At 42.9% G+C, this 61,974-nt stretch overlaps 1 protein-coding gene across 10 annotated transcripts; it reads left to right on the top strand.

Annotated features, from left to right (window-relative positions):
• Positions 1–4,230: 4,230 nt before the first annotated feature.
• clip1a (CAP-GLY domain containing linker protein 1a) lies at positions 4,231–55,877 on the top strand. Of its 10 annotated transcripts, none has more exons than XM_041836304.2 (27): positions 4,231–5,461; positions 18,121–18,411; positions 22,400–22,926; positions 24,669–24,793; positions 24,970–25,186; positions 25,317–25,514; positions 25,801–25,892; positions 26,216–26,276; positions 28,742–28,846; positions 30,296–31,204; positions 31,466–31,582; positions 31,888–31,945; positions 32,267–32,350; positions 32,746–32,902; positions 33,200–33,365; positions 33,594–33,809; positions 35,764–38,427; positions 39,241–39,387; positions 40,142–40,248; positions 44,610–44,730; positions 44,858–44,910; positions 49,905–50,022; positions 52,395–52,545; positions 52,633–52,685; positions 53,414–53,419; positions 54,509–54,636; positions 54,880–55,877. In XM_041836304.2, exons 2-27 carry the CDS (start codon positions 18,321–18,323, stop codon positions 55,109–55,111), a joined length of 6,903 nt encoding a protein of 2,300 aa, XP_041692238.1. In that variant the 5' UTR covers positions 4,231–5,461; positions 18,121–18,320; the 3' UTR covers positions 55,112–55,877. The 10 variants fall into 10 exon arrangements, with proteins under 10 accessions (XP_041692238.1, XP_041692239.1, XP_041692243.1 ...); XM_041836303.2 differs by having other exon boundaries at positions 5,166–5,461; positions 22,397–22,926; XM_041836306.2 differs by having other exon boundaries at positions 5,169–5,461; positions 22,397–22,926; positions 39,241–39,378.
• Positions 55,878–61,974: the final 6,097 nt, after the last annotated feature.

Raw genomic sequence — 61,974 nt, 5'->3', positions numbered from 1 at the left:
CTTCTCTCCTGGCCTTAGGGCATACACTTTCTAGTAGGCTTAGATTAAAGATGGGGTAATATCGTCCGCTATTATCTTCAGTAGTTTTCCATTCAAGTTGTCAGATCCCGGTGGCTTGTCATTGTTGATAGACATCAACAATGCTTATCTTTCATAATTTGATCAGTTATACCTGGATGTGTAGTGTCAGTGTTTGTTGCTGGCATGTCATGTCTAAGTTTGCTAATCTTGCCAAAGAAAAAATTCATTATTTTAATAATTTCTTTGTTTCATAGTAAAGTTAATTTTTATTCAGTTTAGTCACATGATTTCTCAATTTGCAGTACATTTGCCAATCAGTTGTGCAGCCAGACTTACAGTGCATTCAGAAAGTATTCAGACCCCTTGACTTTTTCCACATTTTGTTATGCAACAGCCTTTTTATTTTTATTTTTATTTAACCAGGTAAGCCAGTTGAGAACAAGTTCTCATTTACAACTGCGACCTGGCCAAGATAAAGCAAAGCAGTGCGATTAAAAACAACAACACAGAGTTACATATGGGGTAAATAAAACAAAGTTAAAAATACAAACAGAAAATATATATATACAGTGTGTGCGAATGTAGTAAGTTATGGAGGTAAGGCAATAAATAGGCCATAGTGCAAAATAGTTACAATTTCGTATTAACACTGGAATGATAGATAGAGATACTTGGGTGCAAAATAAATAACAATATGCGGATGAGGTAGTTGGGTGGGCTAATTTCAGAATGGCTGTGTACAGGTGCAGTGATCGGTAAGCTGCTCTGACAACTGACGCTTAAAGTTAGTGAGGGAGATAAGTGTCTCCAGCTTCAGAGATTTTTGCAGTTCGTTCCAGTCATTGGCAGCAGAGAATTGGAAGGAATGGCGGCCAAAGGAGGTGTTGGCTTTGGGGATGACCAGTGAGATATACCTGCTGGAGCGCAGACTACGGGTGGGTGTTGCTATGGTGACCAGTGAGCTAAGATAAGACTGGGATTTGCCTAGCAGTGATTTATAGATGACCTGGAGCCAGTGGGTTTGGTGACGAATATGTAGTGAGGGCCAGCCAACAAGAGCGTACAGGTCACAATGGTGGGTAGTATATGGGGCTTTGGGGACAAAACGGATGGCACTGTGATAGACTACATCCAATTTGCTGAGTAGAGTGTTGGAGGCTATTTTGTAAATGACATTGCCGAAGTCAAGGATCGGTAGGATAGTCCGTTTTACGAGGGCATGTTTGGCAGCATGAGTGAAGGAGGCTTTGTTGTGAAATAGGAAGCCGATTCTAGATCTAACTATTGATTGGAGATGCTTAATGTGAGTCTGGAAGGAGAGTTTACAGTCTAACCAGACACCTAGGTATTTGTAGTTGTCCACATACTCTAGGTCAGATAGTAGTGATTCTAGTCGGGTGGGCGGGTGCAAGCAGCGTTCGGTTGAAGAGCATGCATTTAGTTTTACTAGTGTTTTAAGAGCAGTTGGAGGCTACGGAAGGAGTGTTGTATGGCGTTGAAGCTCGTTTGGAGGTTTGTTAGCACAGTGTCCAATGAAGGGCCAGATGTATACAAGATAGCATAGAGGTGGATCCGAGCTTCACCAGCAGCAAGAGCAACATCATTGATATACACAGAGAATAGAGTCGGCCCGAGAACTGAACCCTGTGGCACCCCCATAGAGACGGCCAGAGGTCCAGACAACAGGCCCTCCGATTTGACACATTGAACTCTATCTGAGAAGTAGTTGGTGAACCAGGTGAGGCAGTCATTAGAGAAACCAAGGCTATTTAGTCTGCCAATAAGAATGCGGTGGTTGACAGAGTCGAAAGCCTTGGCCAGGTCGATGAAGACGGCTGCGCAGTACTGTCTTTTATCGATCGCGGTTATAATATCGTTTAGGACCTTGAGCGTGGCTGAGGTGCACCCATGACCAGCTCGGAAACCGGATTGCATAGCGGAGAAGGTACGGTGGGATTCGAAATGGTCGGTGATCTGTTTTGTTAACTTGGCTTTCAAATACTTTCGAAAGGCAGGGCAGGATGGATATAGGTCTGTAACAGTTTGGATCTAGAGTGTCACCCCCTTTGAAGAGGGGGATGACCGTGGCAGCTTTCCAATCTCTGGGGATCTCAGACGTTACGAAAGAGAGGTTGAACAGGCTAGAAATAGGGGTTGCGACAATTTCGGCGGCTAATTATAGAAAGAAAGGGTCCAGATTTAAAGTAGATTTAAAGTGGATAAAATAAATAAAAATCCTGATCAGTCTACACACAATACCCCATAATGAGACACAGCAAAACAGGTTTTTAGACATTTTTGCAAATGTATTAAAAATAAAAAACAGATGCCTTATTTACATAAGTATTCAGACCCTTTGCTATGAGACTCGAAATTGAGCTCAGGTGCATCCTGTTTCCATTGATCATCCTTGATGTTTATACAACTTGATTGGAGTCCGCCTGTGGTAAATTTAATTGATTGGACATGATTTGGAAAGGCATACACCTGTCTATATAAGGTCCCACAGTTGACAGTGCATGTCATGTAAGAGCAGAAACCAAGCTATGAGGTCGAAGGAATTGTCTGTAGAGCGCCGAGACAGGATTGTGTCGAGGCACAGATCTAGGGAAGGGTACCAAAAAATTTCTACAGCATTGAAGGTCCCCAAGAACATAGTGGCCTCCATCATTCTTAAATGGAAGAAGATTGGAACCACCAATACTCTTCCTAAAGCTGGCCGCCTGGCCAAACTGAGCAATCAAGGAGAAGGGCCTTGGTCAGGGAGGTGACCAAGAACCTGATGGTCACTCTGACAGAGCTCCAGAGTTCCTCTCTGGAGATGGAAGAACCTTCCAGAAGGACAACCATCTCTGCAGCACACCAACAATCAGGCCTTTATGGTAGAGTGGCCAGACGGAAGCCACTCCTCAGTAAAAGACACATGACAGCCTGATTGGAGTTTGCCAAAAGGCACCTAAAGACTCTCAGACCATGAGAAACAAGATTCTCTGGTCTGATGAAACCAAGATTGATCTCTTTGGACAGAATGCCAAGCGTCATGTCTGGAGGAAACCTGGCACCATCCCTACGGTGAAGCATGGTGGTGGCAGCATCATGCTGTGGGGATGTTTTTCAGCGGCAGGGACTGGGAGACTAGTCAGGATCGAGGGGAAAAATTAACGGAGCAAAGTACAGAGATCCTTGATGAAAACCTGCTCCAGACCGTTCAGGACCTCAGACTCACCTTCCAACAGGACAACGACCCTAAGCACACAGCCAAGACAACGCAGGAGTGGCTTCGGGACAAGTCTCTGAATGTCCTTGAGTGGCCCAGCCAGAGCCCGGACTTGAACCCGATCGAACATCTCTGGAGAGACCTGAAAAAACCTGACAGAGCATGAGAGGATCTGCAGAGATGAACGGGAGAAACTCCCCAAATGCAGGTGTGCCAAGCTTGTAGCATCATACCCAAGAAGAAACAAGGCTGTAATCGCTGCCAACGGTGCTTCAACAAAGTACTGAGTAAAGAGTCTGAATACTTACGTAAATGTGATTTCAGTTTTGTATTTTGTATAAATTTGCCAATTTCTAAACCTGTTTTTGCTTTGTCATTATGGGGTATTGTGTGTAGATTGATTGATTGATGATGGGGGGACAATTTATTCAATTTTAGAATAAGGCTGTAACATAACAAAATGTGGAAAAAGTCAAGAGGTCTGAATACTTTCCGAATGCACTGTATTTGCCATTCCTTTTGTCTTATCCCTCTCAACCATAGCATTTTTCAATTCCTCATCAATCCACAGGAATGTTAAAGGTTTTACAGTCATTTTCTTAATGTTTGCATGCTTATTAGTAACTGGAATAAGCAATTTCAAAAATGTGTCAAGTGCAGCGTCTGGCTATTCCTCATTACACCCCACAGACCAACAAATATTGTTTACATTTAATAACAGGAATATCTACAAATCGTGTTTTATACACTATATTAGGCCCAGTCTTTAGAACTTTGGTTCTCTTAGATATGGCTACTATATTGTGAACACTACATCCAATGGATTTGGATACTGCTTTAAAGCAAATTTCTGCAGCATTAGTAAAGATGTGATCAATACATTATGATTTTATTCCTGTGCTGTTTGTAACTACCCTGGTTGGTTGACTGATAACCTGAACCACTCACTAACTGTAAGTCGCTCTGGATAAGAGCGTCTGCTAAATGACGCTGGTTACAGTTTGAAGCTTTTTCTTGAGTGGGCAGTCTGATGAAAGTCAGTCAATATTTAAATCACCCAGAAATATACCTTACTGTTGATCTCACATACTTTATCAAGCATTTCGCACGTTTTCCAGATACTGACTATTAACACTTGGTTGTCTATAGCATCTTCCTACAAGACTAAGAAGTGATAGACCATCATGTCTCTAGAGAAGTGTCACAGGAGATGGGCCAACGTTTTACAATGCAATGGTCTGTTTTCGTTATTCCAAATTGGACTGTTTGTCACCGTAGTTGTTTTGCCATTGAAAGTCTGATTTAAAAGTACATAGGCTGCGGTAAGTTAATTTCTCGTGTTTTTGTTATTAAATCAAAATATTTTTTAAAGATTAGAAACCATTTGAAGGGCTGATGTTTCGAGTGGTGACAAGCTGGTGCTGGATGGAAATTGATTGTTGGTCTGAAGCATTGTCTGTGGCCTATTTCGTGACTAACTAACTGCCCTGTTCTAATACTTATGCTTTTCGAATACAGCTTCCTTTAACCTCCCTATAATTAAATACATGATTCATCTGTATAGGGTGTTTGGATGGTTTCCAATTTGCCACCCAACTCCTACTCTCACCAGTGAAATCATGTCAGTACCGTATTCGAATTTACCAGAATTTGAATGGTGAAAATAAGGAAGTTCCACAAAGCCCACACAAGGTTTCAAAATCTGTTTGGTTAACAGGTACAGGGAAAGGGAAAGGAACAACCGTACATAAGCGGCAAACGTTTGTCTGTATTGACGCAAACTTTATTCTTAATCTTGTACCGAAATTGCATGCTGAAAGATAAAAAATCTGAGCAAATAGTTTTAATTGAAAGTAATACAATTATCTTTATCCTGAATAAAACTTTGACAGACAAATAATTAAAAAAAGTTTAGTAGCTTTTTTTTCTTTTAGCAAATGCATCTTATGACCATTGTGTTAATATTATAATTGTGGTAGCTTATCATTTTTTTAATTTGGGTTTTAGACTAGTTTAGTTATTTTCCCCCCCTCTCCTCTCCTCTCCTCTCTAGTCTATAGGGGCGAGACCATTTTTACGTCATTGCTTCGCTTAATCAGCACCTCGTGAATGAGAGTCCGTCCGAGCACAAGGCTTCGGTAGCACTCTCGACAGAGAGTTGTGCCTGTCTGGGATTGTTTCTAGCTTTTCGTCAAAGAAAAAAATCATACGAGAGTGCTACAGGTAAGGATTGGTGAAAAGGCTTACACCCGGCTATCTCACGTTTGCTTTATGGGTAGCTCGCGGGCCCTCAGCCAAGGCAGGGAGCGCACAAGCCACGGAGAAACTGGGGTACTAAGCGCCAGTTTAGCTCACGTAACGCTAGCTAGCTGCTAGTGCTACCGCGTTTAGCCTGCCACTACTACCTGTCTGGGCCTTCAGGCTAGATAACTACCGGTAACTAATCTCAAATGTTTAACATGGTTTGACTTGGATATTTTCACGAGATCATAATCGCTAGTTTTCAAGACGTTGTCATTCAGCGCGGCGACATTGCGGTACGAGTCGACGTTCGGACCTGTGGAATTCCCTCAACGTTAGCTAGCTTTCCTAATACGCGCAACAAGACCTTGTCAGTGACAGTGGGCTATGTTTGCGGGGCTTAGGTAACCTCAGATAGTATGAACCATATGACTACTGGCTAACTAAATCAGCCACATCGACTAGCCAGTGTTTTAATACATTTGGATTGTTTGATTCAATAACTAGATTTTAGCTAAATTTGTTAACCCAATCGAGTTTTCTTGAAGTTAGCTTTGTACAGTAGCTCCTTTCGCAGCTACTGTCACGGTATCCAGATGTGCCACCTCATCAACCACACCGTAAACATCAGTGGAATGCAATGCGTCAGTGGGAATCTCCCAGGGAACCTTTCGACTGGTCAATCATAAATATGTGCACCTTTGCCTGTCCCATTAAGAACACGGCAAACTCAACAAACCCTATGTCTGTCAGCTTGCTCGCTAACTTCAAGGAAATTATATTTAGTAATTGGCTCTGCTAGATACACCTTTCATAAGTGGATATCTCTTGCCAAATATCCTAACATGGTAGTGATTGAAATCACTTTATAGTTTGTACCTAAACTCAGGTCAATGTAATCTATTCTGTGACTTAGCTATGTGTAAACTATCTGTGACCCTGAATTGGTTTCAGTGGGTGTTTGACACTGCTCATGCTCAATATAAATTATTCAGTAATGATTAAACAAAACCCTGTTGGGTTAACATTTGATCATGAACAATCTGCATAGTTTTTGGCCCCATATAATTGTTTTTGGCCCCATATAATTGATAGATTTCAGCAAAACAGAACTTCAGGCTTAGGTTTCTGCACCCTTTTTATGCACAGATCAAAGTCCACCAACAAGGCTCAAGAAGTTTGCCCTCTCCCTGTAACGGAAGCAGGGGCACCAAGGATGATTTGACCTTCCATTCTCCTGTGTCCTGTGCCAGGGTGCTCTCAGGCCCCAGTGCTGTACTCTCTGCAGAGGTGGCCAGGCCCTTCATATGCTCAGAGAAAAGGAGCTCAGGCAGGGTTTAGGTTGCCTACAGTTAACCTGGTTTCCTCTCTTCTTGGGCATCTCGGAAACAGACATCTGTTTTCTTCTCTCTGACTCCTTGGTATTGGCCCTGCTCTGGTGGCACATTTGAATTGCTAGACTAGAGCAAGATAAGTAACAGAAAAAGTGGGCCAATGAGATTAATTATTATTGAATGATATCAAGGACATTGAGTCTGGAGTTTGACTACCATCTCCACTGATTTATAGCAAACCCATGTCATCAAACACAACATATCACTACACAAGCTTCCAGACACTACAAACAATTAGCCTACAGTTAATCTTTTGATGAGGAATCCGAATTCAGACTATTCTAAACTGAACTGTGTGGTTATTAACGTGTTGATGTGTATGAAGTTTCAGTTAGTAAATTGTCCATTCTCTGAAGGTCAGTTGTCTCTTCTATACCTGCTCTCCCTATCAAAAATACAATTATTTGTTAGGAAAGTAGGCTAGACAACAATGCTTGTATTTTAATGTCTTAAAGTTTAGGATATCAGTGTTGGTGGAAAAAGTTACCTGTAATGATTATTTCACTAATCTTTGTCAACCAAGCTATTAAAACTCAACTTTGAGATGTTTTGGGGGGCATTAGGCGTAACTCAACTCAAGCTCTAAGAGACGAGTGCTGAACAAGGCTGTTTGTGTTGGACAATCAGAGGCTGTGAGTGGGGAGGTACAGTGAGGGGAAAAAAGTATTTGATCCCATGCTGATTTTGGACGTTTGCCCACTGACAAAGAAATGATCAGTCTATAATTTTAATGGTAGGTTTATTTGAACAGTGAGAGACAGAATAACAACAAAAACATCCAGAAAAACACATTTAAAAAATGTTATAAATTGATTTGCATTTTAATGAGGGAAATAAATATTTGACCCCCTCTCAATCAGAAAGATTTCTGGCTCTGAGGTGTCTTTTATACAGGTAACGAGTTTAGATTATGAGAACACTCTTAAAGGGAGTGCTCCTAATCTCAGTTTGTTACCTGTATAAAAAACACCTGTCCACAGAAGCAATCAATCAATCAGATTCCAAACTCTCCACCATGGCCATGACCAAAGAGCTCTCCAAGGATGTCAGGGACAAGATTGTAGACCTACACAAGGCTGGAATGGGCTACAAGACCATCGCCAAGCAGCTTGGTGAGAAGGTGACAACAGTTGGTGCGATTATTCGCAAATGGAAGAAACACAAAATAACTGTCAATCTCCCTCGGCCTGGGGCTCCATGCAAGATCTCACCTCGTGGAGTTGCAGTGATCATGAGAACGGTGAGGAATCAGCCCAGAACTACACGGGAGGATCTTGTCAATGATCTCAAGGCAGCTGGGACCATAGTCACCAAGAAAACAATTGGTAACACACTACGCCGTGAAGGACTGAAATCCTGCAGAGCCCGCAAGGTCCCCCTGCTCAAGAAAGCACATATACAGGCCCGTCTGAAGTTTGCCAATGAAAATCTGATTGATTCAGAGGAGAACTTGGTGAAAGTGTTGTGGTCAGATGAGACCAAAATCGAGCTCTTTGGCTTCAACTCAACTCGCCGTGTTTGGAGGAGGAGGAGGAATGCTGCCTATGACCCCAAGAACACCACCCCCACCGTAAACATGGAGGTGGAAACATTATGCTTTGGGGGTGTTTTTTCTGCTAAGGGGACAGGACAACTTCACCGCATCAAAGGGACGATGGACGGGGCCATGTACTGTCAAATCTTGGGTGAGAATGTCCTTCCCTCAGCCAGGGCATTGAAAATGGGTCGTGGATGGGTATTCCAGCATGACAATGACCCAAAACACACGGCCAAGGCAACAAAGGAGTGGCTCAAGAAGAGGCACATTAAGGTCCTGGAGTGGCCTAACCATTCTCCAGACCTTAATCCCATAGAAAATCTGTGGAGGGAGCTGAAGGTTCGAGTTGCCAAACATCAGGCTCGAAACCTTAATGACTTGGAGAAGATCTGCAAAGAGGAGTGGGACAAAATCCCTCCTGAGAGATGTGTGCAAACCTGGTGGCCAACTACAAGAAACGTCTGACCTCTGTGATTGCCAACAAGGGTTTTGCCACCAAGTACTAAGTGATGTTTTGCAGAGGGGTCAAATACTTATTTCCCTCATTAAAATGCAAATCAATTTATAACATTTTTTTGTTGTTTTTCTGTCTCTCACTGTTCAAATAAACCTACCATTAAAATTATAGACTGATCATGTCTTTGTCAGTGGGCAAACGTACAAAATCAGCAGGGGATCAAATACTTTTTTCCCTCACTGTATTGGGGGCGAAAGACCCTGGCTTTTTGTTGCGCTGCCTGCTGCCAGTGCTAGGGGGGCTATATAATGACCCAGCAGATGTTTCCTCAAAAGATAAGAACTGGAGTATGCCTTTAGTGCACTTAATATGTGAGGAGGCAGCAGGAGAGTTTGTTTCGAATGTGTGATGCGATCACACTTTCTGCAGATTTAGTGTACAAATACTGGTAAGCGATGAGGGAAATTCGAATGCCGCCAAACAGGGGCATAGTAGACATTATGATTGGGCAAGTTGCCAAGACAACCTATATTATTATTATATTATATTATTACAACCTAATGAGAGTGCAGAGGGCACAAGGCTCAGCTCCTGTCATTGTTTGTGATTTAAAGCCACTCGCCAGGGCAGGCTCTAAAAGAGATGTGGTGCCAAGGCATTTCTATAGGCTAAACCTGCCCACTGGCTGGTGCACAAGTCGAGGCTAGTGAAGTGATATTCAGTAGATGTATTTTAGACCAAGAGCCTTGTGTCCCCTGCATGTCCCTGAATCTCTTTTGCAGTGTGGCATTGTTAACCACACAAAGCAATTTTTCTGCACTTTGGTTTCCCACAGCTTCATGTTTGTTAAGTATTAGGGTTGCACTTTACATTACAGCACTACACGGATTAAAGTAGTAATAACATGGTAATAGTATTGTAACAAGTTATAGTTACAATCAAATATTAGGATATTTGCCCTGATATCCCTTCATTCCAGTATAGGCCTAATTATATGCTTGGTCTTTTCTTGGGAGAGAAATTGGCCAGGAATATGCATCAGTACACTAGCAACACTGTCATTTCCATTGAGATGCTAATGGTAGTAATGGCTTGCTTAGTAAGGCTGAATGTGAGAGCCCATTGCATTGCTATTGTGGTGCATCCAATGCAGAGAAATGTGTGCTTACTGAAAGCAAGACCACTCTAGCACTCTTACATATTCATTATTCCCCTCACTCTAGCTATCAACACGAAAACAACTTTAAAACTTGCGGACTGCTTGAGAAAATATTTGTTATGCTTTTTGTACTACAACCATATTTGCATAAAACTCAATGCATTTCAATGGCCATAGACTTGAATGGTAAAATTTTAAATGTTTTAGATGCTTCTCCTTGAACCGTTTAAGCTATCAACTCCAAACCAATGTTGAAATCTGCAGACTGACTCAACTTCGATATCTTGCATACACAGCTTGTTGAAACTATTTATGCTTTTTGAACTATAACAATTTTAAATGTGCATAAGTAACAGGTTTGAATGAGAACCATAGGAATACTGTTGTAGCTATTGAAAATGGTCCTGCTTCTCAGCCAGTTAAGCCACTAGACCAACTTTAAAAAAACGTTCAAGCTATCCTAACTTCAAATGATCTGGAACCTTTAAAATAGAATCTATTTGAATTAGCATAAATGGGCATAAAAACGTTATGAATTCAATGCCAACCATAAGCACACAGTGGTAGACCATTTTAAATGCTACTGATCTTTTACCATCTCAGCTGCAAACATGAAAAATAACGTTTAACATTTGCATAAATTAGCATAATGAACTAACCCACCAACAGTAATAGTAACTCTTGAACCATTCAAGCTAGAAACCAAACCAACTTCAGGAAATGTTTAGAAAATTTACTTTTCTAGTTTTATGTTGTCCTTGGATTTAAAATGCTTGCTAGAACTTTATTATTTTCACCTAGCTACATTCTGTTGGACAATGTTGTAAGGCTTTAAAATCAGTGTTCAAGTAGCCTAATTCTTTAACATTCCACAACCAAAGTCTGTTGTACCAAGTGGTTAAACACTTTTTTCAAGATTTATGCCCTGAGACAAATCGACTATTTCCTATTTTCCAAGTGCTTCCATCTAGCTGAGAGAGTGAATTACTTTATTTGCCCTTAATGAAGGGAATGGGGAAAAGAAAGGGGAAGTCTGAGAGGGAAGTGTAGGATACAGTACATTGCAAATATGCACAATAAGCAAATTAGAGATGTCATTTAGTGATGCTTTTTGCACTACTGATGTCAGCAAAAGTATATTGTACAGTGAAAAATTAAAGGAATGAAAGGCCTTTTTCCTGCATTCATAGAGTTATGCAGTCTGTCTGTGCGATGCTTCCCTACTGTGCATGGTTTAGCTAAGCCAGATATGCTGTGGATAAGCTCCTGCCATAAGTAATCGTACATGGAAGTCGATTATCTCCATGTTTTGGGCCCTGAAATCGGTTTCAGAAGTAAATCTGTTTTACAGAACACATCCTCTACCAGTCAAATAAAATTGTATTTGTCACATGCGCTGACTACAACAGGTGTAGACTTTACTGTGAAATGCTTATTTACGAACCCTTTCCCAACAATGCAGAGTTAAAAAGTAAGAAAATTAGCAAAATAAAAAGGAAATAGTAACACAATAAATTAATAATAACTAGGCTATATAACTAGGCAGTCCCCACCCATTTCATGTATCCCAACAGAGCACCAAGGTTATATTTCCTTTTACATTGCTGTCTTCGTTGAAAAACTATTTAGAAATAATATTGAAGGGTGGCAGCAAGCTATCAGATTTTTGATGTCTCCTAAATTTACAGCATGCACTGGTGGAACTGTAATGTTGAGTTCATAATGCAAATGACTCATTAGTGCTTTACATTTTATAGGTGGCATGAACCCAGAGCCATTGGAGACATGTAATTAGACACCAAAATAATTCATGTCTGCACACTACAGGAAGTGGGTCAAACAAGTGCTAAAGGAAATGATCCTGGCTCCCGAGTGGCGCAGCAGTCTAAGGCACTCCATCTCAGTGCTAGAGGCATCACTACTTTCCTTCAATTCATGAGGCATGTCTTACCTTGCTTCAAAGTAGCCTTGCGAAAATCCAACCGTAGAAACGTGAAGGCAATTCTTTTTATAAAGACTTCCTCATGCCATTAACCAGCATTTCTCTCCTGTTCTATTGTTTTTCATATCAACTCCCTTTCGCTGTCCAGAAGCCAAAGGCACAATCCTAGTCATATTAGCAACCCATCATAGTTGTTGCTATTAGATTCCCCCTCTTTCTAAATTTCTAACAGATATTTTAATCTCTGTCACAACTGCTCGCATTAGGTTTAGAACTGTGTTTTCCGCAAATTCCATTTTGGCAAATGTTTGAAAATGATGTTTTATTAGCTGCTTCATTACAGGAGTGTTCAATAATAGGCTATAGCCTTTTGAACTGTAAGACGATAGGCTTGCTGTTGTTGCATGTTTCCATTAAGCTCTTAATGAGAAATGTCCGGTCCTTGTATGCATGCATAGTATCAGAGAGGAAGAGACAAAAGCGAGATGTTTAGCTCTCGCCAAAATCTGTCCTAAATAAGCCCGATATGTTTCTATGGGCTTATTTTGGGCCTAAGCTTGTCGCCTGCCTTCCCGCCTTGGGCCGACTCCCATTGTTAGGGCGGAAACATAAGTATATCATCATTATATACAGATCTCTAATAGTATTTTCTATTGGTCACATCATTCTACTGTTTGGAAACAATTTAACCGTTTGTTGACCGGTTAATGAGGGTCAGTTAGTCGTCAGCAAAATTGACCGAAATTTCCATCCCTAACGTGGATGGGAATTATTTTCATGAAAATACCCTGACTAGTAACCTAGTTTAAGATGTTGGTATGGTAACTTTCCCATAATACCATGTCATTTTGCACATTCATCACTGTAGTGTTAACAAAAGTAGGCTAGCCTACAGCTGTAATGCAGTGCATGACAGTGATGGGCATTTGGTTTTGTAAGGATAAGTGAATTGCCCAAAACCTGCATTGACAGAACATTGGTGTTTGGCTGCTTTCCTAACTAGAGATTAGAGTGAGAGTCTGGAGCAAAGGATTACCTTTACTAGTGGGAAACGTCTCCTACTGCATAATTTTATCATTTTCAGCTGACTACACCATTGCTAAGCTGAAAACATTTTCTCACTTTCATAGGCACAAGCCGTTTATAGATGTAAGGCTCTGGTTTCATGTCTAGAAATTGCTGGTCTATTTGGGAAAGCACACTCTCTTCCCCAAGTCTTTCTCCAAACAATGCCATGGAAACAACAGATTAGAAGTTTGTGAAGCAATGGAGGAGGCATAGTCCTATTTTTTTGTGGGGTTGTTTTTGTTTAAGTCAGCTTTGGAAATATAGGCCTAGGCATTTGTTGTAAGCGGCTATCTTCTATTTTTTATAGAGTAGAACATTAGTGAGAAGATAGTGAACTTATCTCAAATAGAACAGGCATGTCAATGGACAGACCCCTCTACTCTACTCGATGTATCCTCTCATTATTCGCTGCCATGAAGATATCAATCATTTCTGTGCTTTTTCCTTGAGGGCCTGTGCTCGTCATCCTGACCTCAGGGTACTAATGCGTGTCATTCAGCCACAGAGGGGGAAAACTGTCGCATGTAAATTGGGTCAATGCTGCTGACCCACCCTTTATTCTGTGCTGCTGAGAAATCTCTTTTTGAGTTCAGGTAGATGTGTGTGTGAGAGAGATCTAGTTTGTTTTATTTAACCCAGCTCTTAGGGCTTCAGAGGAATGGAAGGTATGTGTCTGTGACTTAGCAGCAAGATCCATTTAACATTTCTTTAGTTATCAGTTTTCCGTAATCCAGGGCATTTTGATACATTTACATCTTATCCAGAGCGACTTACATGAGCAATTAGGGTTAAGGGCCTTGCTCAATGGCACATCGGCAGATTTTTCACCTAGTCTGCTCGGGGATTAGAACCAGCGACCTTTCGGTTACTGGCACAACGCTCTTAACCACTAAGCTACCTGCCGCCCCACTCACTCAGAACCAGGGGAGACCTATCTGTCAATAGCTGTATTTGTAATGTAATAATAAACGTTTTTGAAGTTGAACTAGCCTATTCCATTACAGATGTTACCTAACCCCAGCCTAAACAGTAGGCCAGATGTAAAACTGAAGCTGTTCAATGTTCTGTAGGACAACATTCCTCTGTACAATAGTGCATAGTTTGTGTTGCCATAGCAGCAGTAGAGTGTGGTTGACCTCCAGGGGTAAGGTAGTAACTTGATGTGAAGGCCTTGCTGTGCACCTGCTGCTCTGTGCTCTCTCAACCACACACATTATTTCAACACTTTTGAGTTCCTAATATGCTGCAAGTCTGAGCAAAGACTGTCAATAAAATTCAGTCTACCTACATTGCTAGCTAACAGTAGAACACATCTGTTGCCACTCCCTGGCCTAAGGCTTAATCAGTTACTACATTATTAATGCTATTTCTCAAACATTAATAGGTACCCTTATTGAGAAATCTTTGAAGGACAACACCAACTTTGCCGGAATATGCCAAGGTCACCCTTTGATTGTCAGTCTGGTAATTACAGGTAGGCTAGACCCTTGTATCGTCTTTAGCTATTAGCTAATCTAGTAGTCTGTCCTGTAGGAGGGCTGCTAAACACCCTAATCATTTTCTGTTTGTGCACTAATCCCTCCCTCTTTACCTAGAGTTTGTAGCTTCACACGAACTGGCTCTACGGTTTATGTTGAAGAGGGAGGGCCAAGACTATTGACTTGTGCTTGATGAGGACAGAGCTATATGCTAGGCCTGATTGGTTGGTAAACCCTGGCAAACACACACTAATACAGCAGAGCACTGGTGGTGGGCATGTGAGGAATTTAGAAACATGTAATTGGAGTGTTTTTAAATCTATGTAATGGGCCCTTTTTAGAGTTGCTTATTAAAGTGTAACTGAAACGATTCATGAAGTAAGGGTCATTTTAATAACCTAATAGGATCACCAAGCATGTCCCAACCCCTAAAATTGCAAAAACATGCATACGTAAATAAAAACTTTCTTGCATACGTAAATAAAAACTTTCTAAACGTTCTCACTGACCGATAGGGTGCGGCCATCAAGAAACCGTCACGTCGGTTGCATGGTCACTTCTCACTGACAGCTAGCAGTGACAGTGTGTGGTCACGTCTCGCTGACAGTTTCTCTAGATAGCAGCTAGCTGAAAATGGCTTAGACAGAACCAGCTCAAAAGAGGTGTAAAGGGGGGTCTTACTGTATAGCTCCAGGCTGTAGTAATGAATTTTACAGAACAGAAGGAGTCCACTACCATGTCCTACCACTCAAGCGACAATCCGTGTTGCGACAATGGCTTGTGGCTATGAAGCTAGCCATGCTACAGATACATATTGCTAGCTTACTTGACTAATTACCTAATTAACACACTTAGCTGCTGACATAAACGGTATTACTGACATCTAAACTCTGAGGGAAATATGGTGTGCTGGCTAACACATGTACAGGAGAAATACAATATAAACAGTGACATGGAAAGCAACTTACTGTTCAATAATGCACACGAAAGGAACCACTGTAATGTACAAACAGCCAGGAGCGCCAATAACTTATGCCGCGTTCAAAACAACTGCGAACTCTGAAATCTCCAACTTAAGTGCGTTTTTCGAGTTCCCATTTGTCTTGAAAGCACCATTAGTTATTTACAATAACTGTGAACTTGTCCTGGCATGCACCAGGAGCGTGAATAGAAGGTGCTCACATGCTCACTGTGCAGGGAGAGACGTCATACCTAGAATGAGAACAGCTCGAGAGAGGCATCCTTTCTTATATACTCTATATGGAACAATTTGGTGGTGGTGGAATAAATTAAATTACATAAAGACATTTAGCATGGAGAAATTCAAATGTAGCCATTTTGTTATTCATTACACAATTTACTACAATAGGCTGCATAAAATAGATGAAGGATAAACAACAAACTGTAAAGTAGGCTGCATGAGCGAGTCAAATGTTTCCATCATAAAAAGCATATTCAAATCCGTAGTCCTCTTCAGAGGGGAACTGCGATAATTTGCATGGACCACACAGGCAGGTATAGGCACTCTGTTCCTCTTCCCAAGTGTCCTCTTGCCCACAGGGTGAATTGCCTATAGGCAGTCAATCTGTAAAGACTGAAACATGCCTATTGATTATTAAATGTGCCTTTTTTCTAAGAAATTATTGAGGTCCTGCAATAGAATGCTTATGATTGTAATCAGAAGTATGGTAATCAGAAAATAGCTAATTATAGATTATTAGATATTGGAATGGATGCAATGTAGCCTACTAATATTATAATAGGCATTGAAAGTGGATTGTGTCACGATTTGTAAAATGTAAACAAACGCACCTGTCATTACAGTAGCCAGCAAAAGAATGTAGAGTGGTTGTAAACAACTAGCTAGCTAACTATCTTGGCAACTTGTTGTGGGGCGACATAATTCACCAAACTTCACTTAGTTATTTAGCTAGCTAACTGGGTAGCTTTCCTAGCAAGCAAACACACTGCCTCTGATTAAGGTTTTGTTTACATTCATTGACGTTTATGACATTTCCACTTTCACCCAATACACATCAATATGATCAAACAGCGCAGTGCCAATGCAGGATAATCTATTAGCTAGCTAGTTCCTTACTAGCTAACTAGCTCTTCTAAAATGTAAACAATGTCTAGTAACTTTACGGTACCTTCTGTTTATAGGGTGCACCAAACTTTCTGCCTGTATGTCCTTCAGGGATAGCATGGCCACCTCCAAAAGGTCTCGCCCTTCACAGAGCATGGTGAAGAGCCTGTGATTAACGATACAAGGTAGTTGTCCTGGTCCACCACCGACACGCAGGTTATGTAGGGCTGCTTCTTTGCAACAGATCGACTCTGTGACCATGGGCATCGCAGTGCAGTTGCCACAAGTGCACCACTTGCAATTGTTCAGCCTGTGGTGTAATCTGTCTACAACTACATTCTCTTGCTCAAAAGGTACTGAAGGTGCTACTAGGGGACCATGAAGAACAGGTTTAAAGGTATATGCCAGGGGATGAACAGGGACAGCTTCGATGGATCGGCCTTCCATTTTTAAATTGACCTCTGTGTGCTGATGTGCGGGGCTGAGACGCAATCTCACGCTACCATTCCGATGACGTCAGTCGTATACGTCATTCCAATATGGCGGCGACCTACATTTTACAAGTACTTACGAGGTGTTTGACAAAAGTCAAATATTTTGCTTTTCTGCCGTTTTTTAAAGTTTCCTTTCACTGTATATTATTACATACATATGATAACATGATATCACTGTTTGTTTTAGCGTTTCAATTAATCTTTAAAGCAATGAGGGTAGAACATCATGTTATTGAGCAAAACAAAATGAGTGTACTCTGACAAATGCGGGCCTTGGGGTCTTTATGTCTGGTGTTGAAAGAGGATTTAAGCTCCGGTCAGGTGCATCTCACTGTTTCTCTTTCACTCTTTCTTTTTTTTCCTGCCTGTGTTTCTGAATGGTACTAGGGTTGTTGATTTAGAAGACTGATTGACTTTGTGTGCATGAGAGGGAGAGAAAGGGAAAGAGAGAGTTTGTTGTAGTATGGTGGTGACAAATACATGCGCACAGACACACAGAGACACTTGAATGTGGCCTGGCTTGTGACAGAGTATTTTTAGTATAGGACTCACTGTGACGGGTCAGTCAGGGGGGAGCACTGCTTGTTGTCATAAGACTGCAATGACATAAGAACATAAGATCATTTGAATGTCAAGGGCAGACCGTTCAGCCCGTCTATGCTCCCCATTAATCCATTGTAAACAATGAGCCTTGTCAGTGCCACCCATGAAGTTGAAGTGGAACTAATTATACCAAGTGAACAAATCAATATAAGAGGGCAGTATTTGAAAAGTCACGTCCACAAAGTAAATATTGGAGCAGTGAAACAACCCTCCCCCTGGCTTTCCATTTAACTGAAGACTGAAGTATATGATTATTCTGTGAAAATCCCGTTCCCTTTAATGTGGTTTATTATGCTGCTCATGATATTATCATTAGTAGTCTTCTATGCAAAGTAAATAATATGAAAAAACTAGGCTAACTCAAATACATACTAGACAAAGCTGTTTGTTGCACTAATTTGTCTTTCTCCTCTCTCTTAACAGGGTCCTTTTTTGAGGGGCACCTTTTTTTTCTCCCTCACCCCTTTTCCTACCTTTTATTTTTGTTAGATTTATTTTGGTGCATGACTCAGAGCGTTGTCATCTCAGAGTCTGAGCACAACTACGTCAATGATTTGGGGTCAGCCGGCGCCCACTGACGGACAGAAAGGCCCTGTGGATTTCACAGCACACAGAGAGGAAACATGAGCACAACCAAGCCCAGCGGGCTCAAAGCGCCCAGCAAGATAGGCAGGTCGACGGGGGCGCCAGCCACCAAGACCACACCCTCCACTGGTAAGAGGTCCTCGTCCCTCTTAGCACCAGCAGTTCTCATGGCCTTGCTGCTTCTCATTATGGGCTGTGGTAGCTACAGCACCTAACCTCTGGCTTTGATGTCATCAATCAGCTTACGGTTGCAATAAAATGGGCTTTACTGCTTCATCAGTCTGGATCTGCTGATGCGGCTTGACTAGATTTGATGTAGACATTATGCTGATCAGTCACTGGCCATTTTGGATCTGTAAGCTATAGTATTTATCCCCCAAATCTCTCCAATATGGTGGATTAACTATATTTTTAAGTAGGATACATTTGGTGAATTGAGTCCACTAGAGGCTTTAGACACAGCAGGCTTTATCTTGGTGTGTAAAATGTGAACCCTGTGCTGGTATTTTGTTTCAAAGCGTTGACAGTAGGGGTGTAACGATCCATCTACTACATCGATGTATCGATTTATATTCCTATGATCCAACTACATCGATCTGTGCTCGGCGAGTTGGCCTTTTGGACAACATATATCGATCTAACATCGTTTTAAAATGTAATAAATCGATTGTATCGATACTAGGAAATAACCCATTGGATTTAAGCACGTCAGACTTTATATGGATGTTTTTTCTTAGCACTTTTAATGATAAAGGCTTTAAACATTACTCGATTCAGTCTGCCTATCCGTGACGTCATCGCGCCAGCAGCAGCGCAAAGGCGCCAAGACAACAAAACATAGCATGGCGGACGACAGAGGAGAAGCCGACTGAGCGAGAAATTATCAAGCCACCATTGCGGTCCTTACAAGAAACAGGAATCTAGGAAACTTCACCTGCACTGTCCAGTATCCAGGTATTTATTTCAGTCACACTGGTTGAATTTTTGGCTAAAAGGTTACTGAATCGATTTCAAGTCACTGAATCGTTTCGGATCATATCGTTCTAAATGAACCAATATCGTCCTTGAATCGTATCGACAACCACGAATCGTGATACAAATCGAATCGTTGTTAAAACGAATCGTTACACCCCTAGTTGACAGTCAGAGGTCATGTGAAAATGCGACTGTGAAGTTTGACCTCATGTAAATGACATTATTAGTGCATTGCTCAGCTATTAACATATGAGCCAATTTATTTGTATATAGAAAATCAGGCAACCTTAATTATTGGGCCTGATCAAATGTTGACAGTAGAATGTGCCTTCAGAAATTATTCATACCCCTTGACTTATTCCACATTTTATTGTGTTACAGCCTGAATTCAAAATTGATAAAATAAAATAAAATTCTCACCCATGTTTAGAAAACAACATAATTTACATAAGTATTCACACCCCTGAGTCAATACATGTTAGAATCACCTTGGGAGCAATTACAGCTTATTATAGACAGAATACCAGCTGACTGCTTCTTCCCTAAATAGTTTGGAGCTGTGCTTTGGGTCATTGTCCTGTTGTAGGAGGAAATTGGTTCCAATCAAGCGCTGTCCACAGGGTATGGCATGACGTTGCAAAATGGAGTGATAGCCTTCCTTCTTCAAGATCCCTTTTACCCTGTACAAATCTCCCACTTTACCACCACCAAAGCACCCCCAGACCATCACATTGCCTCCACCATGCTTGAAAGATGGCATCAAGCACTCCTCCAGCATCTTTTCATTTGGTCTGCGTCTCACAAATGTTCTTCTTTGTGATCCGAACACCTCAAACTTCGATTCGTCTGTCCATAACACTTTTTTCCAATCTTCCTCTGTCCAGTGTCTGTGTTCTTTTGCCCATCTTAATCTTTTCTTTTTATTGGCCAGTCTGAGATATGGCTTTTTCTTTGCAACTCTGCCTAGAAGGTCAGCATCCCGGAGTCGCCTCTTCACTGTTGACGTTGAGACTGGTGTTTTGCGGGTACTATTTAATGACGCTGCCAGTTGAGGACCTGTGAGGCGTCTGTTTCACAAACTAGACACTTAATGTATTTGTCCTCTTGCTCAGTTGTGCACTGGGGCCTCCCATTCCTCTTTCTATTCTGGTTAGAGCCAGTTTGCGCTGTTCTGTGAAGGGAGTAGTACACAGCGTTGTACGAGATCTTCCGTTTCTTGGCAATTTCTCGCATGCAATAGCCTTCATTTCTCAGAACAAGAATAGACTGACGAGTTTCAGAAGAAAGTTATTTGTTTCTGGCCATTTTGAGCCTGTAATCGAACCCACAATTGTTGATGCTCCAGATACTCAACTAGTCTCATAAAGGTCAGTTTTATTGCTTCTTTAATCAGCACAACAGTTTTCAGCTGTGCTAGCATAATTGCAAAAGGGTTTTCTAATGATCAATTAGCCTTTTAACATGATAAACTTGGATTAGCAAACACAACGTGCCATTGGAACACAGGACTGATGGTTGCTGATAATGGGCCTCTGTACGCCTATGTAGATATTCCATTAAAAATCAGCCGTTTCCAGCTACAATAGCCATTTACAACATTAACAATGTCTACACTGATCAATTTTATGTTATTTTAATGGACAATTTTTTTAATTTTCTTTCGAAAACAAGGACATTTCACTGCCTGGTAAGTAATATTGTGAAACACTGTCATTCCACTATTAGCGCCAGATATATTATGGAAATTTTCTGAAATTACAATGCAAAAATTCTAAGAAATCCTATGTGTAGCACCTTTAAGTCAAAACTGTAATTAGGCCACTCAGGAACATTCAATGTCGTCTTGGTAAGCAACTCCAGTGTATATTTGGCCTTGTGTTTTAGGTTATTGTCCTGCTGAAAGGTGAATTTGTCTCCCAGTGTCTATTGGAAAGCAGACTGAACCAGGTTTTCCACTAGGATGTTGCCTGTGCTTAGTTTCTTTTTATCCAATAACACTCCCTAGTCCTTGTAGATAAACAGCATAACCCATTACGTGATGCAGCCACCACCACGCTTGAAAATATGAAGAGTGGTACTCAGTGATGTCTTGTTGGATTTGCGCCAAACATAACGCTTTGTATTCAGGTCATAAAGTTAATTTCTTTGCCACATTTTTTGCAATTTTATTTTAATGCCTTATTGCAAACAAGATGCATGCTTTGGAATATTTGTAATCTGTACAGGCTTCCTTCTTTTCACTCTGTCATTTAGTTTAGTGTTGTGGAGTAAATACAATGTAGTTGATCCATCTTCAGTTGTCTGCTATCACAGCCATTAAACTCGGTAACTGTTTTAAAGTCACAATTGGCCTCATGGTGAAATCCCTGAGCGGATTCCTTCCTCTCCGGCAACTGAGTTAGGAAGGACGTCTGTATCTTTGTAGTGACTGGGAGTATTGATACACCATCCAAAGTGTAATTAATAACTTTACCATGCTCAAAGGGATATTCAATGTCTGCTTTATTTATTTTTACCCATCTACAAATAGGTGCCCTTCTTTGCGAGACATTGGGAAACCTCCCTAGTCTTTGTGGTTGAATCTGTGTTTGAAATTCACTGCTCGACTGAGGGACCTTACAGATAATTGTATGTGTGGGATACAGAGATGAGGTAGTCATAAAAAAATCATGTTAAACACTATTATTGCACACAGAGTGAGTCCATGCAACTTATGTGACTTGTTAAGCAATGTTTTACTCCTGAACTTATTTAGTCTTGTCGTGACAAAGGGGTTGAATACTTATTGACTCAAGACATTTCAGCTTTTCATTTTTTATTAATTTGTAAAAATGTCTAACATAATTACACTTTGACATTATGGGGTAATGTGTGTAGGCCAGTGACACATCTCAATTTAATACATTTTAAATTCAGGCTGTAATAACAAAATGTGGGAAAAGTAAAGGGGTGTGACTACTTTCTGAAGGCACTGTATGTAACATATTTCACTCTGGGGTAAGAATAGCAGGGTAAAGGTGTCATTTTCTGTGGGCTAATTCCTTCATGTTAACCCTGTTAGCTCAGCTAACCACGGACCAACTTTAGTGGCGTTGGCACACTGGCAGTAATTGGATGATTTCCACCTGTTTCCATGCAGCAGGATCCAAAGTAGCTGCAGCCGACAAGTCCACTCCAGATGGCAGTGCAGCTGGGACACAAGATGGTGGGGAGAACTTCCAGGTCGGGGAGCGAGTGTGGGTGAATGGGAACAAACCTGGCGTGGTGCAGTTCCTGGGGGAGGCTCAGTTTGCACCAGGGCAGTGGGCCGGCATAGTGTTGGATGAGCCCATTGGGAAGAACGATGGCTCGGTGGCAGGGGTGCGCTATTTCCAGTGCGAGGCCCTGAAGGGCATATTCACGCGCCCCTCTAAGCTGTCCTACACAGAGGGCGATGCCAACGGTACTCAGACAGCACCTCCGTCTCGGGCTGGGTCGCCCACCCCCTCCACCGCCAGCCTGGCCTCTCACACCCCCTCTGTCAAAAAAGCCTCAACTGCAACGCCCGCTACGCCAGCCACTCTAGCCTCCAACCTGGCACGCACAAACAGTGAGTCCATCTCCAACCTCTCAGACACCAGCTCGGTCAAGAAGGGGGAGAGGGAGCTGAAGAATGGAGACCGCGTTTTGGTAAGGCTTAGTTCATTTACACTTTGAATGCAGCTGTTATTTTGGATCAGGCAGCTTTTATCCTGAAGCACCTGCCTGCTAGTCCATCTATGCAAGTTTGTCTGAAATGTTCCCCCTCTCCCTATTGAGACTGTCTCCTGGCCTCCTACCCCTGTTCCAGGTTAGAGGGCTAAGCCCCCGCCCCCTCCCCTTGTGTGGCCACATTGCTGTAAATACAGGCTTGTCTCAGAGTCACACGACTGACCCCTCCTCCCGCTTACCATGGTAATCTCTCAGGAATGTGTCTGCGGAACACAACCTCCACCCACCTCCTTCCCAACTTCTCACTGACCAATGAGAACATCCGTTCTAACACTCCTCAGTGTGCTCAATTCAGTGAGTTCAGTTTCTGTGTATAGTCCCTCAGTTCACAGCCGAGCTCTGTCCTCTTATGAGCACCTTCCGTCCTGAATGTTGTCCAAGGCCCCTCTTTCTTTCTCTCCGTCAGCCTCAGTCTGTAGGCTGTGTAACACATTGTGTTAAGAGGAAATGTCACCCACGCTCAGAGGAAGGGAGGGTGCTTTTCTCACCACAGTATTCCTCACTTCTCCCTTTTAAGCAGTGGTCACCAACCGGTCGATCGCGATAGACTGGTCGATCTCCAAGGCATTACTAGTTGATCACCAAAGGTTTCTGTAAAAAAACAAACGATAAAGCTTTGCATTCCTATATATTTTTTATTTGTTTTGCGCTGTTGGTGCTAGGTGCACTTGATTCAGCAGCCCTAGTGCCAGGATGCCAAAGTGTTCCCATATTTAACAATTTCATGTGTCTGAAGGTAGAGAACTCCGCCTACCCGGCAGCCCCAGAGAACAAATCAAGTGCACCTATAGGCCTACCGCTGGCCAATCAGGTATCTCAGATCACCGTGTCTGCACAGTTTCCTCAAGCCATAGACTGTAAAAAGAAGCCTCGAAAACACAGCAAAGTTGATACTGTGAGATTTCAAAACTTTTAAAACCATGACTAGAGAGTGACTCAACGAATACAGCAAAGTGCTGCTGTTTTCATGATTAAGTTCATGTTTAAGTTGTTATTCAACACTCAACACTTTGTTCAAAGCTTTTATAAGCCATAAAATGCACGTTCTCCCTACTTGCACTCACGGGAGAGTGGAGGGACGGTGAGTCGGTTGATAGGCAGCTCACCGCTGCTCCTTCCCTCCCCTCAGACAGGCCATCAGTCCCAAGAAAGAAAGAAAAAAGCTGTCCCTCACAAGTAATACAACTAATTATCTATTACCATATCATTTTTAAATGGTCTGAGAAGAACAACATTGGCAGGGCAATTCAAGCATAGCCAATATGCAGAGATAATGTAATGGGCCTATAGCCTACTGCACAAACCTCATTGCTACAGAACTGTTTCTAATTGGTTAATGTTGCATAGGCTTACGTTTTTTAAGTCATGTTTAAAACAAATCGGAGCGGTAGATCTTGGCTTGCATTTTGACTTAGAAAGTGATCACTGCTTTAGAGAATTAGAAAAGGAAACACTGATGATGTATTTATCAGCCCTGTGATGTTGACAGGTTGCATGTATTGATTATTATGATTATTATTTCTACTGTTGCCTTGGTTTTATCTCATGCCAAGCTAGTTTTTTTTATTATTATTATTCTTTTTTTGCCAAGCTAGTTACCCTCTAGGTGCTTTTGAGATTATTTCGGTAATCTGAACTCTTTCTTTGTACCTTCACTGCAGGTTGGTGGCACAAAAGCTGGTGTGGTTCGCTTTCTTGGTGAAACAGACTTTGCCAAGGGAGAGTGGTGTGGTGTGGAACTGGATGAGCCCCTTGGAAAAAACGATGGGGCAGTGGCAGGAACCAGGTAATCAGACCAGAGAGGATTATCACACAGGCTTGAGAAAGATGCCACTCTTGCAACAAATTTGTTTAAAAGAGAGTTAAGTACAGCCAAGTCTTATGGGTGTTATTAATATATTATTTTGGGGGGGGCAGTGACATCTGTTTTTTGTTTTATCCCCTTCATTTGTATTTCCGCAGATACTTTCAATGCCAACCCAAGTATGGCCTGTTTGCCCCAGTCCACAAGGTCACGCGCATCGGCTTCCCCTCCACCACGCCGGCCAAGGCAAAGACCACGGTGCGGAAGTTGGTGGCCACGCCCTCAGGCCTGAAGCGCAGCCCCAGCGCCTCCTCCATCAGCTCCATGAGCTCTGTGGCCTCCTCCGTCAGCGCCAAGCCCAGCCGCACAGGCCTGGTGAGGCACACATACACACACTCATAAGTGCATTCATACTTTAATTGGTCTTGTCTTTTGCTGTCCTGAGTAGATCTCCCATCCCCCCCATTAACCAGTCTAAACACTCTTCTTCTACCCCCCACCACAGCTGACAGAAACGTCATCGCGGTACTCGAGAAAGATCTCTGGCACCACAGCAGTTCAGGAGGTGCTGAAGGAGAAGCAGCAGCACATCGAGCAGCTGATGGCAGAGCGGGACATGGAGAGGGCAGAGGTGGCCAAGGCAACCACCCATGTGGGCGAGGTGGAGCAGGAACTGACCCTGCTGAGAGAGGACCAGGAGCAGGTCAATACATACCTAGTTTCATACATGACAATGACAAACCTTGCGTAATTTGAGGAGGACCCATGAAAACACCTTAATGCTGTACCTCAATCACACACTCATGTTACATAAACCTCTGTACTGCCATCTGCTGCCAATGCTCACCACTGTAAATGAGAAAACACTTGTGTTTTTACAGCCAACCGCTGGATGCATAGCGGCCTTCCATAATGTAGTTTTTTCTTGAGTGTCTCTCAACTTATATTCATGATCTGTTTTAATGAATATATATTCATGTGTTGTGAAGATGGAGGCCAAGATGGACCAATTACGCACCCTGGTGGAGGCTGCAGACAAGGAGAAGGTTGAGCTGCTCAATCAGCTGGAGGAGGAGAAGAGGTGAGGCTTCAGAGGGGTGTGGTGTGAAGGGAGACCTGTGGGTAGCGGGTCTAACTATGGGTATAACTATGTTCTGATGGTGGAAAGATGTGTTATAAGGTTATCAGTTCAGTATCACAGGAGGGAAATGGGGGGAAAAGGACATATGAAGTATGTACATCCAATCTCCACAGTGTAGTGTGGAGTGTTGAATTTAGAACCTAGAATATGATTCCAAGGTCAGATTGAAACCATGTTTCAAACCCTTGATCCTTGATTCCTTTTTCAGACCTCTTATGTTAAATTTTCCTGAACTATAATATCAACTGTGCTCTGTGTGATAGGAAAGTGGAGGACCTCCAGTTCCGCGTGGAGGAAGCTTGCATTACCAAAGGAGACCTGGAGGTAAACACACACACTCTTCTACACAAACACAAAAATATGGATACAGCTTTCCTTTGTATGCACATCTTTGACATGTCCCTATCTTAAGTTAAAATCTGCCCCTAAGTGACTGTAATTAATCAATTTGATGCTGAGGTATATCAGAAATACACCAACACTGCAACTCAGTCCATCTGTGAATTAAAAGTCACTCCGCAACATCCCTGCTCAAAATCCCTGAGATTAAAGTGGTGGAGAATGTGCATTAGATTCTAACATAATGAATAAATAAATCTTATCGAAGGTCCCAATTTGGCTACTCTGTATGCATTTTATCACCAGTTTGGCCACCGGCTTGTGATTTTAAGTTGGCAAGTGAGTGATTGGTGTCCTTGTCAGTGACATCTCCTTAATCTAGTATGCCAAGGACTGAGCATTAAATATTCTCTGCAGTCTGTCTATATCAGAGATCCGTCCTGCCCAGTGCCCACAGTCCTATTAGGTTTGTTGCATGATGGATGCCATCTCATATGCCCAGTAAAATGAGACTCAAGACTGATATCTCATTCTCTCTATGGTACGGATGACACAAGTGACCGCAAGGTCATCCGTTCCTCCATGGAGCAGACCTGACTGAGCCTGGCTCTGATGTTATTTTAGTGTCCATGAAGTCATGCTTCTGCGCATTGTAGACGATCAGCCTGAGCATGACACTGTGAAGACTCACTGATGTACAAATAACCCCCCAAACTATTATCCATGTATTGTGATTTATCCAAATATGTGCAGTGCCTTGCTTAGACCGAGCTTCACAAACCTGGAGGTCTTCCTCATTTCATGACTATCTAGCGTGTGAAAATTAACACAGCTTGAATGTTTTGGAACACAGTTTGCTTGAAATAAACACCCAAGCCAAGGATAATTTTAGGAAGTAGTTGGTGTTTATTTCTTTCCTGCTCCCCTCTCGCTAAGAAATACCAGTGGCACATCAGACTGTAATCTTAGCAAAGTGTTCTTCACCATCGCTCTAGTGCTACTTGATGGGAATGAGGAAAGGTGGGCTATTTCTTGGAAAACGACTTACTATTTCTGCCTCTCCCTTGGCAAACCATATCTTTGTTTACGGAGCAGAGACTGGGAAGCAAGTGGACTCGGGGGCTGTTTAACATGTACACATGTCTGATTTGTGTCATTATCTATCCCACAGTGCAACTCCAATCAGGGGACCATCTCAATTACCCCGAAGGCGTCCCACTTCAAATGTTATCTTTAAAAATGAGTGCTACAGGGTTAGAAGTAATACCACCTTTTTTAAAATCTTCATTTGATTGCATACTAATGGTCTGTGTACTACTTACTGCAAAAAATGTGTTATTCACATGCATGCAGCTTTTTAAAAAAACAAAAAAAAACACTAAAACCAACAAACCAAACCAACACAGCAAATGCTTTCTGTTGATTTCAAGCAACTGACGGTGTACTAATGTTGTCCTGTAACTGCTTCAGTCAGTGATGTTACTGCTGCTTTTTCTTCTCCTCTTGTCCTTCATGTTGGCCCAGTGCTAAGCATGGAACCACTGGAGATGCTCCCCTCCACCATCTCACAGCCTAGTCACAGTCTTGAGCTCCAACCTTCCATTGCAATCTGTTGAAATCAGAAGTAAATGTTCTGCACTTGGTAGCAATTCAGAATAGGGGATATTGAAAAATTAGGGGCATTTTAATCTTAAGGTTGAACTTAATGAATTGGGGGGGGATACTAGTAATTTACTGATTTGTCTGTTCTAAGTTGTTTTTTAAAATAAATGTACATGGTTTCTGATATTGTTTTATCTACTGATCAGTGATCTTTATACTCACTAAACAAATGGGTGTGATCACAAAAGAGAGCGAGAGAGAGCAGTGTTGCTGTTACAACCTGCCACACTTTGCTGTTTCATGTGAATAGTTAAGTTTCGTCTCCCTTTCCTGTTCACATGAATGTGCATAAAGGCCCTCAAAATCATAGAGTAAAGCAGGAGATGGTGGTGGGGAACGCAAAAACATGCCAACAGTGCTTTCCCTTTTTCTATGTGGTCACGTCCATTTCGATTTGCACTCATTTGCTGGCTCGCTCACTCTGTTGTTCACACATACTTATATGCATTCCTTCCTAGTCTTTCCCTTTGGTTGTTCTCCAGGTCATTCTGCATGGATTCCTCTCATCACAACCAACAACTGCACATCCATAAGCATAACACATCTCCCCTCTCCCTTGCTGCTTCTACCATATCCTCATATCATCCTCCAGCAACATCCCCAATGCTCACCTGTGCTAGGCATGGGATCTGCATGGGGTACCCTTCCCTCCCATCCCCACTCCACCTCCCTCCACCGCCTCCTTCACCCACCCCCAAACCTTCCCTCACTCTCCCTCTATCTGCGTTGGGCTGGCATGTGATGGTGGCACTGGTTGTGTTCTCTTCCTCTCCCTTCTTTACTAACAGACGCAGACCAAACTGGAGCATGCCCACATTAAGGAGCTTGAACAGAGCCTGCTCTTTGAAAAGACCAAAGCTGAGAAACTCCAGAGAGAATTAGAAGACACTAGGGTAATGGATCTTGCTCTCTGCACGGTGGTGCGTTTGGAAAGAGGGGTGGAGTGGGGATGGTACCGGGGGTAATGTTGCAAATCTTGGGAGGGGGTACAAGGGGTTACAGAGGATCTCCAGATACCTGTAGCACTGGCTTACATAAGCTTTTTTTATGTTTTTATTTTTACCATTCCTGCCATAGAGGCCTGTGAATGGGGAGTCTGTATTTAACTGCATTTGAATGTCACTAAGCAAACATTGAATGGTGTAGTTGACTAATCTTTTTACTTGCTAGCAAGTAGCATCTAAGAATATTATCTCTTGGCCTCAGCTGTAAGTCAGAGAACCAATTGCAACGTAGCTTTATAATATGCAGCATCTTTCCCAGGCTTTCATTCTCTTCCCATTTTGTCAAACATGAACCATTCCCATTCCTGTGTCTCACCAGTACAGGAATCTTAACCACATGGCTGCTGTCACTCAAAACATTTGAAACACTCAGGATTTAAACCTTGTTTATTGGGTTGAAATGCAATATCCCCCCCCAAAAAAAAAAAAAAAAAAACAATACTATACTTATAGGGAAACTATACAACAATCCTGTTCTTTTCAGATTAGGTTTTAGCCAGAGAACAGCAAGACTTCCACTTACGCCATTTCAGGGCCACACTACAGATAGGATCATTAGGGTTCTCCATCGTAGAGTTGGTATTCTCTTGCCTCTTTCTCCATGTTTTCCTCTGCCCACAGTCTCCACAGGTTTTCTGGTGCCACATGGTAGCCAGACAGCACCCCTATGCCTAACCATCCCTTGCTCCCAGTTGTCCTTTGTCCCATCCCCCCAATCCTACCAACCCCAATTGTCCTGCCCATCTGGGATCCCCCTCTTGCAAGTCTATCTCCTACTCCCACCACTTTGCAATGCTTTTATGCTTCCGTCAGGGGTTTCACAGCCAATGATGGGGTATTAAACTGCCATCCTCAAGGGCCATAGTCTCTGCTGGTTTAGTTTTTCCCCTGGTTCTTAATTAATCAGTTGACGTAATTAGTTGGTGAGAGTCTTAACTATCTAGTTTCTCTGGTCTAAATTGACCTCTGATATAAAGGTATGGATGAAAACCAGTAGAAGCTGCAGCATTTGGGGACAGTAGTTCAACACACAAGAATTATGTGTGATGACTGATATGGTTCCAGCTTATATCCACTAGAGGGCGGTGTAATACTTCAACTGTAGGCATCCAATGCAAATGTAGGTCTGCACTGTTAACTTTCGTTGCGCTACTACTGCAGCTATGAAGGACATCTGTTTGTATAGGACCCTCTTTGAAAAATATTGACCCATGTAGACCTGTCTGACAGGGGGCTTGAACAGCTACCCTCTTGTCCTGCCAGTACACACACAATCACAATGTTTCCAAAGGTTGAAGAACACAGTTTTGTTTGAGCCAGAGTTGTGCTGTCCCATAGGTGGCCACGGTGTCAGAGAAGTCCCGCATCATGGAACTGGAGAGGGACCTGGTTCTTAGGACAAGGGAGGTGGCTGACCTGCGGCTGCGTCTGGAGGTCCAGCAAAGCTCAGAGGGCTCAGACTCCACCACCTCCCCTCTCCTGGAGGAGGTGAGCTCTCTGAGGGCTCAGCTGGCCTCTCAGGAAGACCAGCAACAGGTTGAGCTGGCTGGGCTGAAGGAGAAGCTGGCAGCAGAGGAGAAGGCCCACAGTGAGGCATTGTCTCAGTTCCAAGTCTCATCCACCAAGATCTCCACAGACAACGAGCAGTTGAAGCTGCGCCTCAGCCAGAACGAGAAGGAGAATGCAGACGTCATAGAGCTGTGGCGCTCCAAGCTGGATTCTGCCATCGTCTCACACCAGCAGGCCATGGAGGTGCTGCAGGTGTCCTTCAGCAAAGGGGCCGGTTCCCAGGCGACAGAGCTGGTGGAGACCAAGAGTGCCCTGGAGAGGCTGAAGGTGGAGCACAAGCAGGCACTGGAGGAGGCGGGGGCCAGGTGTGAGGCAGAGGCTGCAGCCCGGGCACGGGAGACGGCGGAGCTCAACAAACAGCTGCTGGTCGTGTCGGAGGAGAAGGAGTGCCTGGAGGAGAGCCTGCGGTCCAGCGTGGAGAGTGCTGAGGAGCAGCACCTGGTGGAGATGGAGGACGTGCTGGGCAAACTGCACACTGCTGAGCTGAAGGTAAAGGAGCTGGAGGAGCATGAGGCTAAGCTAGTCCAGCAGACCCAGGACAGGGCCAAGGAGGTCCAGGAGCAGGTGGCAGCTATGGAGGCCCTGCAGTCCCAGGCAGGCCAAGGTAACCAAGCGCTCCAGAGCATGAGGACCCAGCTGGAGGAGGCCCAGAGCCAAGCTCGCTCACAGGGCAACAAGGTAGGTCCATACCCACGTCATACTCCCATTGTCCATGACCATATTCAGTGTCTATTTTGTGAGTTTTCCAGAAAAATAAGCATGAAACACACCTGTGGTATTTCATGTTGTAATGATTTATCCCTACCTTCAAAGCCATTTACTTTGGTTTCATTTGATTCATTATTAGCTTTTCCTTCATTCATTTTGTCACTCATAATTTTTTCCCCCTTCAAAATGTCCTCCATGTCCATGGTGTCACCCCTTGGCCTGTGGCTGTAGGTCAGTGAGTTGAACTCTGAGCTGGAGGGCAAGCAGCAGGAGCTCCTCTCCTTGCAGCAGAGCCTGACCTCTGTGCAGCAGGACAAGGTCTCCCTGGAGCAAGAGATGGGCAACCTGGTGAGTACTAGGGCTTATGACTGGTGGTGTGGCGCCAGGGGTTGGGAATGGGTGGCCTTGCATGACTGATGGGACTGTAGGGCTCAAGGTAAGCTCAGGTAATTTTAGCTTTTTGTTTTCATGGGAATGATACAAAGTATCTACCTTCAATTACAGACTTACGATACCATCAAAGATATAATCCTTAAATAAAAATGTTGGTTAAATAACTTGTGTACAACATTATTAGTTGTCAATTATTGTCATGGAAAACTCTGACACTACGCATGCACAAATGTATTTATCAAAGTTTTTTATTTCCTCAGAAACAAAAACTGTCAGAAAGCACAGACGATCAGGCTAAGTCAACACAAACTATGCAAGGTAAATATATTGACTTTTTACGTGTATCAACGTTACAGGATGTTGTACCTGTAACAACGTTAGTCTTTGTTTTCTTATTACTTGGGTTACATGGGTTTTTATCTGCAAGACATATCATTTTCCTAGAAACAAAACGTTGACTTCAAGCTAATCTAATGACTAGCAATGATGTTGTTTTATGCAAATAATTCATTATATTGGTCCACATAGCCAAGCAGTAGACAGTAGATTAGTGCATGTAATTGTGCTGTATAGTGCTAAGAATTTGAATGATGCAAGCTGGTAGTGTCATTCTAAATTCCCTCCCTCATTCTCTGTCAGAGTTGCTTCAGAAGCTTGGCAAAAAAGAAGAGCAGTGCACATCACTCTCCACCGAATCAGAGGCTCTTAGAAGCCAACTTGCAGGTCAGAACACTGGCCAGCACTGGGATTCTTAACCTTCAGTACACACAGCTCAATATGACCATTCTCCCTACGAACATTCAGTAATGTAACTTTGCAACCTATACCAGGGGTCTCCAAACCTGCTTGTTTTAGGAGTGTTGAGTTTCTGCTAGATAAACCAGGTTGTTATGACTGAATCAATGTCTGAATTAATAGGGCAACGGCAACCTGTTTTGAGAAAGTTATCCCTGACCAACACCACAAAATATCACCAATGTTTTACTAAAATAATCACTATAGAGAGTCCTAGTTAGTCATGATGTTTATGTGGTGTAACAAATTGGCTGTGTACAGTATGTGTGTATGTGGATTGAGGCTCGTTACTCATGACTGGATTATGTTTTCCTCTCACTCAGGGCTGGAGAGGAAGCTAAAGGCTGGAGAGGAGAGGCTTGATCAGCTCGCAAACGACAAGGCCAAGCTCCAAAGTGACATCTCAGACATGATGAAGTCACAAGGAGACATTTCAGCACAGCTTACCAAAATGAATGAAGACATCACTCAGAAAGAAAGGTACACAATGAAATGAAGTGTCACAAACAAAGGTGTTCTCAAACATATTCAAATAGTTTGGTTTACTGTCACTGTCATCTGAGATGTCCGCAATCAGGTTTCCTCTAGTGCCAATATTTAATGAGTGTGACAACAATGCACAAAATCGTCCAACATATGATCGCCTGTCCATCGCCCTGGTTTATCAGTTCTTCAGTTTCAGTCAAAAACTGTCCTATACAATGAAGCCACAGTTGGTTTGAATGCCATCTGTCTCATTTGGTCAGAGATTAATCTCCCCCTCCTCCCCTTTACCAGGAGGATGGAAGAGTTACAGACCCAACTCGCAGAGGAGAAGAAACGGGCTGCATGTTCTGAGGAGCAACAACAGCAGGAAGTTGCCCAGAAGGAGCAGGAGCTGAAGGAGGCCAGAGATGAGCATCAGGGTCAGCTAAGCAACCTGCAGGAGAAAATCACACAACTGGTGAGTGAAAACCCAGAGATAGCTTTGAGATGTTGATGATTGGGATAAAGTAGATGATTAGATGTAAAGAGCAGAGGTTTGTTGTAAAACGGCCTACCTTTTTATTTTCAGTAATAGACCTTTTACTGTCTCTAACCCAAACACTGAATTCATCTACCACTGTCCCCCTCCCAAACAGCAAATGATTGATTGTTAGTTACTGTGTCCCTCATGTTATGTTGTGTGTAGGAGAAGAGTTTGCAGCAGGGTGAGGCCCAGGCCAAGGATCTGCAGACCTCCCGGCAGAAGGCCCTGTCTGAGGCCTCAGAGCACCATGCCAAGCAGCTCCAGGAGCTGCAGGGTCAGGCTGTCAAGACCAAGCAGGAGCTGAGTGTCTCCAGGGAGAAGGCCCAGGAGCTGGAGAGGCTGGTGACCGAGCTGCAGCCTTACAAAGAGAAGGCCCAGGTGAGCACCCACCATATCATTATCAGGACCACCATGTTTTAAGTTCTCAGGAGGTGCTGCCTTTTGGTACCAAAATCTCACTGCTTTGCGTTATGTTGCTTCAGGTTGACTGAAGTTTTAAGTGAGAACTTTTTTCAAGTATAGTCCTTTCCACTTTCCATAAGAGATGTCAGTAGCACTTTATTTTACAGTACAGAAATTACCTGGTTATTATTGTGTAATTACCATTTTACTATGTAGTTTCTAAGTAAATAGCAGGTTATTTCTGAACTGTAAAATAAAGTGCTACCTGAAGTGGTCTATGGTCAGGATTGATATTCACTTGATGGTAATTAGACCACCTCACTTCTAATGTTTGGGTAGTAAAGTAGGAAGGAAGGTAAGAGGTAGCTGAAGTACTTTCATGAAAGGTTCACTGACTGTTGTGCCATAATTGTTCTATCACAGTGACCTCATTCTTTGATGATTTCATTAAAACAAATTGAATCATAAAAAAAACACTAAGCCTAAGATTCATGTTAGCATTTTATCCGCTCATATTATTGCTTTTTGATGATAACTGTGTTTATTCAAGCCCATTGCACCATGTAATATATAATATGTGTTGTCATATATGCACCATCTTCATTTCAGCATTGACTGTGTGGCTATGTGGTGGTGTGGTTTTAGGGCCTACTTTGAAAGCAGAGGCACACCTTAAATATAATATATGAAGAAAAGAAAAATGTTGATGTTGACATTTTAAGTCATGCTTCAATAATCTTGATTAACTTTAATCCTGTTAGTGGTTTAATTAGTGTCAAATCACGATGAGTAGCCGGTATGTCAAGTGTAGGGCTTCAGTCTGTGCTCACCATTTATGGGTTGTTCCACGAAATGAATCCCTTTTTGTCATGAAGAACGCATCTTCAACTTAATAAAAAACATGTTTTCCCATTTACTATAATAAGTGTATTTTAAGTACCAAATAAAGTAACTGGGTTGACCATAACGGGGTTGACCGTAACGGGGTTGACGATTTCATCTTAAATCATCCATAAATCCCCTTGTGACCGGGGGAATGGAATCTTCTTGTGTGCAACAGGGAGGGGCAATTGAATGCAAGCTTCACAGTATTATTATTTATTCTAGCCTGTCTATCTATGGGTAACAGGGTTGACGTGTTATGCTCGACCCACTCAGTTTTACACCACAAAACACCAGACAATTGCCAAAAAGAGTAGGACCAGCTCACCTGCTTTTACGTTATGATTTTACTATTAGATATTTCTTTAGATTTATTTATTTTTTAAAGGAAAAGTTTCACGATATTAAAACCCGCGTAGCTCAGTTGGTAGAGAATGGTGTTTGCAACGCCAGGGATGTGGGTTCGATTCCCACGGGGGGGCCAGTATGAAAATGTATGCACTCACTTAACTGTAAGTCGCTCTGGATAAGAGCGTCTGCTAAATGACTTAAATGTAAAATGTAAAATAAGAGTTCAGTTCACGTAACAGGGCTTTTAAAATGCAATATTGGTGCACAATTTCTACTTAAAATATCAAAGGGATGCAAAAGGGACTCGTTTCGTGGCACGACCCTTATAAGACAATTAAAACAGGGTTATCTACTTGTCCAAATCTTCTCAATGGAAAGTACACAATTATGCAGACACTCCTCCTCTCCTGGTACAGTGCACACTGATTGAAAACCTGAAGCTATCATTAGAGCCCACTTAGAAGACACACATACACATGCAATCATAAGCACTCCATTGGTGTACCTCTGTTTTCAATGTTTTCTTGGTGTCAGCTTTGGTTTCTTTTTCTCCCAACTGTTGTTTTATGCTTGCACCAGCTTAACTTTTCCAGTTGCATTTTATACCTTTTGTAATAAAATGCTTGACTTATGCTTGACTTATTTTGTTACTTTTCCCTTTATATGCCCCTTTTTTCTTTCAACTTTTTCCCCTCAGTTTCTTTCTGATGAGCTCGACTCCTCCAAGCAGGATGTTGAGCGATTGTCCACAGACCTGGAGAAGCAAATCTCAGTGCTGGAGCACATGTCTAAGGAAAGCTCAGATCTCAAAGCTCAGAAAGGAAGTCTCGAAAATCAACTCTCCGAACTCCAGGCCAAGCTCTCAGCCTCGGAAGCTAGTCACCATGAGCTCTCAGGTAAGACTGAAGAACTTCTGACACTGAGGGACAAGCTCACAAAAGAGCAGGAGGAACTTTGGACCACCAACCGGCAGCTGGATGGAGAGAAGGCCTTGCTATCAAGAGAGGTGGAGAAGCTCAGAGTTGCTGTTGAGGAGGCACAGGCCAAAAACAAATCCCTCAATCAATCTGAAGCGGAGCGTCAGTCCCAAATTGAGGAGCTTCAAAAGACAAATGCGGAGAAGCATGAGGTCCTTTTGAAGTACCAACAGGAGATCCAGCAGCAGGAAACTAAGAGGAAGCAGCTAGCAGAGGTCTATGAGAAGACCTGCAAGGAGAGGAACGAGCTCCAGGAGGAGCTCAAGCAAAGCAGGGAGAAGCTGACCTCTGAGAAGGATAGCCTTCTGTTGGAGAGGGATGCTAAGAAATCCCTTGATGCAAAGAATGCGGAGTTGCAGGCACGGTGTCAGTCTTTATGGTTGGAAAAAGAAGACCTCTATCTGAAAATCACTCTGCTGCAGGCACAGACAGAGACCTTGGGCAAAGATAAAGTGGAGATGTCTGCTCAAATTAATGCTGCCATTTTTGACACAGAGACCCTCCAAGCCATGAATGCAGAGCTTCAAAATCAGCTGAATATATCTAAGAAGGATCTTGAGAAGTCTGTCCGTGACAAGGTTGAGCTACAGGCTTCAAAAATGAGCCTGGCCAAAATGCTGGACAAGTTCAAGACCAGCAGTGAGGTTACCGACTCTGAGAGGCTTCACCTCCTGCAGGAGAAAGAGGACCTGCTTGCTACCCAGCGAAAGGTGTGTTCTGAGAAAGATGAACTTCTCAAGGAGAGAGAAGAGTTAAAGGAGAAGCTCAGACTCTCTACAGGGGAAGTGGCTACCTCTAAGGAGAAAGTCAAAGAGCTGTTGTCATCTTTTGGCAAGGAGAAGGAAGCACTTTGTCTCAAGAATGCAGAGACCGAGAAGGCGCTACACTCCGTACGGAAAGAGAAGATGGCTATTGAATCAACACTGGAAAAGCAGAACATGGAGAGTGACCGTTTGGTACATAAAAAGGAAGAGCTGGATGAAAAGCACACTAAGGAGATCTCTGAAAAGTGTACTCTAACAAAAGAGCGTGACAAGCTAGCAGGTGAGATCCGCAGTATGCAGGACCAGTTGGACAGCTCCTCTAAGGCCAATGATGACGTGAATCAAGCCAATTCCAACCTTACTTCCTTGCTGGAGGAATCAAAACAGAAGATAGACAAGGTGGAGGCTGAAGGAGCTTCCTTGAAAAAAGAAAAGGTTGATCTACAGGCACAGCTTCAGAAGCTTTGCTCTGAGAAGGAGGCCCTTGAAAAAAGCAAAACTGAACTTGCAGAGGAGCATCATAAACTAAAAGGTAACTCTGAGCAGATGCGTTTGGAACTCATTCAGCAGAAGGAAACCCTAACAAAAAAGCGGGATCTCCTGCTTTCCCAGCAGACGGAGCTTAACAAGAGCCTGCAGAAGGACAAAGAGGTTCTGCTTCTGCAGGTCCAGGAGTTCAAAGGTCACACAGAATCACTTTCAAAGGCAAAAATGCTCCTTGAATCGCAGCAGCAGACTGAAGCCAGTGACCGAAGTAAACTGTACTCTGCAAAGGATGACCTCTCCAGAGAGATAGAGGACTTACAGACACGGTTGTTCACTCTGACACAGGAGAAGATTACCCTCCTGCAGTCTGAATCCAGCCTGAAGGCAGATGTTGCCTCTGTTTGTGTTGAAAGAGACACAATGGCCTCTGAGCGAAATAGTTTGCGTAGTGATTTAGGGCAACTTAAGACGACCCACACTGGATTGTTAGGTGAGAGACAGGGTCTGCTTGAGGAGAATGCCCAGATGCAAGTCAAAGTTCAAGACCTCACTCAGCAATCTGTCACCAGAGAGAAGGCCATGGATGAGTTGTCTGCCAACCTTAAGGATATTGGAGAGGAGAGAAAAGCCTTGGCTGGGGAGGTTGAGAATTTAAAGGCACAGCTGAAGGAGAGAGACCAGGAAAAGTGTGGCTTGGATGGAGACCGAAAGCGCCTGTCTGCCAAGCTGGAGGAGCTTGTCAAAGAGGTCTCCTCCCTGGCGAAGGATAAGGTAGACCTCCTAGCTATACAGTCCAGGCTGGAGCAAGACCTTTCCTCCCTCCACAGCAGCCAAGAGAGTGGTGATGAGGAACGCTCAAGGCTCATGGAGGAGGTAGAGAAGCTGCAAGTTGCCCAGACACAGCTTGAAGCAGATGCCCAGGCCCTACATGCTGAGAAGGCAGTGATGGAGGGACAGCACAAAGCCTCTGTGGAGGAGGCATCTGTGTCTACCAAGGTCAGAGAAGAAATGGCCACCAACCTGGAAGACCTGAAGGTCCAGAAGGATGCCTTGCTCAAGGAGAGGGACAAAGCCACCCAGCAGGTCACCCAGCTTGAGGCTCAACTAAAAAATGCTCTTTCCAAGCAGCTTGAGGTACTCCACTACTAACAAACCCTGTAACTAACCCTCACGTTGAGATGGCTGTGGTCATGTTTCAACCTCACTGCATGCTACTCCAGTCTTAATTTTATCTTAATATTTGCTTAATCTCCTTTTACTAACGGCTCTCTTGCTTCGAGTCCACTGCGAAAAGTTGATTTATGACATGTAAATTCCTTTGGGCTTAGAACGTGATTTGAGAAGTTCCTTGGTGGGGGCAGATGGTTACATCTCCGCTCCCTTAGAATTTGGTTTGAAAAGAGAAATGTCCACAACCATGATACCAACTAATTGATATTTTAAACAATATGTTAGGGCCAAAGTACATTAGTGCAAGTATCTGTTCTCAGGCCACAGAATGTAATCAGTACATTTTTCTCTACTCTCCTAATTTTAGTTAATAGCTAATAGCCTTTAGGTCCTACACCAACACTGTAGTCAAAGCTAGTTACCTGATTGTAGTAGTAGATGTGGGCATTGCAATGATTCCTGAGGATGACATCAATTGCATAGTAATGGCATAGGAGAAACAATCATCTTAACCCACTAGAGCTTCAAAATCAAGTTTGGAATGATTTGGATGACTGACATGCAAAGCATGCCAATTCATTCTGCACAATATGAGAAAATGGAAATGGTGATCTATTGGTTAGTTAGAGTTGATTTGGGCTGTGTAAAATAAGGCTCCATCAAATTATGATATCTCGGGACATAGTGGTTCACCTCAACCAACCCCTATCCAAGTAAGTTACAGGTATTTCATGATATATGTCTGGTTGACATGCCCCCCTCTCCCTCACTACCTAGGCAGCAGAGTCCTCAAGGAAGACTGCTGAGGTCGTGGAGCGGCTGACACAAGAGAAGGGCCGTCTGCAGCAAGAGAAGAGTGAATCCCAGTCTCTGCTGGAGGAGGTCAGGAGTGCCAAGCTTGAGATGACCAGTCAGGTATATGGAGTATGTAATGCCTCAGATGGGGTGTACTAAAGTGGTTGAGCATCATGGGTTTCCAGTAAAGTATGGAGATTGTTGAAATTGTATGGGGGAGGAACAATGGGTTTGTCACTGTCATATAGGGCTCTCACTAAGGACAGTGGAAGGGGCTCCTTTGGGTTAACGTTCAATCAAATAAACCAAATGAGCTGAATGATCCTATTTGAACAACTGAACAAGTTTGAAAGTTCAGTAAAAAGAGATGAACTTTCCAGAGACCTCTGGGTGTTGCATGTAAACTTACCAGAAGTTTGGTTTCGGGGTGTAATGGTTGCAAAACACTTTCATAAGTTAGTATTCACAGCATGATACAGTGATACATGTAAACAGAATTTTAGCCACAGATGCTGGCATGCTCACACTTACCAAGATCACATGGCCATTCCTCCAGCCAATTCCACATTAAACAGGATTTTTCAGCCCCACAAATCTTGCTTTGTTTTCATTTGATAATTTTAACTTTTATTTTTTTATTCATTTCATCGCCCAACATAATATAAGAAATTGCATCAGTCCTTTATGTACTCTCAATACTCATACCGGCACAAGTTCACTAGGGACTGAAAGCTAGACTGAGAAAAATGTGCACAACTTTCACTGAAATCATACATTGATATACATGCAAGATGGGTCCACTTTTTTTTGCAAGTTAGGATTCAAACAATCTGTATTATATACATTAAAAGTGATCTATGTTTTTTTGTTTGTTATTGCACAGCTGGATGCCTTGAAGCAACAGAATTCCAAATACAAAGAGGATCTCAACCTTTCTAAGGAGCAGCTCAGCTCAGAGAACCAGAAAATCAGCAGCCTGTGCCAGGAGATGTGAGTATACTGTGTGTGCGTGCCTACAGTGCCTTCAGAAAGGATTCATACCCCTTGACATTCCACATTTTGTTGTGTTACAGCCTGTATTCAAAATATATTACATTGATTAACAAACAATACCCCATAATGACAGTGAAAACATATATTTTTTGAAAATTTTGCAAATTTATTGAAAATGAAATATAATAATAAGAATAATATGCCATTTAGCAGACGCTTTTATCCAAAGCGACTTACAGTCATGCGTGCATAAATTTTTACGTATGGGTGGTCCCGGGGATCGAACCCACTACCTTGGCGTTACAAGCGCCGTGCTCTACCAGCTGTGCTACAGAGGACCACCCATACGTAAAAAAAGGACCACCCATACGTAAAAAAATATATAGCATTTACATACATATTCACAGCCCTGAGTCAATAATTTGTAGAAGCACCTTTGGATTTGGGGATTTTCTCCCATTCTTCCTTGCAGTTTCTCAAGCTCTGTTAAATTAGATGGGGAGCGGCGGTGAACAGCAATCTTCAAGTCTTTTCACAGATTTTCAGTGGGATTCAAGTCTGGGGTTTGGCTGGGCCACCCAAAGGCTTTCACATTCTTGTTCTGAAGCCATTGCAGCAATGCTTTGGCACTATGCTTGGGGTCATTGTCCTGTTGGAATGTAAATCTTCGCCCCCAGTCTGAGGTCATTTGCACTCTGAAGCAGGTTCTCATCAAGGATTTGCCTGTATTTCAATTTTCAAGTTTTAATGTCACATGCACAAGTACAGTGAAATGCCTTTCTTGCAAACTTAAAATCTAACAATGCAATAATCCATAACAATGTAATACTAGAAAAAAACACACACAAGAAATAAGAAATATGAAGAACACTAAGTAAGTAAGCATACTATATACAGGGTCAGTTCCAATACCATATTTACAATGTGCAGGGATACTGGAGTGATGGAGGTAGATATGTATAGGGGTTAGGTGACTAGGCAACAGGATATAAGATTAACAGTGTAGTGTAGCAGCAGCTTGTATGTGAGTGGGTGTGTGTGTGTGTGTGTGTGTGTGTGTGTGTGTGTGTGTGTGTGTGTGTGTGTGTGTGTGTGTGTGTGTGTGTGTAGTCTCCCGAGTGGCGCAGTGGTCTAAGGCACTGCATCGCAGTGCAAGCTGTGCCACTAGAGATCCTGGTTCGAATCCAGGCTCTGTCGTAGCCGGCCGCGACCGGGAGACCCATGGGGCGGCGCACAATTGGCCCAGCGTCGTCTAGGGTAGGGGAGGGAATGGCCGGCAGGTGATGTAGCTCAGTTGGTAGAGCATGGCATTTGCAACGCCAGGGTTGTGGGTTCGATTCCCACGGGGGGGTATGAAAAAATATATATATATGAAAAAAAACACACAAAAAAAGTTACATTAATGTATGCACTCACTAACTGTAAGTCGCTCTGGATAAGAGCGTCTGCTAAATGACGTAAATGTAGAGTCAGTATAAATGTATGTGCGAGGGAGCAGATGGAGTGATTGTGAGTGTGTAGGGCCCTGTGAGTGTGCATAGAGACAATGCAAAGCTAAAAATAAAAGGTCAATAAAGATACAGTCCTTGTAGCTATTTTGTTAGCTATTTATTAGCCTTATTGCTTGGGGATAGAAGCTGTTCAAGAGCCTGTTGGTGCCAGACTTGATGCACTGGTACCGCTTGCCGTGCGGAAGCAGAGAGAATAGTCTATGGCTTGGGTGGTTGGAGTCTTTAACGATTTTCCGGGACTTCCTACCACACCGCCTGATATAGATTTTTTAAAAATGTTACCTTTATTTAACTAGGCAAGTCAGTTAAGAACAAATTATTATTTACAATGACGGCCTACACCGGCCAAACCCGGACGATGCTGGGCCAATTGTGCGCCGCCCTATGGGACTCCCAATCACGGCCGGTTGTGATATAGCCTGGAATCGAACCAGGGGGTCTGTAGTGACGCCTCAAGCACTGAGATGCAGTGCCTTAAACCACTGCGCCACTCGGGAGCCCATAGATGTCCTGGATGGCAGGGAGCTTGGCCCCAGTGATGTACTGGGCTGTCTGCACCACCCTCTGTAGCGCCATGCAATCGAGGGCTGTGCTATTGCCATATCAGGCAGTGATGCAGCCAGTAAAAATGCTCTCAATGGTACAGCTGTATAAATTTTTGAAGATTGGAGTGCCCATGACAAACTTTTTCTACCTCCTGTCGTGCCTTCTTAACGACTGTGCGGGTGTGTTTGGACCATTCATTGTTTCCTCTATCCTTACTAGTATCCCAGTCCCTGTCACTGAAAAGCATCCACATTGCATGATGCTGCCACCACCATGCTTCACGGTAGGGATGGTGTTAGACGGGTGATGAGCTGTGCCTGGTGTTCTCCAGACATAACGCTTTGCATTCAGGGCAATGAGTTACATTTTTGTATTTGTATTTATTATGGATCCCCATTAGCTGCTGCAAAGGCAGCAGCTACTCTTCCTGGGGTCCAGCAACATAAGACAGTTACATACAGTTTCAAATACTACATGACATTTCATAACACCTTACCCAACACATTCAGTGTGTTCCCTCAGGCCGCCACTCCACCACCACATATTTACAATACAACATCCATGTGCACGTGTGTGTAGAGTTCGTGTCTTATGTGTGTCTGTGCCTGTGTGTGTCTCTTCACAGTCCTGGCTGTTCCATAAGGTGTATTTTTATCTGTTTTTTAAAATCTGATTTTACTGCATGTATCAGTCACCTGATGTGGAATAGAGTTCCGTGTAGCCATGGCTCTATGTAGTACTGTGCGCTTCCCAAAGTCTGTACTTGACTTGGGGATTGTGAAGAGACCCTTGGTGGCATGTCTTGTGGGGGTATGCATGGGTGTCCAAGCTGTGTGCTAGTAGTTTAAACAGACACCTCGGTGCATTCAGCATGTCAACACTTCTTACAAAACAAGTAATGATGAAGTCAATCTCTCCTCCACTTTGAGCCATGAGAGATTTACATGCATATTATTAATGTTTGCTCTCCGTGTACATTTAAGGGCCAGCCATACTGCCCTGTTCAATTGAATTTACCACAGGTGGACTCCAAGTTGTAGAAACATATCAAGGATGATCAATGGAAACAGGATGCACCTGAGCTCAATTTTGAGTGTCATAGCAAAGGGTCTGAATACTTTATTTCTGTTTTTAAATATGAAAACATTTCACACAACCTGTTTTCGCTTTGTTATTATGGAGTATTGTGTGTAGATTGATGAGGGAAAAAAACAATGTAATACATTTAGGATAAGGCTGTAACGTAACAAAATGTGGAAAGGTGAAGGGGTCTGAATATTTTCTGAATGCACTGTATGTGTGAAGACCATCACAACATCCCAGATTATTTTCTTCCCAGCCCTACCTTCCACTTGTCATCAATGGAATATCCCTGTTTAGTATTTTCTCAATGTGGTTAGTCAGATGGGCCTTGATAGTCAGCTGGGTATCTATCCGGCAGGTCCTGGCTGAGTGCCAACATCCAACAGCGGGGTGTGGGGGTTGGAGCAGATGGGGATCCTATTGCAGTAACTGACCCTGGACACAGGGAGCAGTTAAATGCAGTCGATCCCTATGGCTCTTGATTTGTTATTAAACTCTTTCAAGATAAGATAAATATTGAACCTGTCTTTATTTTTAAAACTTTTTTTCTGAACAGATTTACTTAAAAGAAATGCGAACTTGCTTTCTTTACTCCATGCTTGTACTTGTCCTTGCTCTGACATTCTTATTCCGGGTGAAAATACATTACACACACGCTGGGTATTAGTTATAACTCATTGCTCTCAACAGTCTTCAAACTTTCAATATTCAGACATTGAAGTGTCAGACATTCTGTCTTCATACCCAACCTCAAGGCCCAAATATCTGAGATAAGAATTTTAACTGAATTATGGCACTTCACACAAGGTTCATAAACATTTAGTCACTTCATCACTATTCACTACTGTGTATATCATATCTTATGGTGTGATTCATTTGGTTAACAACTCTATACAAACACCTTGTAGTGTTGCTGCTGACTTCCACTAAAATTATTATATTTAATGGTAACATTTTAGGTGTCAACGTTCATGCCTTAAATTAATTCTCTACTTAAATTATTTGCCATGAATAATGATGCAAAACTGACATGCCAATCCTAGCAGTTGTAGAAACATTTATTTATTCAAACCTTTCCTTGTACCTATTTCCCTCTTTCACGCCCGTATCAGATGTCTGTGTATTCTTGTACTAATTTCCCTCTTTCACGCCCGTATCAGATGTCTGTGTATTCTTGTACTCATGTAGCTATGTGTTTATAATAATGTGTGTGTTTAGTGATGAGCTGAAGCAAGCTGCCTCTGTGATGTCCCAGTCCCTGGTGGCCTTACAGGAGGAGAACAACAAGCTGACCAAGGAGCTTGGCAGCAGCAAGAAGGAGATCAGTGGCCAGCAGAAGGTACCACCACTGGACTACTGATGTGTTACCTCCTCCCTCAAACTGCTTCTACCATTTTAAGAAAGTAAAATTTACATTAACTTAATACACCTGTCCAACCAAGCAATGTTTTTTCTTCTTTTTTTAGCTGGAAGCTCAGCAGTCCAAGCTCAATAAACAGTTGCAAGAAATGAAGCAGAGGTGAGAAACTGTATAGAAACATGGTGTATGTAGCTAGCCTTGTCTAATGCTGTTTTCATTTCCATCCAAATCAAGTGTTCAAAAATTATTGTTTGACATTTCTAGTCAGGCGGCAATGGACACTCCCAAAAGTTCTGCAATTAAGCATGGATGCTTGCATCACTTTTCCATTCATCAACGTGGCATGTCATGTTTGTGCTCTGTCTACATGCTCTGTCTGCTAACATCCTCTTCTTTTGCCTTTCAAAGCTTTCCCAATAATATAGTGCCTTCAGAAAACATTCACACCCCTTGACTTTTTCCACATTTTCTTGTTACAGCCTGAATTTAAAATTGATTAAATTGAGATTTTTTGTCACTGGCCTACACACAATATCCCACAATGTCAAAGGGGAATAATGTTTTTACACATTAATTAGAAATGAAAAGCTGAAATGTCTTGGGTCAATAAGTATTATTCAACCCCTTTCTTATGGCAAGCCTAAATACATTCAGTAAAAATGTGCTTAAGTTGCATGGACTCACTCTTGTGTGCAATAATAGTGGTTAACATGATTTTGGAAAGTCTACCTCATCGCTGTACCCCACGCATACAATTATCTGTAAGATCCCTCTGTCAAGCAGTGAATTTCAAACAAAAGATTCAACAACTAAGACCAGGGAGGTATTCCAATGCCTTGCAAAGAAGGGCACATATTGGTGGATGGGTAAAACAAATTAAAGCAGACATTGAATATCCCTTTGAGCATGGTAAAGTTATTAATTACACTTTGGATGGTGTATCAATACACCCAGTCACTACAAAGATACAGGCGTACTTCCTAACTCAGTTGCCGGAGAGGAAGGAAACCGCTCAGGGATTTCACCATGAGGCCAATGGTGACTTTAAAACAGAAGGAAGCCTGTACATAAAAATAAACATTCCAAAACATGCATCCTGTTTGCAACAAGGCACTAAAGTAATACTGCAAAACATTTGTCAAAGCAAGTAACTTTTTGTCCTGAATACAACGTTTTTGATGTTTGTGGCAAATCTAATACAAAACATTACTGAGTACCACTCTCCATATTTTCATAGTGGTTGCTGCATCATGTAATTGCTAAGGACTGAAAATTTTCAGAATAAAAAAAGGAACGGAATGGAGCGAAGCATAAATCTTAGAGGAAAACCTGGTTGTCTGCTTTCCACCAGACACTGGGAGATTAATTCACCTTTCAGCAGGACAATAACCTTAAACACAAGACCAAATCTACACTGGATTTGCTTACCAAGAAGACAGTGAATGTTCCTGCGAGGCTGAGTTAGTTTTGACTTAAATCTGCTTGAAAATCTATGGCAAGACCTGAAAATGGTTGTCTAGCAATGATCAACAACCAATTTGACAGAGGTTGAAGAATTTTGAAAATAATAATGGGCAAATGTTGCACAATCCAGATGTGGAAAGCTATTAGAGACTTACCCAGAAATACTCACAGCTGTAATCTCACCCAAAGGTGATTCAGGGGGTTGAATACTTATCTAATTAAGATATTAGTGTATTCTTTTAAATATATATATATTTTTTACAAATGTTAGAATTTTTCTTCCACTTTGACATTAGTATTTTGTGTAGATCGTTGACAAAAAATGACAAATCTATTTTAATCCCACTTTGTAAGACAACAAAATGTGGAAAAAGTCAAGGGGTGTGAATACTTTATAAAGGCACTGTACCTTCAGGTACTTCAATTCCTTAATTGTTACATTACTGTGCGTGTCATACTGTTACCTTAGGGAGGTTAGAGGAACTCAATGCTATTCAATGAGTAATCCCTCTAATTCACTTGCTTTTTGTCATCTCGATATATTTACAGTGCCTTCAAAGTATTTATACCCCTTGACTTATTCAACATTTTGTTGTTCGAGCCTGAATTCAAAATGGATTAAATAGATTTTTTTTCACAAGTGAAAACATGTTTTTTTATTTTTATTTTGGAAATGTATTGAAAATGAAGTATATAATTTACATAAGTATTCACACCCCTGAGTCAATACTTTGTAGAAGCAACTTAGGCGGCGATTACAGCTTTGAGTTGTCTTGGGTATGTCTGTATCAGCTTTGCAAATTTTCTCAGGGTCTGTTAAATTAGATGGGGAGCGGCGGTGAACAGCAATATTAAAGTATTTCCACAGATTTTCAATGGGATTCATGTCTGAGCTCTGGCTGGGCCACTCAAGGACTTTCACATTCTTGTTCTGAAGCCATTCCAGCATTGCATTGGCTGTATGCGTGGGGTCATTGTCCTGTTGGAATGTAAATCTTCGCCCCAGTCTGGTCGTTTTCACTCTGAAGCAGGTTCTCATCCAGGATTTGCCTGTATATGGCTCCATTCATTGTTCCCTCTATCCTTACCAGTCTCCCAGTCCATGTCGCTGAAAAGCATCCCCATAGCATGATACTGCCACCACCAGTGTGGCTTCCGTCTGGCCACTCTCCCATAAAGCCCAGATCGGTGAAGTGCTGTAGACTGTTGTCCTTATGGCAGGTTTTTCCATCTCAGCCAAGGAACTCTGTAGTTCTGTCAGAGTGGTCATTGGGTTCTTGGTCACCACCCTGACCAAGTTCCTTCTTGCCCTGTTGCTCAGTTTGGTCAGACGGCCAGCACTATGCAGAGTCTGGGTAGTTACATATTTGGAGACCACTGGAGACCACTGTGCTCTTGGAAACCCTTCCCCAGATATACAGTGCATTCGGAAAGTATTCAGACCCCTTGACTTTTTCCACATTTTGTTACGCTAAAGCCTTATTCTAAAATTGTTTAAATTGTTTTTTCCCCCTCATCAATCTACAAACAATACCCCATAATTACAAAGCAAAAACAGGTTTTTAGAAATGTTTGCTAATTTATAAAAATAAATATGTATATAATTATTCAGACCCTTTACTCAGGACTTTGTTGAATCACCTTTGTCAGCGATTTACAGCCTCGGGTCTTCTTGGGTATGATGCTACAAGCTTGGCACACCTGTATTTGGGGAGTTTCATCAATTCTTCTCTGCAGATACTCTCAAGCTCTGTCAGGTTGGATGGGGAGCGTCGCGTTGTTGATGTGAATAGGGGCGTGTTCGGCCCTCCTCTTTCTGTAGTCCACGGTTATCTCCCATACTGGGCACTATGGTATTGAATGCTGAGCTGTAGTCAATGAACAGCATTCTCACATAGGTGTTCCTTTTGTCCAGGTGGGAAAGGGCAGTGTGGAGTGCGATTGAGATTGCATCATTGGTGGATCTGTTGGGGCGGTATGCGAATTGGAGTGGATCTAGGGTTTCCCGGGATGATGGTGTTGATGTGAGCAATGACCAGCCTTTCAAAGCACTTCATGGCTACCGCGTGAATGCTACGGGGCGGTAGTCATTTAGGCAGGTTACCTTCGCTTTCTTGGGCACAGGGTGGTCTGCTTGAAACATGTAGGTATTACAGACTCGGTCAGGGAGAGGTTTGTGCATGCTCTGAGTACACGTCCTGGTAATCCATCTGACCCTGCGGCCTTGTGAATGTTGACCTGTTAAAAGGTCTTGCTCATAACGGCTACGGCGAGCGTGATCCCACAGTCGTCCGGAACAGCTGGTGCTCTCATGCATGCTTCAGTGTTGTTTGCCTCGAAGCGAGCATAAAAGGCATTTAGCCCGTCTGGTAGGCTTGCGTCATTGGGCAGCTCGCAGCTGGGTTTCCCTTTGTAATCCGTAATAGCTTGCAAGCCCTGCCACATCCAACGAGCGTCAGAGCCGGTGTAGTAGGATTCAATCTTAGTCCTGTATTGACGCTTTGCCTGTTTGATGGTTCGTCTGAGGGTATAGCGGGATTTCTTATAAGCGTCCGGATTAGTGTCCCGCTCCTTGAAAGCGGTAGCTCTACCCTTTAGCTCTGTGCGGATGTAGCCTGTAATCCATGGCTTCTGGTAGGGATATGTACGTACAGTCACTGTGGGGACAACGTCGTCAATGTACTTATTGATGAAGCCGGTGACTGAGGTGGTATACTCCTCAATGCCATTGGGTGAATCCCGGAACATATTCCAGTCTGTGCTAGCAAAACAGTCCTGTAGCGTAGCATCCGTTCAGCTGACCACTTCCGTATTGAGCGAGTCACTGGTACTTCCTGCTTTAGTTTTTGCTTGTAAGCAGGAATCAGGAGGATAGAATTGTAAGCAGGAATTTACACCACTTACATCACTGACATTGGATCTCTCTGTGTTCATAAACTAAGGGCGTCACGTCTGTCCAATACAAAGCCTGTTTTATCCCATTGTGCTCCAAACCGTCGAGTGGAGTCTCTTACACTTTCATATTATCATTGCTATGGGCTTATGTCTTTGTGTTTTTTTTTTTTCCATCTTCAATTTCTATTCCATTGTTGGCCTTTCAGAAAACTTTTCACCTTTTTATTCCATGCATCTGAATTAAAGTTTCACCTGATCAATTCTATGTATATATAAAGATGGAGTTTAAAGCAGCAACATTTTGGTGTTCCAGACCAAATTCACAAAGAAATGTGAGTTATAGATCTGTCATTCTCATTGAAAGCAAGTCTAAGAAGCGGTAGATCTGTTCTATGTGCGCTATTTCTATGCTTCCCCTTAAGTTTGGTTTTTGCATCTTTTATTTTGGGTTTTGTTCATCAGCTTCAAACAGCTGAGAATACAATATTGTTGGTTATAGAAAATATATTTCACAGTGGTTTAGATGGTACAATGATTCTCTACACTATACTTGCTTGTTTTGTTCCATAAACTGAAATTAGGCAAACTATTAGAATTTTATCAACCAGGAAATGGTGGAGCGATTTCTGCATTGTGCACCTTTAACCGAACTTAAGCAACCAGTTGGCTGCTGGTGGTACTCCAATAGACATTAGAGTTAACACAGATTATGCATGATCAATGCTTCACTAGTCCCTTTTGGAGTGGTTCAACTCTTATGACTATGTATCATAATTCTGTGTTGCCCTTGACAGAGAGACCACCTTGAAGAAACAGTTAGATGAGGAGAAAGCCTCCCTCCAGAAGTCCATCCATAAAAGCAGTGCCTTGATCTCTGAGAAGGATCAGGAGCTGGAGGCACTGATGAGTGAGGTAAGAATTGGTGCTCTTCCCTATTTCTAGACATTTTAATTCCCTACCTCATGGCAGGCTCCCTGGCACTCATTCTAAGCCAAAAAGCATTGGAGTAGTCTTTTTAGAACTTGAGTTTATTTTCAGGAGATTGTTTTTAAGCATTTGTATACTACACTGAACAAAAATATAAACACAACATGTAAAGTGTTGGTCCCATGTTTCATGAGCAGAAATAAAAGATCCCTGAAATGTTCCATACGCACAAAAAACGTATTTCTCTCACATTTTGTGCACCAATTTGTTTACATCCCTGTTAGTGAGCATTTCTCCTTTGCCACGATAATCCAGCCACCTGACAGGTGTGGTATATCAAGAAGCCGATTAAACAGCATGATCATGGCATCCCGAGTGGCGCAGCGGTCTAAGGCACTGCATCACAGTTTTGCGGCGTCACTACAGCCTGGGGTTCGATCCCATCCCATTACCGGCCGTGACCAAGAGTCCCATAGGGCGACGCTCAGGGTTAGGGGAGGGTTTTGCCAGGGGGCTTTATTTGGATCATCGCGCTCTAGCGACTCCTTGTGGTAGGCCAGGCGCCTGCAGGCTGACTACGTTCGTCAGTTGAAAGGTGTTTCCTCCAACACATTGGTGCAGCTGGCTTCCGGGTTAAGCGAGCGGGTGTAAAGAAGCGTGATTTGGCGGGTCATGTTTCGGAGGACGCATGACTCCACCTTCGCCTCTCCCGAGCCTGTTGGGGAGTTTCAGTGATGAGACAAGATCGTAATCACGAAATTGAGGCGAGGAAGGCGGTACAAACAAAACAAACAAAAAAAACATAAACAGCATGATCATTACACAGGTGCACCTTGTGCTGGGGACAATAAAAGGCACTCTAAAATGGGCAGTTTTGTCACACAACACAATGCCACAGATGTCTCAAGTTTTGAGGGAGTGTGCAATTGCAAACTGACTACAGGAATGTTCACCAGAGCTGTTGCCAGGGAATTGAATATTCATTTCTCTACCAATGCCGCCTCCAACGTCGTTTTAGAGAATTTGGCAGTACATCCAACCGGCCTCACAACTGCAGACCACGTGTAACCACGCCAGCCCAGGACCTCCACATCCGGCTTCTTCACCTGCGGGATCATCTGAGACCAGCCATCCGGACAGCTGATGAAACTGTGGGTTTGCACAACCAAAGAATTTCGGCGCAAACTGTCAGAAACAGTCTCAGGGAAGCCCATCTGCGTGGTCGTCGTCCTCACCAGGGACTTGACCTGACTGCAGTTCTGCAGTGGAATGCAGAGTTTTGTTTTCGCCAGGCATTACTGGAACCATGTCGTCCAAAAAGTTATACTTTTGAATCATCTGTCCATAGAACGTTCTTCCAAGAGTCTTGATGATCATCCAGGTGCTTTTTGGCAAACATGAGTCAACTTTTTGGACGAGATGGGTCCCATTATGCCTGGCAAAAACAAAACTCTGCATTCCACAGTAAGAACATCATACCAAAGGTCAAGCATGGTGGTGGTGGTGGTGTGATGGTTTGGGGATGCTTTGCTGCCTCAGGACCTGGATGACTTGCCTTAATAGAAGGAACCATGAATTCTGCTCTGTATCAGAGAATTCTACAGGAGAATGTCAGACCATCCGTCTGAGCTGAAGCTGAAGCTAAGCTGGGTCATGCAGCAAGACAATGATCCAAAACACACAATCAAGTCTACATGAAAATTGCAGAAAAGCAACAAATTGGAAGTTTTGGAATGGCCTAGTCAAAGTCCAGACCTAATCCCAATTGAGATGTTGTGGCAGGACTTGAAACGAGCAGTTCATGCTTGAAAACCCACACGTCACTGAGTTAAAGCAGTTCTGCATGGAAGAGTGGGCCAAAATTCCTCCACAGCGACGTGAGAGACTGATCAACAACTACAGGAAGCATTTGGTTGGAGTCATTGCAGCTAAAGGTGGCACAACCAGTTATTGAGTGTAAGGGGGCAATTACTTTTTCACACAGGGGAATTGGGTGTTGCATAACTTTGTTTATGAAATAAATGAAATAAATATGTAATTGTTGTGTTATTTGTTCACTTATGTTCCCTTTATCTAATATTAGGTTTTGGTTGAAGATCTGATAACATTCAGTATCACAAATATGCAAAAGTAGAGAAAATTAGAAAGGGGGCAAATACTTTTTCATAGCACTGTATCTGTATTCCCAGTCATGTGAAATCCATAGATTAGGGCCTAATGAATGTATTTATATTGTTTGATTTCCTTATATGAACTGTAACTCAGTAAAATCTTTGAAAATGTTGCGTTTAATATTTTAATATTTAATATCATTGTCTAATGTGTATATATATATTGTTATTTCCCCCTCTGAGCAGTTATCAGTGCTGCGTGGGGAGAGCGCCACAGCGAAGGCACTGAATTCTGCTGTCCAGTCACTGGAGAAGGACAAGGCACGGCTGCAGGAGAACGTTCAGAGCCTGGAGAAGAGCCTTTCAGGAGGACAGGACACTGTTACCCGCTCCTCAGGTATGACTGGGTAGTTAAAGCTTAACTCATGTCTACAGATTGAACTCCACTGTCACTGAATGCTTAATATGCATGTTTTCCCTTCAGGTGATGCAGCTCTGGACCAACTAGGGGAGGACAAGGAGACTGCAGAAAGCCAGGTATACTTTTACTATGGACCAATTTAGAAAAATGAGTGAATAAGAGACAGCTTGGGTATGCCATTCAATGGGTTATTTATTGATATGTACAGTGTTGCATTGTGTGTTTGGCCAGATTGTGTAAGAAGTACCTAACCTAAGTCGTACTTCTGCATTAATTTAAGATATGTTTCCATACTATTGCCATATGACATGCTGTGGTTGCTTAGCATACTATGACAATGGCAACTTTCATGCTAGCAGTGGTATGGAAATTCCCTCTAAATGAATGCTCATAAAATGGTAATGAGAGCTCTGCTAAACCTCTGCTGAAACTGATGCCCATGTCTGCCAAGTCCATGGCTGGCAGTGTAGACAGAATTTATTTCAACTTACTGGAGAACCTCTGACAATTGATTTATGAAGCTGTTTTATCACAGGTGTGCTGAGATACCTCAAACAACTTTAACCAAAAACAATCAAGATCTGTCTGTATCCCTTAACTTACTGTCACAGGCTTTAAAATGGGTTCGTCAGAGGTTCTACAGTGATGAAGCTGTAATGCTTGCCTACCCACTATTTTCTCTTAGGTTGTTTTAGTATTTTTCCATCTGTCAGTGATGACTTGAATCTATTGTCTGCCATTAGGTGGGTCCTAATTTTGATCTGTTTTGTCTCCTCCCTCTCCACTTCCTCATTTACCTCCTCCTCCTCTGTCACTGATGTTGGCCATGCTACCCGGAAATCAGGCAGCGGTTTGTTACTGTTTTTCATCAGCTCCACTCATGCATGTCTATTTGACTGTAGATTTCTCTTCGGTTCCTGTTTTAACAGGTGACATCAATAAGGGATCATAGCTTTCACCTGGATTCACCTGGTCAGTGTATGTCATGGAAAGAGCAGGTGTTCCTAATGTTTGTACACTCCAGTGTATATTATGACGGCAAGGGTTTTTTCAGCTGTTCGTGCACACTAATTATTTTCTTAAGGCAAGCCGAAGTTTTGTAGCCGACGTATACGCCCCTTCCTTGGTGATTGGTCAACAGTAGGCATTCTTCAATTAAGTGTTTGTCATTCAACGAGAGACGACTCGTTTTAATGCAAATGTTTTCACTTGAGAAATACATATTAGTTGGATGTAAAATTGCGCGACTATGACCTCCTCTGCAAAAACTTAAAAATTAATTACAGATTTCTTGAGTTAACTTAGATTAATTCTGACTAGTTTGAGGAAGTGTATACTGGCTACGGCGTCTCAAGAGGGACAAACAGTACTATTCTCATTTTTCAACCAAATGTCTTTTAAGGGAGTATGCGAGACATAGACGTTCACTTCGCATAGCCGAGTTCTGCTAGGATGCCTTAAGGAGGAATCAGGCCTCATCTCTGACATTTCCCATAAGGATTGATTTACAATAGCTTTCAGGGATTCAAAAAAATTTTTTTTTACCTCATATCCTATTCATAAAGGACATTTATCTGAGTATGAGTTCCAGCAAATTGACATGCCTTGATGCCACAATTTCTCATGGTGGACAATCCAGAGTTGTACTGTTCAGTGTTGCCCTCATTACCCTTGCCCATGCTCAAACCAGGATGTGGGGTTTGTTTTCACAACATAGGAACTGGCCAAGCACATTGGTGAAGGTTGTGGTTCACTGTTCTTGTAGTATGGTGGGTTGGGGAAAGGGGTGAATTTACTAACTGCTTGTTTGATATTGGTACTCAATGAGATGTGGATACTGTTGGATGACCTGTTGTTCATGTGTCCCAGAGTTCTAAGTTACATTTATTTTTAACTGAACTGTGGCAATGTCTGTGATATCCCTTCTTGTCTGGGACAGATTGAGTTCCTGAACTCGGTTATCGTGGACTTGCAGAAGAAGAATGAGGAACTTAAGGGCAAGCTGGAGAAGATGGCAGAGGCTGCCCTCAATGGGAATAATGCAAGCGAGCTTGACAACTATGATGGGTCAGCCTTCTCCCATGCTCTTAAACACTAACCCTGAGTCAGACAAGTTAAAGCCCACACTAACCTCATGCTTTTTCCTTTTTTGTTCATTTCATTAAGTTAGTTCAGAAAATGAAGCAGTATTTATATCTTAATATTTCATCAGTCTTAGTTTGTCTCCCCCCCATAAAGTACTTTTCCATTTGTCTAGTTTACTGTGCATGCTCACGCCCTGACCCTGTATGTCTCCCACCCTCTTTTCAGCGGTTTTAACGAAGGCCCCTCCAAAAAGAAGGTCCCACCAAGGCTCTTCTGTGACATCTGTGACTGCTTCGACCTCCATGATACAGAAGAATGTCCCACTCAGATGCAGATGCCAGACTCCCCACCCCACACCACCTACCACGGCAGTAAGGATGAGGAGAGAGCTTATTGTGACATCTGTGAGGCCTTTGGCCATTGGACTGACTCCTGTAATGACGACCAGACCTTCTAATCTAAAGCCTTTGAGAACCATCTTTGGCCCAATCTCAATTTTTGCACATAAATCAAATTCCCATGGAGTTCTCTACTGTATGGGTGTGTGCACATGTGTTTGTTTGTGCAGAAAGTCTCTTGCTCAAGCCCCTAAGCGCTCTTACGGGAGAATGTTTTCTCAAAACAATAAACGTAATTATCCCCACCCCCACTATGTTCACATCATTGACTGGTAAAAGGGGCAGAAATGCGTATGTATTGTGATAAAAGCTTTTAATTGGGAATTGAAAAGGACGTTTGTTTGTTGCTATCCTCTTCAGTGTGCATAAGATGAGAGGCTATAGTTTATTTTTTTTACGCTTGAGCATACTTTGTACTTTGAAAAAGGTTGCCTTGTCTGTGTGATAATTGTGTAGCGGAAAGGGATTTAGAGGGGCGTGGCTGGTGCCTGCTGCCTGGCAGGGTTGGAGCAGTGAAACCCAAAGCTGGTTAACTTTCAGTAAAAAAGACCTGACCTCGGCCGCATGGGACAGTGGGATAGTGGTTGAAACTGCTAAATAAACCTAAAGCACTGCACACACTTTATTCCTCTGTTGAAAATCCTTGGTTCATTTTTAAATGGCCTTTACAAGAACATTGCATAATTAAAATATCATTTAAGAGGATAAAATATTGTAAACAAATGGTATAATGCTTATGAAATTCTGTACCTAACTTTTTTAATGTTGAATATCTGTACAAAAATAAATGAAATTTATGGATACATTAAAGTTTATTTCAAAACATTTGCAGGAGCTCATGTGAAATTACCCTATTTTTGACCATTCATAAGGATCATTTTACAGTAGCGAGACAGACCACTACAGCAAGATACACACAACACCTTATGCCTCACATCCTTATCTAAAGCATTTTAGCTTTGTGTCCTCCACATGGTCCACATCTCGGTGGGATTCAGTTTGTGCACCAGCATGATCTCCCTGTAAATGCAGGGGTTGAAGTGTGACACCACCTGACGGAACCCAAAGGTCTTGAAGCCAGAGTGGTGCGTCAGCGTGACATTTAATCTTCTGCAGGCACATGCCCACAAAGACATCAATGAGGAAGAGGTCAGTGCTGGACACTGCCACTCCCAGGCTCAGCCAAACCATACAATTTCCACTGAGAATTTTACAAAAACACATTTACTTGAAAACGAATGACAGCACATTCTGTTACCAAACTTTGGATCTGCACTGTTCTTCAAGTAAATGTGTTTTTGTAAAGTTTCTGTTGAAATTGTTAAAAGTATGGTTTGCTTAACTTTGCAATCATTGGTTTTTGTTTATTTTAAATTGAACATTCTGAGTCTGCTAAATAGTTATTTAAATGGTTACCTTGACTATCTGCATTGACCCTATCTTGCACTGACTCTATGCACACTCACATTTTACATTTACATTTTAGTCATTTAGCAGACGCTCTTATCCAGAACGACTCACAAATTGGTGCATTCACCCTATAGCCAGTGGGAAAACCACTTTACAATTTTTTTTTGGGGGGGGGGTAGAAGGATTACTTTATCCTATCCCAGGTAATCCTTAAAGAGGTGGGGTTTCAAATGTCTCCGGAAGGTGGTGAGTGACTCCGCTGTCCTGGCGTCGTGAGGGAGCTTGTTCCACCATTGGGGTGCCAGAGCAGCGAACAGTTTTGACTGGGCTGAGCGGGAACTATGCTTCCGCAGAGGAAGGGGAGCCAGCAGGCCAGAGGTGGATGAACGCAATGCCCTCGTTTGGGTGTAGGGACTGATCAGAGCCCGAAGGTACAGAGGTGCCGTTCCCCTCACTGCTCCATAGGCAAGCGCCATGGTCTTGTAACGGATGCGAGCTTCAACTGGAAGCCAGTGGAGTGTGCGGAGGAGGGGGGTGACGTGAGAGAACTTGGGAAGGTTGAACACCAGACGGGCTGCGGCATTCTGGATGAGTTGTAGGGGTTTAATGGCACAGGCAGGGAGGCCAGCCAACAGCGAGTTGCAGTAGTCCAGACGGGAGATGACAAGTGCCTGGATTAGGACCTGTGCCGCTTCCTGTGTAAGGCAGGGTCGTACTCTCCGAATGTTGTAGAGCATGAACCTGCAGGAGCGGGTCACCGCCTTGATGTTAGCGGAGAACGACAGGGTGTTGTCCAGGGTTTCAGCAGGGAGGAAAAAGTGACAAAGAGCTTCCTAGGGTTAGAGGCAGATGCTTGGAATTTAGAGTGGTAGAAAGTGGCCTTAGCAGCAGAAACAGATGAAGAAAATGTAGAGAGGAGGGAGTGAAAAGATGCCAGGTCGGCAGGGAGTTTAGTTTTCTTCCATTTCCGCTCCGCTGCCCGGAGCTCTGTTCTGTGAGCTCGCAATGAGTCATCAAGCCACGGAGCTGGAGGGGAGGACCGAGCCGGCCGGGAGGATAGGGGACACAGAGAGTCAAAGGATGCAGAAAGGGAGGAGAGGAGGGTTGAGGAGGCAGAATCAGGAGATTGGAGGGAGAAGGATTGAGCAGAGGGAAGAGATGATAGGATGGAAGAGGAGAGAGTAGTGGGAGAGCGAGAGCGAAGGTTGCGGCGGCGCATTACCATCTGTGTAGGGGCAGAGTGAGTAGTGTGGGAGGAGAGCGAGAGAGAAAAGGAAACAAAGTAGTGGTCGGAGACATGGAGGGGAGTTGCAGTGAGATTAGTAGAAGAGCAGCATCTAGTAAAGATGAGGTCAAGCGTATTGCCTGCCTTGTGAGTAGGGGGGAACGGTGAGAGGGTGAGGTCAAAAGAGGAGAGGAGTGGAAAGAAGGAGGCAGAGAGAAATGAGTCAAATGTAGACATAGGGAGGTTGAAATCCCCCAAAACTGTGAGGGGTGAGCCATCCTCAGGAAAGGAACTTATCAAGGCGTCAAGCTCATTGATGAACTCTCCAAGGGAACCTGGAGGGCGATAGATGACAAGGATATTAAGCTTAAATGGGCTAGTGACTGTGACAGCATGGAATTCAAATGAGGAGATAGACAGATGGGTTAGGGGAAAAATTGAGAATGTCCACTTGGGAGAGATGAGGATTCCTGTGCCACCACCCCTCTGACCAGATGCTCTCGGGGTATGCGAGAACACATGGTCAGACGAGGAGAGAGCAGTAGGAGTAGCAGTGTTTTCAGTGGTAATCCATGTTTCCGTCAGCGCCAGGAAGTCGAGGGACTGGAGGTTAGCATAGGCTGGGATGAAGTCAGCTTTGTTGGCAGCAGAACGGCAGTTCCAGAGGCTGCCTGAGACCTGGAACTCCAGGTGTGGGGTGCGTGCAGGGACCACCAGGTTAGAGAGGCAGCAGCCACGCGGTGTGGGGCGTTTGTGTAGCCTGTGCAGAGAGGAGAGAACAGGGATAGGCAGAGGCATAGTTGACAGGCTGTAGCAAATGGCTACAATAATGCAGAGGAGATCGGAATGAAATGAGCTAAACATCAGGGAGAGGAGAGAGCAGGGCCCTCTCACCAAAAACTTCTACCTCAGAAACTATAATTGTTTCACTGAACCACCCGAACAAAAACTCTACCAACTTCCACCTTTAGAAATTAGAATTGTTGTGAACCACAGCGGTTCAATGTTTAAAGGAATAGACTCAACCCACTTTATTCAGCTAGCTAACTATGACACCATAGCTAACTAGCATGCTAGCATCCAATAACACACCGTTTAGCACCAACACTTGGTCACAACAAACCACCAATAGTGTGTTAACACACTAAGCAGATAGTTCGTGTCCGTGTCTAGTTCCTATCATAACGCAGCAATGATTAAACGTTGGCTAGCTAGCACAAATATATTGTATTTTAGCTACTACAGTACAGTTAGCTGGTCGTGTTGGCTAGCTAGCAATGGCCACTGTGTTGACTTTGTTTGAAGAACGGCTAGCTTCGTGCTACCCCCGGCACCGCCGAAAAACAATGCCAACCTACAGTAACTACCCACAACAGCCCACGATGCCTAGCTATGACGCCATAGCTAACAATACTCACAATACTATATATACACACTATATACACATACACTACACTGACACTCCCACACACATTCACATACACTATACGCACACACACACACACACAACCCACACATTCTGATACAATCCGCGTGCGTGCACACACACATACATACACACAGATACTTTCACACTCAGACAATCGTTTTCAGGTCTTGCCATATATTTTCAAGTAGATTTAAGGCAAAACTGAGACTTGGCCACTCAGGAACATTCACTGTCTTCTTGGTAAGCAACCCCAGCGTAGGTTTGGTCTTGTGTTTTAGGTTATTGTCCTGCTGAAAGGTGAATTCATCTCCCAGTGTTTGGTGGAAAGCCGACTGAACCAGGTTTTCCTCTAGGATTTTGCCTGTGCTTAGCTCCATTCCGTTTCTTTATTATCCTGAAAAACTCACCAGTCCTTAACGATTACAAGCATACCCATAACATGATGCAGCTGCCACTATGCTTGAAAATATGGAGAGTGGTACTCAGTAATGTGTTGGATTGGATTTGCCCAAACAACATTTTCTATTCAGGACATAAAGTGAATTTCTTTGCCACATTATTTGCAGTATTACTTCCTTGTGCATTGTTGCTCTACAGGCTTGCATCTTTTCATTCTGTCAATTAGGTTAGTGTTGTGGAGTAACTACAATGTTGTTGATCCATCCTCAGTTTTGTCCAATCACTCTGTAACTGTTTTAAAGTCATCATTGACCGCATGGTGAAATCCCTGAGTGGTTTCCTTCCTCTCGAGCAACTGGGTTAGGAAGGATGCCTGTACCTTTGTAGAAACTGGGCGTATTGATACACCATCTAAAGTGTAATTAATAACTTCACCATGCTCAAAGGGATATGTCTCCTGAGTGGCGCAGTGGTCTAAGGCACTGCATCGCAGTGCTAACTGTGCCACTAGAGATCCTGGTTCGAATCCAGGCTCTGTCGCAGCCGGCCGCGACCGGGAGACTCATGGGCGGCGCACAATTGGCCCAGCGTCGTCCAGGGTAGGGGAGGGAATGGCCGGCAGGGATGTAGCTCAGTTGATAGAGCATGGCGTTTGCAACGCCAGGGTTGTGGGTTCGATTCCCACGGGGGGCCAGTATAAAAAAAATGTATTCACTAACTGTAAGTCGCTCTGGATAAGAGCGTCTGCTAAATGACTAAAAATGTAAATGTAAAAATGGATATTCAATGTCAACTTTCTTTTTTTTTTTACCCATCTACCAATAGGTGCCCTTCTTTGCGAGACATTGGAAAACCTCCCTGATCTTTGTGGTTGTATCTGTGTTTGAAATTCACTGCTCGACTGAGGGACCTTATAGACAATTGTATATGTGGGGTACAGAGAGATGAGGTAGTCATTCAAAAATCATGTTAAACACCATTATTGCACACAGAGTTAGTCCATTAAACATTATTTTATTTATTTATTTTAGTCATTTAGCAGATGCTCTTGTCCAGAACGACTTACAGGTAGTGCATTCATCTTAAGATACAGTTGAAGTCGGAGGTTTATATACACCTTAGCCAAATACATTTAAACTCAGTTTTTCACAATTCCTGACATTTAATCCTAGTAAAAATTCCCTGTTTTAGGTCAGTTAGGATCACCACTTTATTTTAAGAATGTGAAATGTCAGAATAATAGTAGAGAGAATGATTTATTTAAGCTTTTATTTCTTTCATCATATTCCCAGTGGGTCAGAAGTTTACATACACTCAATTAGTATTTGGTAGCATTGCCTTTAAGTTGTTTCACTTGGGTCAAACGTTTCGGGTAGCCTTCCACAAGCTTCCCACAATAAGTTGGGTGAATTTTGGCCCATTCCTCCTGACAGAGCTGGTGTAACTGAGTCAGGTTTGTAGGCCCCCTTGCTCACACACGCTTTTTCAGTTCTGCCCACAAATTTTCTATAGGATTGAGGTCAGGGCTTTGTGATGGCCACTCCAATACCTTGACTTTGTTGTCCTTAAGCCATTTTGCCACAACTTTGGAAGTATGCTTGGGGTCATTGTCAATTTGGAAGACCCATTTGCAACCAAGCTTTAACTTCCTGACTGATGTCTTGAGATGTGGATATAGATACTTTTGTACCTGTTTCCTCCAGCATCTTCACAATGTCCGTTGCTGTTGTTCTGGGATTGATTTGCACTTTTCGCACCAAAGTACGTTAATCTCTAGGAGACAGAATGCGTCTCCTTCCTGAGCGGTATGACGGCTGCGTGGTCCCATGGTGTTTATACTTGCATACTATTGTTTGTACAGATGAACGTGGTACCTTCAGGCGTTTGGAAATTGCTCCCAAGGATGAACCAGACTTGTGGAGGTCTACAAATTTTTTTCTGAGGTCTTGGCTGATTTCTTTTGATTTTCCCATGATGTCAAGCAAAGAGGCACTGAGTTTGAAGGTAGGCCTTGAAATACATCCACAGGTACACTTCCAATTGATTCAAATGATGTCAATTAGCCTATCAGAAGCTTCTAAAGCCATCACATCCTTTTCTGGAATTTTCCAAGCTGTTTAAAAGCACAGTCAACTTAGTGTATGTAAACTTCTGACCCACTGGAATTGTGATACAGTGAATTATAAGTGAAATAATCTGTAAACAATTGTTGGCAAAGTAGATTTCCTAACCGACTTGCCAAAACTATACTTTGTTAACAAGAAATTTGTGGAGTGGTTGAAAAACAAGTTTTAATGACTCCAACCTAAGTGTATGTAAACTTCCAACTTGAACTGTAGCTAGGTGGGACAAAAACATATCACAGTCACAGTAAGTACACTATGTGACTTGTTAAGGAAATGTTTACTCCTGAACTTATTTAGCCTTGCCATAACAGAGGGGTTGAAGACTTATTGACT

The sequence above is a fragment of the Coregonus clupeaformis genome, chromosome 18, assembly GCF_020615455.1.
Source record: "Coregonus clupeaformis isolate EN_2021a chromosome 18, ASM2061545v1, whole genome shotgun sequence".
NCBI classification, from domain to species: Eukaryota; Metazoa; Chordata; class Actinopteri; order Salmoniformes; family Salmonidae; genus Coregonus; species Coregonus clupeaformis.
Note: the sequence above shows the minus strand (reverse complement) of the source record. Positions and strands in the feature narration are given on the sequence as shown.

Excerpts from the sequence above, each read along its gene's own strand:
- clip1a (XM_041836303.2), top strand. The coding sequence starts at position 18,321 with ATGAGCACAACCAAGCCCAGCGGGCTCAAAGCGCCCAGCAAGATAGGC. Across the intron at positions 28,847-30,295 it reads GAGAATTAGAAGACACTAGG|GTGGCCACGGTGTCAGAGAA; the intron begins GTAATGGATCTT and ends GCTGTCCCATAG. Across the intron at positions 52,546-52,632 it reads CACTGTTACCCGCTCCTCAG|GTGATGCAGCTCTGGACCAA; the intron begins GTATGACTGGGT and ends TTTTCCCTTCAG.